The sequence below is a fragment of the Zingiber officinale genome, chromosome 5B (assembly GCF_018446385.1).
Source record: "Zingiber officinale cultivar Zhangliang chromosome 5B, Zo_v1.1, whole genome shotgun sequence".
Lineage (NCBI taxonomy): Eukaryota > Viridiplantae > Streptophyta > Magnoliopsida > Zingiberales > Zingiberaceae > Zingiber > Zingiber officinale.
Genome location: NC_055995.1, coordinates 81542625 through 81614177, shown reverse-complemented (window position 1 = coordinate 81614177; position 71553 = coordinate 81542625). Strand labels below are relative to the sequence as shown.

Here is a 71553-nt window from a genome sequence, read left to right as displayed (position 1 = left end):
ACCATGTGGACCATTTCGATACTTTATGGTTTTGATTGATGCATCAACGAGATGGTCACATGTATGTTTGTTATCAACACGTAACCAAGCATTTGCTAGATTGCTTGCTCAAATAATTAGGTTACGAGCCCATTTTCCATATTATCTAATTAAGTCAATTTGCCTTGACAATGCTGGAGAATTCACTTCCCAAGCTTTTAATGATTATTGTATGTCTATTGGCATAATTGTTGAACATCCTGTATCACATGTTCACACACAAAACGGTATTGCAGAATCGTTTATTAAGCGCCTTCAATTGATTGCAAGACCATTACTCATGAGAACAAAACTCCCAACTTCTGCTTGGGGCCACGCTATTTTGCATGCAGCAGCACTGATTCGTATTAGACCCACAAATTATCATGAGTTCTCCCCTTTACAATTGGTTTTTGGTCAAGAACCAAATATTTCCCATTTAAGGATTTTTGGATGTGCGGTATATGTTCCTATTACCCCACCGCAACGCACTAAGATGGGTCCCCAAAGAAGATTGAGAATATATGTTGGGTTTGAATCTCCATCAATAATCAAATATTTAGAGCCATCGACTGGAGTTTTGTTTACGGCTCATTTTGCAGATTGTCATTTTGATGAATCAAATTTTCCAACATTAAAGGGGGGAAATAAGCAACTGGAAAAGGCTATTAATTGGAATCAATTATCCTTGTCTCATCTTGACTCTTGCACAAAGAATGTGAACTGGAAGTTCAAAAGATTATTCATTTGCAAAATTTAGCAAATCAATTGCTAGATGCATTTACAAATCCGAAGAAAGTAACTACATCCCATATACTAGCTTTTAATGCTCCAGTTAAAATTGATGTTCCTGTAGAACCATCTATTGTTGCCAATGAATCTAAAGCACCTATGAAACGTGGTCGACCCATTGATTCCAAAGATAAAAAACCTCGGAAAAGAAAAGGAACCAAGGATCAAATTGAGGAATTCATAACTCCAGAAGAGTCCCCAAATATGATTCCAGAAGAAATTCAGGTACCTGAAACTTGTGACAATCAAGAGATCTCGATAAATTATGTCACAAATGGCCAAAAATGGAATCGGAATAAAATCGACGTCGATGATATATTTACATATAATGTAGTGCTAAAGATTGTTAATGACAATGAGAACCTTGAGCCAAAGTCTATTGAGGAATGCGGACGTAGAAATGATTGGCCAAAATGGAGAGATGCAATTGAAGCGGAATTGAATTCACTTTCAAAACATAAAGTTTTTGGTGCTATTATACATACTCCTGATAGTATCAAACCTGTAGGATACAAATGGGTATTTGTGCGTAAACGAGATAAGATGAATAAAATTGTCAGATATAAAGCACGACTAGTTGCATAAGGATTCTCTCAAAGATATGGTATCGATTATGAAGAGACATATTCCCCTGTAGTGGATGCAACTATTTTTCGATATTTGATTAGTCTGACAATACACGAAAGACTTGATATGTGTCTAATGGATGTAGTTACAGCTTATTTACATGGTTTACTTGATAGTAATATTTATATGAAAATCCCAGAAGGATTCAAATTGCCTGCAATATATAACTCAGGTAATCGAGAACTTTACTCGATAAAATTATGCAAATCTCTATATGGATTAAAGCAATCTGGACGCATATGGTATAACCGTCTTAGTGAATATTTGTTGCAACAAGGGTATAAGAATGATTCGATTTGCCCATGCGTATTTATTAAAAGGTCTGGATCCGAGTTTGTTATAATTGCAGTTTATGTTGATGATTTGAATATTATTGGAACTGCAAATGAGCTTGCAGAGGCAGTAGGCAAGTTAAAGAAGGAGTTTGAGATAAAAGATCTCGGGAAAACAAAAATTTGCCTTGGTTTGCAAATTGAACACTTAAAGAATGGAATTTTTGTCAATCAATCACATTATATATCAAAAGTGGTAAAATGCCCATCCATTGAGTACTCCAATGATTGTAAGATAACTTAATGTGAATAAAGATCTTTTCTACCTCGGATGAATGATGAAGAACTTCTTGGTCCTGAAGTACCATATCTTAGTGCTATTGGAGCATTAATGTATCTTGCAAGTCATACACGACCTGATATATCATTTTCTGTAAATTTGTTAGCAAGATACAATTCTTGTCCAACAAGAAGACACTGGAATGGAGTTAAACATATATTGCGATATCTTCGATGTACGATGGACATGAGCCTATATTATTCCAATGTACCCAACCCAAGGCTGAATTAATTGGCTATATAGATGCAGGATATTTGTCCGACCCTCATAATGCTCGATCACAAACAGGCTAATTATTCACGTGTGGTGGTACAACTATTTCATGACGTTCCACGAAACAATCTATTTACCGCCACATCTTCTAATCATGCAGAGATCTTAGCAATTTATGAAGCAAGCCGAGAATGTTTTTGGTTAAGATCAATAATACATCACATTCGAGGGTTATGTGGTTTGTCTTTTAACAAAGAAGTCTCGACGACCTTATATGAAGATAATGCTGCATGCATTGCACAATTAAAAAATGGGTACATTAAAGGAGATAGAACAAAACATATCTCACCAAAATTCTTTTTCACTCATGATCTACAAAAGAAGGGTGATATTGAGGTTCAACCAATTCGTTCAACTGATAATCTGACAGATTTATTTACTAAGGCACTACCTACTGCAACATTTGAAAAGCTAGTTCATAATATTGGAATGCGCAGACTCCGAGATTTAAAGTGATGTTGAGAAGAGGGGGAGTAAAAAATATTGTACTCTTTTTTCCTTCACCATGGTTTTGTCCCGCTGGGTTTTCCTGGTAAGGTTTTTAATGAGGCAGTATCATGGACATCCAAGGGGGAGTGTTATGAATAATATGAATGCCCATGAACTCTTCCTATTGACTCTTGGCATTCTAAAGTATCTTCGAGTTCATTGATGTATCCATGTATCTTTAATGTATCTATAACATTCATGTATCTAAGGCATTTATGTATTGTAAGTATTCATGATGTATCGATGTATCTTGAGCCCTATAAATAGGGAGCTCCTGTAAGAGTCAAGTAGACACAAGATTGAATAAAATCTCTCCCACATTTCTCTCTATTTCTTCTATCTCTTTTGTTCTCTCTTTTGTGATATCGATCTTCGATTCTATATTCATAAAAAGTTCTAAATAATTTTTGTATGGTCCAATTAATAATATGTAATTACATAACTATATACATATTACATCAATTTTAAGTAAAAAAATAACTTTTAAATTTTAGTATTGCTTGAACTATAAACTTTAAATCTTGTACCCATACTAATTAGATTTATTTTTCCAATTTTTTTATTCCATAAAACTCTTTAAAAATTTTACATTGAAAATGCTATAAGAGCATCCACATCAATTACCCTATCTAAAGATTTGACCTTAAATTTTAGATAGGGTAGCTAAAACATCTTTGCGCTAGCTACCTTATCCATTCTCTAAATTTAGATGCGATGAATAGTGATTATCTAAATTTAGAGAATGAAACAATTATCATAAAAATAAAATAATATTTTTTTTAAATCTTTCTCCTTTCTCTCAATCTTTTCCATCTCTCTCATTCCACTCATTTCATAAATATAATAATAAAAAAATAGAAGAAAGAGAATAAATTAAATAATAAAAAATTAAGGATGATGAAAATTTTAGGATAGTTGATATTTCTAAATTTAATAAAATAAATGATTTATCTTACATTTTATATATAATAATAAAAAAAAGGACGTGGATGCTGAGATGATTCAGCACTCACTGAAATGCCTTGGAAATTTCGCAGTTGCATCTTAACCTCTTCGATCGAGACAATTAATTAGCACCAAGTGTTCAACAAATCCACTTTAAAACTTCGCTAACACGCTGTTTAATGAGCATCAAGAGCAGTAATTACGCGGGGCACGCAAGCTGATCTGTCAGGCGTGCATGCAAAGTGATGGTTTTGCTTTGCATGTGATGACAACTTAAAAAGCCACAGCGATGCATGCAGTTAATCTCCATTAAGGCTTAATTAACGAATACACGTACGTAATAGCATCATTAATTAGCGAACACATTAAATATTTATTTATTTTGAACAATTTCCGCGAAGCTTCGCTTGTTATTATTGTAAATTTTACAAATAAATTTCCTTAAAATTCAAGATAAATAAATCCTCAAAGGGAAAAAGCTGCCGAGAAACTTTTTCCGGCTTTCGTTGGGTTTACATAAAAGAAGGAAGAAAGGAATAACTTCACCCTTCGGTGCCTTTATAAACCGCGCGAACAAGGCAGAGACAGAGAGGCGAAGCGAAGCGAAGCGTTATATAAGGACTCGTCGTCGTCCGAGCGTTTTTGTAGCGGACGGACGCCGTTATCTTCTCCCACGTGACAGGTACGTGCATGCCGTCTCCTCCTGTATGACGCTTTTCTATCTGTGCTGTTTCATCTAGGCTGTAGACGACTTTAGAGCATCTCAAGCTTTGTGTGAGGTTGTAAAATTAAAAAAATTTTAATATTTTTTTTTATGATCGTATAGATGAGGTTTGGAATTTGTAGTTAAAAAAAATAAAAATGATTATAATTAAATTAAAATTTAGAAGGTAATTAAATATCAAATAAAAATTATAAATTTAATTAAAGTAAAATTCATAAATTAATTAATTTGTTAATTATAAATTATAAATAAAATAAATTAAAGATGATAATTATTTAAAATCTTAAATAAAAATTATATTGTGATATTAAATGTGAAAATAATAAATAAAGATATGTGATTTGTCATATAATACTTTTGTATGAAGATTTTTTAATTGAGGGAGAATAATAGATTTTTATATTTATGATTGTGATATATTAGGATTTCTCTTTAACTATTGCAGATGTCGAATCTAAAATTATTAGGTAATGTTATTCGGTAGCTGTGGTGGATTTACTGAATTAAATTATCAGATAACATTTACTATAATAAAAAAATAATTTCCAATAAAATTATAACTTTTAATATATTTTTTAAAATTGAATGCCGACAGAAGGACGTCCTTTTAATTTATAAAAACTAATTATATTTGAAATTCACATAATATTAATAAAATTGTCAGAACGTATTTTTTATAGGTTATTTTCATGATTTCATCATTCCGTCACACACAAAGGGCCAAGCTACATTTGTATCGGACGTTATAATAAAATAATTGTGCCGGGACATGGTGGCACGTTACTGACAAAGCACGTTGGCCAACACGCGTTTCCCCGTGAACAATTACACCATCTCGAGGCGAGTAATGCACCGCCTCCACGTCGCCTCGTATCGTGTCGCATGCCGACGCCGTGGGCGGTGGCGCCGTTACCCCGTCGAACAGTAACGGTCCGTTACTTTTGTTTTCTCATTTAATTACGATACCCGGTCGAAAGTATCAAGTTCTAACCTCCAAAGCCATCTTCGCTGTTAGATTCTCTTTTCTTTTTCCCGCCTCCTTCGTCTCCATCGACTCGCCGTCCGAGGCCGGAGAACCGATTCGACTCCAAAACCAAAACCTTTTCGGCTTGCTTTGGCCGGTTCATCTCCTGTTGTATACTTTGGTTCATTTTGCTATTTTCTGGTACGTGTAGTAGTAGAGTTTAGCTTTCTAAATTTGACTTGCAGGTAGGCGTTGTGTGCGCTAGCTATCCCCGAAGCAGTTAGCTGTCGCATTCTCGGGAGGTGAGCATACCGGATTTCACAGAGAAGATGAGGCGAGGAAGGGCGCACCGTGAACAGTGAGCACTGCGCGAGTTAGTTGTCACCGCGGAGAACCAGCACTTAAACCAGAACTTACTCCAACACCGACTTCCTCCCCTGCGAGCGGGTGCATTTTGAAACTCGCCTCTCTTTTGTTTCTCCGGACGCCTTCGAAACCCTCGTCTGTGGGATGCTCAGCGAGCGGCGGCGGCCTTGAGCCCTCGGATTTTCCGGTGTCATCTCTCCTGCGACAGTATGCCCGCCTCACCGTACCGGCAGCTGGATTTGGAGCGCGGAAGCGCCGACAATGGCGGTGGCTTCCCCTCCGGCAACTGTTTCGACATCCCGCATAAGAACGCGTCTATTGATCGTCTCAAGAAGTGGAGGGTACGCTTTCTCTGTTATGGTTACTCGTTGGATCTTTATCGTTGTCAGTTCTGTTTTCGTCAGATTGCATTTGCTTCTTTTTTTTTTTTCTGGATCTTGGAGTGCTCTCATCCAGAATGGGACAAAGATTTGACGTACTAGTGGTTTAACCATGATGTGTATATGTTGAAATAGAGGCGAATTAAAATTTTGAATCAGGCATGGTTGTTTTATGTTTGGTATGCATTTTTTAAGCCGACGCTGATTAGAAATCTCGTTAGTTGGTAAAAACAACAGCTATTCCTGTTCTTTAGCAACTCGTGATATCAATGTAGGACCACTGCATAAATGGGAGCAGATTCAACATTAGGTATAAGGTAGCCGCTGGGAAAAATTAATGTGTAGAAGTAACAGGAAGATATGTGGTAGTTAATGTTTAAAAGCCTGCTCAAACACAAGGAAGGAATAACTTGAGCAATCTTAAATATGTTTTCTAATATTCCCATAGATAAACCAAGTTCCTTGCTTAGGATGCTTTCTTCTTCTTTCCTTCCAACATAACTGCGTTTTGCCTCCAACTCCACCTTAACTAACCAAACCTTTCCCAAAAGTGCCAAATCCTACTCTCCCACCAACACCCAGGACCAATGCATAGTCAATCCAAAGCCTGACCACGTCTCTTGGCTGAGTTCTATTCACATTTATTGACTCAACTACACTTCGGCCAATTTTCCTGCAACTTAGCCGAACCAACTTAGACCTGAGTCCTAATTCAGTCAAACTCCTCTCACGTCAGTCTTCTCAAGCCATCTTCCATAACAAGTTTTGAGCTAGCTCAGGTTCACTATCTGCTGTGATTTGACCATAGTATATTGCTAGCTCAGACAGCTAGTCGATTTTTTTACTTGGCTTATTTCATAACAATTGATCCTCATATTGTACAACCTGGAGAAATATATATTTTTTTATACATTACTCATCTCTACTTTGCCTATTGTTCCAGATATATTTTAAAACTAGACCTAAAGCACCAAATTATTGCAGAAAAGGCAGTTGACTGCTTGCATTATCTCACAATGCACCAAGTATATATATTAGTACACTATTCACAATAACTATACATCTTAGTTACAGTTAATGTTAAATGTATAAAGCAAAAGCAGTTGATAAGATTCTTTTTTTATTATGCTGGAATTAGCATACTCAAGAAAGTTTTAGTATGATCAACCTAAATATAGTAGATCTACTAATTCATTACATTGAATTTTCTTTCTTAGATTTACACCAACATGCCTAAAAATAGAAATTTCCTTACTGCAAGGCCACATGATGAAATATTAAACACAATAATATGGTAAATGCTAAAGACATGCTACTATATACTTTGACACAAATGATTCGTCACTACATCTACTAATTTAGAGCTATGAGTGCCTACTTACAAATAATATGTTGTCCTGTTAGTTTCTTGACTCTAATTCTTATTTGTACAGCAAGCAGTACTTGTGTTGAATGCTTCTCGTCGGTTTAGATATACCTTGGATTTAAAAAAGGAGCAAGAAAAGGAGCAGATAAGGAGTAGGATTCGTACCCATGCTCAAGTCATTCGGGTATGTGTGCTTGGATTTTGCATAAATCAAATTTTCATGTTTGCTAACTGGAATCCATTGTTTCAGGCTGCGTTGCTTTTCCAAGAAGCAGGGCAAAGGGCAACATCAGGTGCTCTTTTACTAGAAAATTTATGGTACTTTAACTGCATGGTGTAGAAATACCTTGGGGAATGGTCATTGGAGTGTAATTTTTGTGTTTCTTTATATTACTTCTTAATAATGTACCATCAAATATTCTGTGTAGTTAAAGACATTAAATATATGCTCTCAGCTGCATTTTTTTTACTAGTTGAAGTGAATATAAGTTTTTGTTTTTCTCTCGTCCCCATGTTTTTCTATCACAATCATTCAAGTTAACTTAGATTTCCAAGTTTATGATCACCAAATGCTTGTGGTTTTACTTTTAAATATTATTTGGTATAATAAACTACATCTTGAAAGATTTGCAATCCCAGTTAGATTTGTTTCCCATCTGTACAGGCACCTCTGTTCCTAGGGCAGCACTTCCTTCAGGTGTGTTTGGAATTGGAGAGGAGCAACTAACTAAATTGACGAGAGATCATGATTTTTCTTCTCTACAAGAGTATGGCGGGGTAGGTGAATTAGTTGGAATAGTCTGTGTTAACTATATTTCCATAATCGAACTAACCTTTTGCCCGTTTGCAGGTAAAAGGTCTTGCAAATTTGCTAAAAACTAATTTGGAGAGAGGAATTAGAGATGATGATGAAGAAATAGTGCATCGGAGGAATACGTTTGGGGCTAACACTTACCCTCAAAAGAAAGGAAGGAGTTTTTGGGTATATGCTCAGATTGCAATTTTTTTTTATTCCATGTTTTTCAATTGCAACAAAAAATCTATAAATCTTTGTCTTACAATTCTAGGTCTTCCTTTGGGAAGCTTGCCAAGATTTAACTCTCATCATTCTGATGGTTGCTGCAGTCTTGTCATTGGTGCTGGGTATAAAGACAGAGGTAAAATGTATATTCCATTCCCATCCTAGGCTTCCTTGCTTAAAGTTAATGCTGGTTTAATTCATAATATTTATGACCTATCATTATCATTGGTATTGCAACCTATCATTATCATTGACATTGCGACAGTATCTTTAATATGCTCTTCGTACTGATTTTGAAAGGCTTTTTTCTTGTTGGTTCTACTATTTGGTTAAGACTAGATAGGTTTTGAAACTCAACATGTAAACATTTGTTTATTTCTTTTTTACCTTTGTTTCGATCACCTTTCTTCAGGGTATTAAAGAAGGATGGTATGATGGTGGAAGCATTGCCTTTGCAGTTATTCTTGTTGTTGTAGTAACAGGTATAAAAGTCTTTCCTCTCGATGTTATTTGTTGGATTTCATTTTTATTCATGATGAAATCTCTGGTCACTTGCTGTTATGACTATCATGCCGCATTTGATATTCTTCATTTCACTAGCTTCCTTTTTACTGGTTTAAATGTGCTTATGTCTGGGTCTTTGTTACTACTTACTGCTCCACACAACAAACTGTCTTTAACTTCTTTTCCCCTTTGCATTTGTGCGATCTGTTTTAGATGTTAGGAAACAAATTTTCTAGTACATTAATGCAAGAAATAATACCTTGCAAGAGTACAAAAGTGTGAAAAAGTGATTGTTAATTTTAAATTTTTTTGGTTACTGTGGATGCTGGTGCTCCCTGTAGTTTTAACAAACGTAGTAAAAATCTGTTGTGATTCTAAAACAATAAAACATTGTTGAATTTATTGAAAAAGTAACCATGTGCCCTAATTTTGAGGTCAAGTGCTTGGACCCTAGTTTGCTATTGAAATCCATGTAAAGTCATATCAGATATAATAAAATCGTTTGGACTCTCTTTCTTGTTATGCTAACTAGAATTTTTTCCCTGGATCACTTTTTATTTCTCACAGAACTCTTTTCATTTTAGTTGCCATTTGAACATATTGTAATATCTTAACCTCTTATCTCTAATCGTATCCTCAGATTTAGATTAAATCTCATACATGCTTCTCACCATCATTTCTTTTATATGTATTTATTTTAACTCTCAAACACTTCAAACCCATGAAAATGGCTTGTTCTACTGCACTTTTAATTTTTTTGTCTTTTAATCTAGGGGCAAATCTGATGCATGAGGTTCCTAAAGCCCTTTTATTTTTACTATTTAACCTTTTTCATACACGTATTTTCTTAAATCTCTACTCGTTGTCAGATAATATATTGACTATATCAATGACTCTTGCTTGTAAAGATTTCCTTGTCATGTTGCATAAAGTTACATTTATGTTATCCATTTCAATTCTACTTGTCTCATCATTAGTTTCTAAGTTTGTCTTCTCAATCTAAGTTTTTAATTTGTTTTGAGTAAACTCACATTAATTAGCACAATCTCATTTGAAAATAATATAGTCTTACAATTTTACTAGTAAATTTTATCAAAAATGTAAGGGCACTAGAGTTGTCTCTTATTGTAGTTTAAATTTTATATAAATTATGTAAAAGTAGTTTCCAATGTTAATTATGGAAGCTATAATTTTCTCTTGCAATTGCAACAAATATTAGCATCTCCTTATTTTGTTCGCTTTTCTATTCTTTGGCCATTTTTTATAGCTTTCAGCGATTATAGACAGTCATTACAGTTTCAAAATCTGAATGAGGAGAAACGTAACATACAATTGGAGGTTAGTTCTTTTATGCTTTTGTAAACACTTGATTTTGTTTTTTTGTTTTTTCTTGTTCAGTTCTTTTAATTTTTCTTGCATGATTACAGGTAATTAGAGGTGGTCGAAGAATCAAAGTCTCTATTTTTGATCTCGTAGTTGGTGATGTTGTTCCTCTCAAAATTGGCGATCAGGTAGAAGCCCAAGAATTATAATTTAATAGTACTCCTTTTGTTGTATTTTCACAGTATCTTTATAGTTTAAGGGCATTGTGAATGTCACAGGTCCCTGCTGATGGGATACTAATAAGTGGCCTTTCTCTTGCTATTGATGAATCAAGTATGACTGGGGAGAGTAAGATAGTAAGATTCTCTATATTTTTTCTGTTGCTATTTTGGATTTTATTCAATTAAATTCTCCTATAATAGTTGTGGAAAGCACTGACTTGTGCTTTTATGGTCAAAACTCAAAAAGGATATATTGATATCGCTGCACAAGATTAGAATTAGAATATATCATAGTGAAGACTGAAGACTATCAGATATTTTTATATGAATGCACTGAAGTTCTAGTTTTCATGTCTCTTTTGCAGGTCCAGAAAGATAAAAAATCTCCCTTTCTAATGTCTGGATGCAAGGTTGCTGATGGATATGGTAATATGCTGGTATGTGATTGCCTGGACCATTTTTTTCTTAATAATTTTTTATATATTTTTTATGAGCAGAAATCTTTTCTAGAGACATCTATCAACTTAAATTTAACTTCTTGTAAGAAAATAATTTGAACTTCAATTTGAGTATGCTAATCTTTTATCTGCTATACAAGAAACTCTGTTCAGTCTGTTTTCAGTATTTTAACAAGTTTTGTTTTCATTCAGGTAACTGCAGTTGGGATAAATACTGAATGGGGTTTGTTGATGGCTAGTATTTCAGAGGATACTGGTGAAGAAACTCCACTGCAGGTTTATTCTGAATTGTGAATTATATTTTATTGCCCGTGCAAATTTTGCTGTCCAAACTGAAGTCTACTTTTCCCCCCCTTGCTTTCTGTTATAGGTACGCTTGAATGGTGTTGCTACTTTCATTGGCATAGTAGGGCTGACTGTAGCTGCTGCTGTTCTAGTAGTCCTGCTGGTTAGGTAACATTCTTCTCCACTGTGTAACAACATTTTGTAATTCTCATTAGTCCTCCCTGTCTGTTTCAGATACTTTACTGGACATACAAAGAACCCAGATGGATCTGTTCAATTCATAAAGGGACAGACAGGTACAAAGACTGCTGTAAACGGAGCCATCAAAATCTTGACAGTTGCAGTATGTGGTTTTTCACTACATGATCTAGAGCGCACATTTATTCTTCTTTCCTCATCTCTTCATGTGTAAAGCTATATAATATATTTTTATGAATCTTGATAGGTAACAATAGTGGTTGTTGCGGTGCCTGAAGGGCTTCCATTGGCTGTTACCTTAACGTGCGTATATAGTCTTTTTTACAAACTAAACTAAATCATTTGTATTTTTTTATGTCTAAATTTGTTATTTTCTATACATTAGCTTGGCTTATTCTATGCGGAAGATGATGACAGACAAAGCCTTGGTAAATATACATCTTACATTTGATTGAGAAGTGATTCATGAACATGTGCTTTAAGTAGTTCTTAGGTGTTATTTAACAGGTAAGAAGGCTTTCAGCGTGTGAAACTATGGGTTCAGCAACAACTATTTGCAGCGACAAGACTGGAACTTTGACCTTGAATCAGGTTTGCTTATTTTCTCAAGATTAGCCTTTCCTGTCATTTCAACGATGACTGCGTACATTGATTGACATAATCCATGTTGTTCAATATTCCATGAACCTAAGTTTTTCTTTCATTGGATTATTGACACATTAAGCTTTGTTTTTCTTAGATGACTGTTGTGGAGACATATGTTGGTGGAAGAAAAATAGTTCCTCCAGACAGTGCTGAATCAATATCTTCTACTGTGTGCTCTTTTTTGATCGAGGGAATTGCTCAAAACACAACCGGCAGTGTCTTTGAACCAGAGGTAGATATATTTGTTTCATTGCTATTAAGTTTGTTTTCCATTTTTATTATGTTTTTTGCTATCTTCTTAATTTGAAATTTTGTTCTCACTTATGGTTAGTGTTGATAGTCGAATAGCACTATAAGGGTATAGGCAACTAGCTGAATGAACATTATCTGGGGCTTATCGAACCACATTAAGTTGTGATGGAATTGTTTATTAGGACCTAGGGAATAGAGGGGTGTGCATTTCATCTTAATAATTCCTGTCTTTGGTCAAGTACTTAAGTTTAGAATGGATGGGAAGAAAACAAGTTGGGCAATATTGGCCTTAAATATTTGGCATGTTCATAATAAAGACATTTTATTTCTCCAATGTATTTTCTATTTATTCTTCATTGTATTTTAGATTTTGTGTCTGAATCTTAATTTAGTGTACATATACGTTTTTAAAGTTTTTTCAATACTTAAGACATTTCAATCATGACTTCTATTAGTATTAGGGAGTGATATTACTTTTTCATGTTACTCATCGATTCATTTTTATTGTTCTAATGTTTTAACACAATTTATCTGTAGCTAAATTTATAAATTCAGATAAGTTTAACAAATAGGTTTATACTTTAGAGGGATGTCAAAGAAACACTAATATAATCCAAAGAGATTGAGATATGGCTCTAAATATATATATGGTGTTTGTTGTTGTTTTGTTTACTGGGCTTTTCTCTTGGCTTCTTCATTAAAAATTTGAAAAAACACGTTCTTCATGATAATTATTTTCCTTTTAATCTTGGATCCCCTGACAGAATGGTGGTCATACTGAGATCACTGGATCACCTACTGAAAAAGCCATCCTCTCGTGGGGTGTCAAGGTATAGTACCAGTATATTTTCCCTTTCACCTAAACTTTGTTCCTCTTCATCTGTTGACCTATGGTTACTTGCCCTCCAAAGCTTGGAATGAGGTTTGATGATGCAAGATCTAAATCGTCAATCATTCATGCTTTTCCTTTCAACTCAGAGAAAAAACGTGGTGGCGTAGCAATCCAGGTATGAATTTTTATCACAACTAGAACAGCAATTTATCACTTTTGTTCTTAAATGCATTTGTATTTAATCAATAATTTTATAAATCAATTGGAAAAATTATTTTTGTAGCCAAATTTACTAAGGCTTCGTTAGTTTACCCATCGTGATTCTTAGGGTATTGAATTCTGTATTTTTGTAAAACTGTTATACCTTTCTATGTGAATATTTTCTCACATTATGCATAGTTTTGATCACTATCTTTGTTTTAACTTGTCACAGTCAGACGATGATGTCCGTGTACATTGGAAAGGTGCAGCTGAAATTGTTCTGGCTGCATGTACCAGTTGGCTTGATGAAACTGGCTCCAAGAAGTCATTGGATCCAGCGAAGGTAAAACAACTTGTTTTCTCTCTTTTCCTATTTATTACTGAACCGACTTGTGTCCATCCTTTTATTTCAGGTTAATGAATTCAAGAGGCAAATTGAAGACATGGCTGCAGCTAGCCTCCGATGTGTTGCTTTTGCATACAGGTCTTATGAAAAGGAGAGGGTTCCAAATGAGGACCAGATAGCAAGCTGGCAATTACCCGAGGATGATTTGATTCTGCTTGCCATTGTGGGGATGAAGGTACAAATCATAGATACATATGAAAGTAACTTGAACACAACATGCTATTGGCTATTTTGGTCATAGACCTTATATTATATTGCTGATGATTCAAATCTTGTGGTTTGTGTGAAAGAGTGGTAACTGAAGTAGTGAGTGATTGCAACAGTATAGAAGTTGCAAAATAAATTAAGACCTTGATATTCATTCATACCTATGTTATTTATGCTTGAAAGCTTGTTTCTTTTTTTTTTTGGTAAAGTAGAATCGTATTGTATGTTTGCAAATAAAATATTTCTTTGATAAAACCTTTTTTTATCAACCTCAATCCTTGAATTAAAGACTTTCACAAATTGGTTAGTCTGGAGTTAATTGACTTAATTCTCTAATGGAACATTTTTCCATGTAATATCTATTTGTTATTCATTTTCTTTGTACATTGCTCTCATGGATAAAGGCTTTCCTCTCATGTTTCTGGAACACTGATTTGAATATGTCCTTTGATGAATTCAGGATCCTTGCCGACCTGGTGTAAAAGAGGCTGTGGACTTGTGCACTCATGCAGGTGTCAAGGTGCTTGCTTCTATTTGTTTGATTACATAATGCATTTTGGTATCTTGTTTCGTTGACGAGATACCATGTTCCATATTAGTTTGCCAATGCCCCGACTTTTAGGATTTGGATCACCAGTTGTAGATTCTATTGCTAGGTACAAATATTGAAGTGCACCATAGTTGGTCTTCTCACATTGATTGAGCCAAGTTAGTTGGATTATCGTTTGTATTATGAATTTATGATTTTGCTAGTAACAATTAGTAACAATCATTTCCTGGAGTAAAACATAAGTTGCTTTTCCTGTGTCTCGTTGAAATGAAGACACTTTTCTAGTTATCTTTTTTGAGTTACTTTGCATATGAATTTGGACTTGAGCTATTTTGATGCAAAGTCCATCTTGGTTACGTGATTTCAAGTTAGTTTGATGAAACACCAAGCTTTGTTGGTAGGTACGCATGGTGACTGGAGATAATCTTCAGACTGCCAAAGCCATAGCTTTAGAATGTGGAATACTTAAAGATCCAAACGCACGTGAGCCAATTCTAATTGAAGGAAAAATATTTCGTGACAAGACTGATTCACAAAGAGATGCAATTGCTGAGGAAATAACAGTACGATCCTTTTTTCTTATTATTCCTCATTAGTTTGTTTCATTTTTTCAGATGTGATAGGGCAAGCATTCTGTAGTGTTGTTACTAGAACATGCACAACAGCATGAGACAACCAAGGCTTCGGCTTCCTTGATAGTTAATGGTTCTCATTTCTTTGTTAACTTTTGCTCACATTTAAACATAATAATTGGCAGGTGATGGGGAGGTCTTCCCCAAGTGACAAGCTGTTACTTGTCCAGGCATTGAAGAGAAAGGGCAACGTGGTCGCTGTTACAGGAGATGGTACTAATGATGCTCCTGCATTGCATGAGGTTTGCATTCCACTTATATAATGTATTTGTCTTGTGTGACTACATATTCTCCTAATATTTCTGGTGTTCAGGCAGACATTGGTCTATCTATGGGCATTCAGGGAACAGAAGTAGCTAAAGAGAGTTCTGATATCATTATCCTCGATGACAACTTTGCATCTGTTGTAAAGGTGAAGAAATTAACAAATTGTTCCCATTTATGCTGTTATATATTGAAAGGAATGGTTTTTTTTTTTCCTCTTAGTTTTTTTCCCTCATCATGTCCAGGTTGTCCGTTGGGGTCGTTCTGTGTATGCTAATATCCAGAAATTTATCCAGTTCCAGCTCACTGTAAATGTTGCAGCACTGATCATTAATGTCGTTGCTGCGGTCTCCTCGGGCAATGTTCCTCTAAATGCTGTTCAGGTTGGAAATTGCCGCAGTCTACACATTAACCTTATCTTAGTAGAACATATTGCAAAAGCTTACAGACTTTAGATTTGTGTTATCTCGTTGTTTCCCTTCTTTGTGAAAGAACCAACCCATATGATAATAGTCATACTTTTATTTTTATTTTATTGATGTATTTCAAAAGGGCTTACCTCCTTCCCCTAAAATAGCTTCTGTGGGTCAACCTCATCATGGACACTCTAGGAGCGTTGGCTTTGGCTACTGAACGACCAACAAACCATCTTATGGATAGAGCCCCTGTGGGATGGAGGTAAGAAATGTCTGTTTTTACTGTACTGTTCTTGTGATCTACTTTGAGTTTTCTCTATTTATGATTTCATACATTTGTTAGAGAAAATTAGTTCATAATATACTGTTTTGCCCCGAGTTCTACTGTGTGTATCTATTCTGAAAGTATGTTATCGCTTTACTATGGTTTGCCTTGAGTTCATTGGGTGCTATTGCACCAAGCTATATGTTGATAAAGTCTTGTTTTCTTCTTGCGCATTTAGTATTAATTTGTATGATCTCCTGTCTTCAAAAAAATCTACGGTCATTCTCCATTGGAATTTATCTTGAATTTTTCACTTCTCAGTTCTCCTCTTAGTTGTTTATTCTAGGGAATGCTAATCAGCTTGTTACATATTTGTGCTTTTTAAATAGTAAACAGATAAAACAGCCCACTTACATTTGCCTGAGAGACTTATTTGCTATTGCTGCATATATTTATGTCAAGAACTTTGTATTTCGATTCTTGAAACTCTTTTAGATGAATTTGTTCAGAATGCCATCAAGTGCACTGATCTGCTGACTCAAAATTTTTGTAATTTTTCTAGCATTCTGGTTGTTTCTTTGTGTCCAGTATGCAGTTACCAAGTACTTGTTTTATCTCTCTTGTATTGCGGTCGAGTATTTCTTCTCATTTCTTGATCGTTGTACGTTGTGTTCTTAGGGAACCTCTCGTCACCAATGTCATGTGGAGAAATCTGATAATTCAGGTACCCTTTGGTCTGTTATTGTACAGTTGTACTTTTTGTAGCTTCAAATTCGAAGTGTTGTGGATTTTTTCTGATTCCGTCAGATTAATTGCAGGCTGTGTATCAAGTCACTGTTCTTCTGATTCTCAACTTTGGTGGTAGAAGTGTTCTGCAATTGAAAAATGAGAACCGAGCACATGCTGACAAAGTGAAGAACACCTTTATCTTTAATACCTTTGTCCTATGCCAGGTGGGTTTTGTCAGTGATTCAGTTCATGGAACAGAACCATGAGAAGCATTATTCCTAATTAGCTATGATTTGGAAGGTTGTTTAAAAGTGATTAATATATTTTCAGGTATTCAACGAGTTCAATTCCAGAAAACCGGATGAATTGAATATATTCAGCGGAATCACAAAAAACCATCTCTTCATTGGGATAATAGGCATCACTGTTTTGCTTCAGGTAATTAGAGCAGTAACCATCGTCTACATGTCACTGTGTTATGCTGACTTCCATATAAGAATGTCGTTCCCTTTTTCAGGCGTTGATAATTGAGTTTCTCGGTAAGTTTGCCTCGACTGTCAGGCTTAATTGGAAGCTATGGCTAGTTTCAATAGCAATTGCCTTCGTAAGGTAAATTCAGCATTTCTTAGAAGCTATAATTTGACCTCGTGTCATTATCATCAAAGTTTTCCTTCAATTACAAATGTAAAATTAATTAGCTTATTTTATTTCCAGTTGGCCTCTAGCATTCATTGGAAAACTTATCCCTGTACCCAGTATACCTTTCGGAGAGTATTTCGGAACGTGTTATACCTGCAACAAGGGGAAAGGTACCAAATTCACCTCTCAATCTGATCATGCATTTGTAGAGTTTGACTAGAAAACTCACCTGTCTGACACCATCTTGTAGATGACCACTCTTCGGATGCTCGGCAACAAGGGAATGGATCCTAAGCCTTCGGCTATATCTGTCATGACCACTTTTTGTGATAATCAAAGTGACTGACCATAGTAGCTACATAGTGTGTATACCGAGTTGTCTCCTTCACTCCATTGTACCATTTGGCTTCTCTTACAGGTGCAACTGTATTATTGGATAGAGATATCTGATTTTCTATACTCTTCAGTTTGCCTTTGTCTTGACATCTGTGTTTTGGGTTATTATGTGAAAAATGACAACGACAACAACAAGAAAGCAGAACATTGAATCAAATGATGATCGGGGACAAATCAGTGAAATTAAGCAACTCATAAGGTTGCAGGTGTTGTGCGGACAGTGGCAGCAGTGGCTTTGGCCAGTGCAAGCATCGGCCAGTGGGCGGTGTTGATGTCTTACAGGCCTTGTGTTCCTCCATGATGACATTTTCCATTGAAAGAACAGATTTAGACATCCGCTCATGTTTTTTCCCTCTAAAAGGTAGTCAAGTTTTCGTCAATAAGGGTATAAAAGGGTTTATCGTACGTATTTATCCTATTTTATAAGATATTATTTTTGAATAATTTCACTATTTCCTCTTCTATCTATTCAGTTTTTTCATAATTATCCAAAACTTCTCGCTTTCATACATTATAATATAACGTCGAAACACTCGCTAGTCAAAAATAAACCACACAAATTTGATATTGGCACAATTGTCCTAGTCGACATTTTCAACCACTCTTTTCACAAACGAAATTCAACAACAACAAAACTCTGCTGTCCTTCGATTTCAGTTTGCTTGAATCTTACATGCTTTAACCGAAAAGATAAAGGTGAAAAAAAAAGTGGACATTAACACCCTTTGGAAAGATGTGCCAAAGGAACGATCATGTATTGATACTTTGAAATTTTTTACAAGGTATTAAAGGCCTACGGAGCATGGAGGAGGGTCATTCAAGATAATTTAGCATGTCATCTGATAATGACTTGGTCAACTTCTCTCGATTGATGATCTTATTGGTTACTGTGAAAGGGAGATAGCCGTCGTCCTTTAGGGTCCTATCAATGCCAAAGTTGAAGAGGCGAAGAGCGTGATTTGTGAACTGATCGTTGAAGGCCTCCGAGTGGCGATAAGCCGATAATCTTGCTTAAGGACTCCCAAGCGACCGGGCTCTGCATCTTAATAAATTTGTAGAGCCGATCAGAAGGACTCCAGCTCGACCTTAAGCGAGGCCACAACATCCTTAGCGGCGAGCTAGACCTTTGCCGCAGCTTGCTCTGCCGATCGACTCTTTCGCTCAACATTAAGCGTGGCCTCAGCCTCCTTTAGATTTTGAGTCAGGACTCGAGCCTCTTTTTTTTTAATATCCAAGTCCTCAATGGCTCTGAGGTTCCTGGAGTTGGCCGAATTGATAGTCGACTCGAAGGAGCTGACCTATTTGTTAAGCCTCGCCAGTTGGGAAGCCTGTTCGGCGTTCTTGCTCCTTTCCTTCTACAGCAGCTCGGAGCTTTTCTGTAGATCAGCCTTTTGTTGAGCGACCTCAGCGGTCAACTGTTCAAGTTGAGCACGAGAGGCTTCAGAGATGCCGCTCGAGGCACGAAACTGCTAGACTTCATGCTCCAAAAACGCTAGCCTTTGGCACATGGCCAGACTCTCGACCTAGTACTGCAGTAGTAATAAGATGATAAATGCTAAGCGGGGTAAAAGCAAGTAAATACAAAGGCGATATACATACCCTGGTGGCCATTCGGGTGTGGCTGTCGGCAAGTTCCCCAAGGGAGATGACCGCCGCACAGGCCCTAGCATCGACGCACACCTATGCTAACAGCCCTTGGATCTGAATTTGGTGCTTAGGGGAAAAGGCCTCGATGTCATCTTGTTGACGCCATTCGGCGGTGGGTAGGAGAATAATGACCTTTATGTGCCTCTGGATGCTTAGACCAAAGAGCTCAGAAGTCACTTTGCTCGTGGACTTGGACACTGGGGACGGTCGGATGATGGACACTTGTGCTGCTGGCGAAGAGTGCGGTGGCATGAACTCGATGGGAGGCACACAGATAGTCCTCGACGGCAGCCCAGTCAGAGAAGGCATCCGGTCGGATGACACACCCGCAGGCTTGGGAAAGGTGGGCGATGAAGTTTCACCCCACTCGGAGGAGGGACTTGAACCGGTACGTACGAGGGCCTGCAAGGTGGAAGTGGCCGATCAGGAGGAAGCTTCCCCTCGATGCCTCTTACGTCGTATTAAAGGCTCGCCTGATATGGCCGAGTCTGAGGCCGCTGTCTAACTTGCTCCACCCTGGCTGGTCGGCACGTGGGTCCTGCCAACTTTGTCGCTCAAATCATCAGAATGGGTGACCAGCTATAGGCCGTGACTCTTCAACTCGGCCACTCCCGCAACATTGATTTCTACGTTCGCAAGCCTGCTCTTGCCGGTCAGACGTGCCCTCAACATGATTTGGGCTATAAAAAAGAAAAAAAAAATCAGTTAGATTCAAAGATGAGAAGAAGAATGAAAATACCTACACTAGACGGTAGCCACGTTTGGATCGGGCTCAGTCTGAATACGTATAGAACGCTCTCCAATAGCAGCCATGGAGGTGATACTTCTGACCGGCCAGACTGATGGTTGCCTGGAAATAGTCCGATCGGCTTCGGTATCCGCTCAGCGATAGAGGGTTCATTACTTCTATCTGTCAGCTGGTCGGGAAGTCTAGCTAAGCGGGAAGGCGAATGAAAAAATAATGCTCTCTCCAGTGCTTATTAGAGGAAGACATCTTATCAAAAAAGATTGAACCCACTCAGGCTTGGAATAAAAGTGCCGAGCTCGGATAACTTAGGATAATAGAAGTAATGGAAGACCTTAGGTACTAAAGGGATGCCATGCAAATGAAATAACATGACAGTTCCGCACAACAACCTAAACGAGTTTGACACTAGTTGATGCAGAGAGATGTTGAAATATTTACAGACAATGTAAAAGAAAGGATGTACGGAAAATCGAAGATTGACGAAAAATTTGTCCTTAAAAAAGGGAAGGAAGTTGGGGGGAGGTTTGTGTGGCCGGTCATAGACGGAGGGAATGGCTATTTGATAGTCATCGGGGAAATGGTAGGTAGATTTCATCTGGTCTATCTCGCCCCCATTAAATTTGGATGCGGTGGAAGTGTACCACAGCCCGGGGACGAGCACAGGAGGTTGCGGAGAATCGTCCATCGAAAATAAGGAAAGCGAAAAGAAAGAAAGCACGGACTAAATGAAAGGAAGGAAGAAGAACCTTACTGAGAAAGATTGCCGACGAAGATGAGGAGGAGAAGCGTCGCAGAGAGTGCTCGAAGACGAAAGAGCAAGGCAATGACGACGGTAAGCAAATGAAGGCTTATAAACCTCGCGGCCGATCACCTAGAGCTGTCCAATCAAGGGTTGCACAAAATTAGGATGAAGTCTAACCGTGGAATTTGAAAAGACGTTTGTCATATCACCAGTGAATATCCGCCTATCACGTCAAACGTGCGGTGACAGAAGGTAGGACACATGGCAGTCGGCCACAGGAGAGCATTAATGAGACTTAATTAAAAGGCATGGTCACGTGCTCGTCTATAATGATCTAAGATTTGCACAGTTTTCTAGAAATTTAGATGATGTCAGCCACTATGAACGGGCGCTCCTCCAAGACAGCGTAGAGAAATGGAAAAATTCACTAAGTGCTGGCGTCAATGATCTTGATCGGCATAGATATCTTACTATGGTATAACCGAGTGGCCGATCCACCACCAGACTTATGAGGAGCTCGGGATAGAAAGAGGAATGGCCGATCGACGAATTAGATCTCTGAGTCGATGATAGAACTTCGACGCTTAGTATATCCGAACGACGCTTGGGCTTAAGTTAATAAAATAAAGTTGAACAACGATTAGAAGATATGAGTCGACCGACATCCAAAGTACAGAGAGCATCCGATCGGAGGAGGTCACCCAATGCAGTGCTCGTCAGGTCAGTCGGACTTGCAGCCTCCTTCGGCTAGACTTGAGGGGAAGACTTGTGATGTTGTGATAAAGAGGGGCCCAATAAGTGTGGGTCAAAGGATGGAGATAGCAGCCGACGTGGAGGTCAAAGTCAAGAAAGTTGACGCTACAAGACCAACGAGCTCACCAAAAGGGGGCCGAGCGGAGCTCTACTGCAGTGGCTGATCGGGTGTAAAGCTTCCGACCAACAAAGGGCTGGTCCAAGCAGAATGCCCGTACATTGAGGATCATGAGGCACTCATCACGGAGCAGAGGACCATTGGGACGACCGGAGGGTTGGTCTGGTCGGGCGCTAACAAGCTACTATACCTAGCCACCACAAGGAAGAACTGCAGAGGCCGATCGATCGGTGGAGTCCCAGCCGATTGGTCACCCCACTCGATCGAACGGTGAGATCATTGTCGTATCTCTCAATATCCTTTTGGGAAATAGTGTCGCTGAAATACTGCGTGGTCAACAGGCGAATCGTACGACGAAAACTTTTACTGTCTTGTTAGAGATATGCATGCCCTGCTAAGGTATAATGTCAAAGACACTTTCTTGACAAGTCCTTTCATAGGATAAATTAGAGACGTGCTCACGACCAATTGGAGAACGTGCCCACACCTCGAGGAGCATGCACGTAGCGCACTAGTGCACTATATAAAGGGGGTCCATATACCGGTAGAGGTACGCGTTATTCATTATTCACGCCTGTGTCTATTGTTGCTCCATCTTTTTCTCTTTTCGATGACTGACTTGAGCGTCGGAGGGCTAACGCCGAAGACCCTTTCCCTAGCTCGACACTGACGTTTCTTGTGTTGCAGAGCGGACCGGAATCTACATCCAGTCAATACAGCATCCACATCCCCAGCTTACCATCTCTACGATTTTCGGACAGGATCATCTATATTTCAGTATCATCTTATTTTTCAGTATATCTACATTTCATAATCATCTTATTTGGTTGCTATTTACTGTTGAGTTAAACCCTTATATAGATGCTAAATATATCATCATATCATATCATATGTTTTATTATCTTTAAAATTTTGTATCAGGTCCTCGGTACTCAGTCTAGATACATTAGAGGACTTGGAAGTGGGCCTAAGTTAGTTAGGTCTACTTCTTCATATGCCACCTCTTCATCCAAATCAACTAACGTTGCGTTGCATAAAAGACTTGAATCCACCCAAGATGAGTTAGCAAACACCAGAGTTCAGTTAGCAAACACCTAAGATGAGTTAGTATTAATGAAATCAAGACAAGATATGTTTGAACAAATTCTTAACCGATTGACATCTGAAGTATTAGATTCCTTGATCCATGATTCATCTTCAGCGCTACCTCCTCCTCCTCGGTCTTAGATTTTGATGTTGTGGACTTTTGGATATGAACATGATGTCGTTCTTGACTTATTTTGAACTGGTTTGGATTTTTGGTTGTGAACTTGTTTTGAACTTGTTTGGATTGTTGGTTGTGAACATGTTTGAACTTGGTTTGTGAATGTTGTGATTATATTTGTATTGAAGTATGAGTTATTGTTAGTGTATTTGTGAATTTATTGTTATAATTATGATGAGTAGTATGTTTGTAATTTATATATAAGAGATGAACGAAAATAGAAACAACCATTTTTTTTAAAAAAACAGAGGTTAGTGACAAATTTGAGTGATTTTGTCACTAACCATGACTATTAGCGATGAAATAACACAATTTCACAGTTAATCACTCTGATATATCGCAACTTATCATAACTTTTTGCGATGAACTATGATTATTTAGCGGCAAAAATAAATCGTAGCAAAAAGGTTAGCGACGAAATATCAATATGTCGTCGCTAATATGGAGGTTTAACGACGAAAGTTACTTATGTTGTCGTTAGCGACGAATTTATGATATTTTATCGCTAACCTCTCTAATACACAGACACGTAACTATTTGTGACTAATTTGTACCAATTGTAGCAAACATGTTAGCGACGAATATAGTTTATATCGTTGCTAAACTCCAAATGTTAGCAACCATATTATTTGATCCGTCGCAAATGTATTTGTGACGAAATATTTTTATTTAGCGACGAATAGTTTCACGTCGCTAAAACATTAGTGACGAAAATATAAAATCGTCGCTAATATGAGTTTACGACAAACTTATAATGGCGATCCTAGTGACAAAATTTTATCGTCACAAATATTTATTAGCGACGAAAATATATGTATTAGCGACGAAAAATGTCGTCGCTAAGTATCTATGTTCCTGTAGTGGGCTTTAGCCAGTGCAAGCATTGGCCAAGTGTGTGGTATTGATGTCTTACAGGTAAGGGCGGAGTCAGCCCGACTGATTTATCTGAGCCGATTGCATGAGTAAAGCCAGCTCGACTGATCTAGAATTGATCTTAGCCCTCGGGATGCCTTCCTCTTTTTGTCGTATTTTTTTTTCTCCCATCGCTATAGCCTTTGTTTTTTCCAACATTGTCAACCTCGGACGAAAGCCTGGATAGACTATAACGTGCTCTGTCCGTGCTTACATGTCTTTGTGTTTCTCCATGATGTTATTTTCCATTGAACAAACAGATCGATCGAGACATCCGTTCATTTTTTTCATAATCATCTAAAAACATCTCCTCCCTTTTACAATATAACGTTGAAACCCTAGCTAGGTAGATTTGAATTTCATCCCGTACTTATTACATTTAAGGAGTTCAAATTATTTGTGATGTTGCACCGTTTGTTAGGGTTCATTTGCATTTCATGATTTACCTTTGTCACTAGTGAAAAACTTCAGTGAGAATATTGTATTCATCATCTCTAAAATTAATTGGATTAAAAAGCCGGAAACTAGATTATTAAAAAAATATATATATAACTCAAAACATTTGTTAGTCAAAATAAAACCACACGGATTTTCACACCGGCACAATTGTCATTGCTGACATAAGGGCGGAAAAAAACCGTGAAAATTAACACCATTTGGAGGAGGAGGAGAAATACGTTTCTTGATCATCATGAGTAACAAAAACTCAATTTGATTATTAGTTCGTTTTAGTTTCAACTTGACATATTTGTATAGAGTTGGACTTTTGGAGTTGATCCAATCATCCAAGAATGTATCTTTTTTTCAATTGATATTAGACATTCAATTTTACCTCTTTTAATTATTCATTAGTGAGCCTACCATTGAATCATTATATTAGGAAAAAAAAGATAATAATAATAATAATATCTCAATCAATTGCCTCAAACTCTCATTCTTAGAAGAGCATTAATCTTTCTGGGTCGTGGCTTTTGAACCTCACTGCAATCCCAAACTGACTTTGCAAATCCAAGTGCTCAATCTGTACTCGTACCAAAAGTCAACAGTCATTCGCTGTACGGGAACACACTTTTGCGGCGGCGACGGGCCAGGCTACTGCGTAGCTGACGGACCACACTCCGTTCATGACGTGTCATGATAATTATCTAAATAACAAATAGGTTTAGCGTTATTTATAAATTTTTAGTAAAATTTTTAAATAATTGTCAAAGGCCACCCTATCTTTAAACTATATCGTCTCATATATTCATTATGTCATTTAATTATATTTAAATTTTATTATTGTTATTATTTTTACGAACTCATTGTTTATTAGAAGTGCCCCCAACACGGTTAATGACCTCTTCTCGGCCAGGGCTAATTTCGCAACGATGCACTATGGCCAGGACTCATGCGATAGCAACATGGTAGTATTAGAGTTGTTTTTTTTGAGATGATCTAGTGGCCTTAGTATATGAGTTGTTATCATTATGATGTCTGAGATTCGAATTTCGATAAAGTCGAGGTAAATATCTCCTTTATGTGTTAGTCATTATTCCAAAGATTAGTAGCCGTCCATAATTTACTTACTCTGTATTGATCTTGGGACGGATTGATAGGGGCACTGGGATGAATATATTTATCTTTTGTCACCATGATAGAGCATTAGAGTTGGATATTTGAATTATATGGAAAAAAATTAGATAGATGATGACTTTAATTGGATGATTAAATCACATAAGTTACCTCTCCTTTCATTATTAACTAATTATGCAACTAATCAAGTTGACATAGTGCATTATAGTTCATTTAATAATAATGATATATTTTTTTAATGATACTATTTTAAGATAAAAATATTAATAAAATTGCATTAATTTTGATTTTTAGAGCTTATATTTAACAAGTGGAATTTAAAATAAAATTTAGTCAAAATTCTAAACCATGTGCTTTATTATTATTATTTTAATAGAATAACATAAATAATTCGATCTTAATTAACAGCGTATATATATTATTAATTATTTCAAAAGTATAAAAATAATTCTACTCCAATTATTGATTGATGATAAGGAATAAAATTAGTATATTCTCACAAGATTTTTTTTAATTGATCATAATTCTATAGCATTAAAGAATTCATATATCAATTGGATTTTATTTCATCATAGTTGACAGTCAACGTGTTATTTGGGAAAAAAAAGTTCAATTATTTAAATAAATACTGACTAAACAAACGATGTATATATTTAAAATTAATTTGCCGATTGAAAACTTTGTCACCAAAGATTAATATAACTTATTTTTCTCCAATTGTCACAAATTAATTATTATTTGATCGGCCTAAGTGGAGTTTAGTACACAAACCGCAGTTTAAATGGTAAATATAACGTAAATAAACTCAATTTAAATAATAAGAAATTATGGATATGGACCAAGAAGGGAGGGAGAAAAATCGCAAAGATAAGAACGGTCTCGATTATTTTATACAAAAATAAACCGGGTTTTTATTTAAAGCCGTTGACTTTCTGATCTCTGGGTAACGTGGTGCAGCTAGTCCCTACTACGACGTCAGTACACGTGTCAAGAAAACACGGTACGTCCGTACGTACTTTCCTTGTCCCTTCTTCTGTTCTTTCTTCTTTCTTTTCTCTTTCTCCCTCCCCTGTTCTACTTATTTATAGCTCTTCTTCTCCTCTGTTCTTCCTCACACTGAAGCTTCTTCTTCTTCTTCTTGAAGATGGAAAGAGAGACGGGGGAGAGATCGGCGGACGGAAAGGAGGAGGAAGAGGTGGACTTGAGTGGCATGTCCTTGGATTCCCTTCCCAATCCTTCTTCCTTCAATCTCGGCCTCATCACTAAGCTCGACCTCTCAAACAACAACCTCGAGGTACAAATTCTAAGTGCCTTAATCGTCATTCTGTTTACTTGGGCAGTTCAGTGATTCAACGATCGATCGATAACTGAATATCGTTTTGGGACTGTTTACTCCGGCAGATCATACCGGAGTCGGTGACGGCGAGGCTGCTGAACTTGGTGGTGCTCGATGTGCACTCAAATCAGCTGAGGACGCTGCCTAATTCCGTAGGCTGCCTCTCGAAGCTCAAGGCCCTCAACGCCTCCGGCAACCTCCTTGAGTCCCTGCCTAAAACCATCGAAGACTGCCGGTAAACCACCAATTCAACCATAATTTGTTCAGATTGCGAGTTGGTAGTGATAATGGATGGACAGGGCACTGGAAGAGCTGGCGGCCAACTTCAACAAGTTGACGGCGCTGCCGGAGACGATGGGGTTCGAGCTACACCACCTTCAGAAGCTCGCCGTGAATTCCAACAAGCTCGCTTTCCTCCCTTCCTCCACCTCCCACATGACCTCCCTCCGCGTCCTCGACGCACGCCTCAACTGCCTCCGCTGCCTCCCTGACGGCCTCGAGAACCTCCTCCGCCTCGAGGTCCTCTCCGTCGCCCACAACTTCCACCACCTCACCGCCCTCCCAGACTCCCTCGGCTTCCTCCGCTCCCTCCGCGATCTCGACGTCAGCTACAACGCTCTCACGCACCTCCCCACCTCCCTCTCCTGCCTCACCGACCTCCGCTCCCTCCACGCCGAGGGAAACCCCCTCGTCGCCCCGCCGCTTAGCGTCCTCGACCAGGGCATCGACGCAGTTCGGGACTACCTCGCCGCCAAGATGCTCGCCGCCGAAGACGACGAGATGAAGAAGAAGAAAAAGAAGCAACAGAGGACGTCGCCGGCGTGGATGAAGAAGCTGGTGAAGTGGGGCACGTTCCCATCGGCCCGACACGTGGACGTCGGCGACGGAATGGACATGGCGGAGTACCGATCGATCGACGGGATAAGAGACGCGTCGCCGAGCTACGTCGGAATCTTCTCCCCCCGCCGTCTCTTCTCCCCGCGCAGGGCGACGACGCCACGGAACTAGAGTCGTTATGTTCCGTTACCACTTTCCATTTTAGGTATTTTAAATAAAGATTTTTCTTTTTCCCCTTAAAAAATAATTATGAAATTAAAAGTAATTAATGATCTTTAATTAGTTAATTAATAGAATTAGCTTGATGCCAATTATATAAATATACACTGTCAGATGTATATAGAGTAAAAAAATAATATGTAAATTTATATATATATATACTGTCAGATGTAAGATGTATATAGAGTTAAAAAAATAATATGTACAATTTGATAAAAATTTGAATTTTTTTTTAAAGTTTTTTTTTATTATTTGATTATCAAATTGGAAATTTATCCTTCATTAAATATAGACCGCTCATTTCTTGGCCAATAAGAGTGAACGTTCTCTCTTAATAATAGATTTGTTTTTCTATTAAAAGTCAACAAGTTTGACTAGTAAGAAACGTTTGGAACACCCGAAGATTTTGTTGTTTTTTCAGCGGTGGAGAATATCTTTAAAGTCTGGCAAATCTAAAAAGTTGACTCTGCATACTTTTCTGGTATCTAGATTGCTTACCATTATTGTTTAAAACATAATCTTAATTAATTCGTTTAATATTTTATTAATATTTAAAAGGGTACGTAAATCATGTGGCGCAATTAATATTTTATTAATTAAATACTCATTAATTCCCCTAATCGGTTCTCGACTGAGTCACGCAAACCCTTTTGACCCAGTTATACAGAAGATGACGTCAACGACGACTGATGAGCCAGATGGGGCCCACCGGGTCCCGCACCATTGACCCAGCTCGAGTCAGTGACATGACAACCATGGCCACCGCAGCCGCCACTGGCAACCGAGTGCCTACTCGTCCACGACGACCGATGGTGGAAGGAAGGGACCCACCGGGTCCCGCAACCATTGACTCAACTCGAGTTTGTGACATGACATGCCAACGACCAACGCCGCAGCTGCCGCCGGCGGCGGTGGCCACCTTTGGCCTACTCCAACTCCGACCAAATCGCCACCGCTTGGAACGAATCAAACACGATCGCGTTCTAGTATTATAATTTTTTTCTTTGGTTTGATAAACAAGTCGTTTTCTTTTCTTTTACAGAACAAGAAACACTGAAAGAATTTAGTTGAACGGTCCGGCGTTTTGAAGCCGGTCAAAAGGGTTCTCAGATAGAGACGAGCCGCTGAGATGGACGCTCGCGTCGACGGAGGCGGAAGCAGCGTGGCGGTGCTCCCCCTCGTACGTCACGATCAGCATCGAGGGGTCCTCCGGCGCTCGCTCCACGTGCTTCCTCGCCGGGCAACTGCGCACGCTGCTGCACTTGTAGTACCCCCTGCGACGGCTAAGGGATCAGACCACGCATTCCACAAGAAGAACGACCAGGAGGGCGGAGAGGAGACTATGGAAAAGGCGGCGGGGAGGAGCATAGTTTACCTGGGGTAAGGGGAGCCCTTAATCGGCTTCTGGCCGTACTTGCGCCAGGAGTACTCGTCGGCCGGGATGTCGGCGTTACGCGAGCTGATCGCCGGCACGCGTATCGTCTTCTTAACGCGCGATTTCCTGCGGGGGTACATCGGGGGACGCAAGTTAGATGAAACGCTCGATGAGTGCCAACGTGCGCCGGAGGAAGGAAAAAAGAAAGAAAGGGGGAGGGGGAGATTTGGGGCTTTTACTTTTTCTTAGAACAGTGGCAGCGGCCGCCGGCGTGTTTCCCCGGCGCGGATTCAGTGTGCGCGTGGCCGTGACCTTCGCCAAGGCAGATCTTCTTTTGGGAAGCGGCGAGAGGCGGCCTCCAGGCGGAGAGGGCCGCGGCGGCGGGGGCGGCTTGTGCGGGAGCCACCGCGAGGATAGTCGGGCCGATCTTCCCGTTCGAAACGCTGCCGTCGCCGGTGAGGGACGACAAGAAGGAGGAGTTGGCGGAGGAGGAGGTGGCGGAATTGCTGAAGCTGAGGGTGAGCGCGGTGTCGGCGCGATCGGCGGTGAATTTCGCGAAGTCCAAGGTCAGAGCTTTGGGCGCGACAGTCGGGGGCGGCAGCGGCGGAGGCGCCCTCTGAATCCCTTGCTTCGTCGGCTCTAGATTCCCGCTGATGCCCTCCGCGACGCTGGCGGAAGGCGAAGGTGCGGCGACAGGGCCGCGGCGGAATCGCGCGTGGCCGGTTCGATCGAGGACGGACATCACCTTCTTGAGCTTGGATACAGTAAGATCGGTGATCTCCCGGCAGTCGGCGGCGGACCGCTGCTGGGAGAGCTGGATCGCGAGGCGCTCAAAAGAACGCACCCCGGCGGCGGCCGCCTCTTTCACCGCCATCAGGTCGTCCATCTCCCCTCGGCCCATCAGATTGACGGCCATCATGCTTCCAAACGCTCAATCGCACGGTCGAGATTAGACCCGATCAACCTTACCCACAGCAAAGACGACCACCGAAACTTAAGAGTGGGAAAACGAAGGAGTGGTTTATAGCATGTCGCGAGAGCGTAGACCCGATCCGGGTTTATTATAAAAAAACCCCTCAAGAGTTTTAATTTATATTCCAATTTTTTTTTAAAAAAATTAAGAACAAAGTAAACAAATCGCGTTGTCTTTCAAAGTCAACTTTGGAAAAAATGAGACAAAAGTTATTTAAAAAACACGTTGATTGACGCACTTGATTTCTAGATGGTTGAAAAAGCAAAAAAACATATCCATCGACCGGGATCCGGTGCAACGCGAAAACAAAGCGGATGCGCACCGTTTGATATCCGATCGCACGAATCGTAAGGCAGAAATCGACCATCCGGTGACAGTCCTGCGGCACGAGTTGAGAGCGGAAGCCAATAGGAACTGGAAACGTATGCGGAGTGTTGCCGGGCGGAGATCGATGGATCGGATTCCAACCCGCGGGAATAATCGAATCCGCAAAGAAAAGTAACTCCAATGTCAACGACAGAATAGTGGCGGGAATTCGCGTGTTGACGTCGGTAACAAGTCGTAGCCTCGAATGCAACGCGAATCTCACGCCAAGATTCGTGCGGTAAAAAATCTGACCCGTTCGATCGTCGCCGCCTCCCGTACGTTTGGATTTTTCCTGTTTTAGAGAATAAATGGAATATTAATATTTTGTTTAGATTGGCGATAGAGGATCCAACGTGTCAACTCAGGTTGCTTTTGTCAACGGATCAAATTCGATGCACGATTATTTGAACGGGACTTAGTCAAGTGGATGGAAAAGTTGAAAACTTAGTTATCGTATGCTTCAAGTTACAATGATAATCTCCAAAAACATATTTTTTATTTTAAAAAATATGAATCAGATGCATGGAAAAAGAGAGAAATAATAGAGTTTAAATTCACATAAAATAAATAAACATCTATTCAAAAAAATAATTATTAAAATTATACACACAGTTTGTTGACTTTTTGAATTCAAAAAGTCAAATCTTAAGCTTGACGCCAACTAACATGGACTTATCAGCGAATATGGAATTATATCTATAAAAACTTATTCACACGGTAAAATTCACTCGCCAATGCAATTTATAACCAATAGATTTTTATATAATTTGATGAGAATAATAAAAAATATCTGAGATGAATATAATCATTATTTTTTTCCTTATAACAGAACCAATACACTTTAAACTAGCAACCTAAAAATATTAAATAATAATAATAATAATTAATTAATATTACTAAAATTTGATATGAATTATATAATTGCCACTTGTTATGTTAAAATATTTGTCACTTGCCTCATTAATTATGAAATAATTATAATTCATAATTTTAAAATGCCATTGTGCTAGTTGGAACGAGGAGAATATAAAAGTTGAGTAAGTGGAATGAATTAGATGAGTTAATATGGGTTGATAGGAACTACTGTTTATATTAGGTGCGACTATAATATTTAACTTGTAGATCGAAATTATAAGAAAACATGCTATAAAAATTCAAATGAATTTTTGAACGTTAAAAATTAATTATTATAATTTATATGAAGGGGGAGATAATTATTTTTGAACATATGCTCCCCCTTTCATTCATTATGTTTAAGTTCTTAATTCTTAACTTTGAAACTTTGACTTTTCTCTCCCCTTTTGACATAAATAAAAAAGAACACTAAGAAGATAGAAAAAATATTGATTCTATTTAACTTTAAACTCCCCTTGAAGAGTAGCACTTAGATGAATGAAGTTTTAAAAATACTTAGTCGATTTAGAAATACTTAGCGCTTTCAATAAAAACTTAGCATATGAAAAATAATTGGTTTAAGAAACACTTAGCTAAAATTTAAAAAATGCTTTGAAAATACTTAGCTCAATATTTAGCTAAATTTGAAATACTTTTGAAAAGTACTTAGCTAAATTTGAAAGACTTTTGAAAAAATATTTAGCTAAATTTGAAATACTTTTGAAAAGTACTTAGCTAAATTTGAAAGGCTTTTGAAAAAATATTTAGCTAAATTTGAAAGGCTTTTGAAAAAATATTTTTGAAAATACTTAGCTTAATTTCAACAAAAATTTAGCTAAACTTAAGCTTTTGAAAATAATTGCTGTTTGAAAAAATGAACTCTTAAGATGATTAAAAGTATTGATAAAAACTTGACTTTTAAAAAATTTTCTTGATTTTAGTTTAAGTACTTAACTTAAAAAGGATTTACATAAAAGCTTAGCTTAAGTACTTAGCTTTGAAAACATTTAACTTCTAGAAAAGTTTTAATTTTAAAGCTAGGTCACAAATTTTAAAGCCAAGTCAAAAATAATCTGTATTTTTGAAGACAAGTCAAAAATAGTTTTTAATTTTGAAGTTAAGTTAAAAACAATTTTTATTTTAAAGAAAAAACTAACTTGGGAAAAAAATTCACTCCTCCTTAATTAATGCCTATAGTCCAAGCATGTATTTAAAGGTAACTATTTTCTTAATTTACCATCTCACCCATTCTAGGTTATCAAGCAGATTCAGCTTATGACTGAGTATGAGATGAAGTTGTTTTTGTTTAAATTGTAATTGATATTTAAAATAAGTTTGAGTTTGAATTTCAAATGAGTAAAAATTATGAATATTTTGAAAATTGAGTTTGAAATTATAATTTGAACATATGATTTAAATTAATTAAGATTTAAAAATTAATTATCATTAAGACTCTGAATATAATTTAAAAATTAATTATTATTAAGTTTTTGAATCAAATATGATTTAAAAATTAATTAAAATTTAAAAATTAATTATCATTAAGACTATGAATATAATTTTAAAATTAATTATAATATGATGTGAGATTTTGAAATTAATTATGATTTTAAAAATTAATTATAATATCAAATTAATTATGTTTTTTGAAATAATTATTTTAATATTAATTATAAAATTTAAATAGGTTTTTGAAAATAATTATTTTAATACTAATTATAGAATTTAAATAGGATTTTGAAAATAATTATTTTTTAGACTTTGAAGATTGAATATGATTTGAAAATTAATTATTATTTGAAACTTAAGATTAAGATTTGAAAAAAATTAATAATTAATAATTTGAAATTTAATTATGATTTGAAACTTCAGATTAAGATTTTTTTAAAAAATAATAATTAATAATTTGAAATTTTAATTATGCTTTTAAAAATTAATTATAAAATTAATTTTGATTTTTGAAATGATTATTTAAAATATTTTTAAAGGATTTTTTTAAAAATATTTTTAAGATAATTTTTAAAAGAATTTTAAAGGATTTTTAAAGGAATTAAAAAATTTTAAAATAATTTTTAAAATAATTTTTAAAAGATTTTTAAAAGAATGTTAAAGGATTTTTAAAGGAATTTTAAATAATTTTTAAAAGGTTTTTAAAATAAATTTTTAAATAATTTTTAAAAGGTGTTTAAAATAATTTTTAAATAATTTTTAAAAGGAATTTAAATGGCTTTTAAAATATTTTTTTAAATAGTTTTAAAAAGGATTTTTAAAATAATTTTTAAAATGATTTTAAAAATAATTTTTAAAAGGGTTTTAAAAGGATTTAAAAAGGATTTTTAAAAGGTTTTTAAAAATCCGTTTTTAAAATAATTTTAAAAAGGATTTTTAATATATTTTTTTAAAATAATTTTTAAAGGGGTTTTAAATAATTTTTGAAAGTATTTTTAAAAGGTTTTTAAAATAAATTTTCAAAGGTTTTTTAAAATAATTTTTAAAAGTATTTTTAAAAGGTTTTAAAAATAAATTTTAAATGTTTTTTATTAAGTTATCCTAGATCCATTTCGCCCAATTCTAAGTTATCAATTAGGGAACCTTATATAGTTTTGTGAGATGATTATCTTTAATTTAGATTATTTCTAGGGATTAATTTACATTTGAGTTAGACTTAGGTTTTCCAATTAGTCAATTAAATACACATTTCAAAGATTGGCTCCCAGGCTGTGGTGATACACTAGGCCTTTTTGGGTATGAGTTCACCCACCACTTCTAGACAGAGCCTTTCAAAGAAATTATATATTTAATTTCCTTTTTGAAACCCTAGGTTTAACTAAACAAGTGTAAATTACGTCTAGGTCCTTAATCTAGCCTAATCTGAGCATGTATAGACGTAAAGCAGAAAATAACAATCATCAAGCAATTTTATTTATTTATTAAAATAGTTTTTCTACTGGCTCCCCTGGATCATAGCCTTGATATGGTCTATCAAAGTAATAGACTTGATCCTTTGGAACCCAATATTTATCAAGTCCAACTTGATTGACCAAGTTGGACATAAGTACCCATGCTTGGACTACCTTTCTATTTGGTCTGTTAACAAGTGATAGATAAGACTGGTATTTTTTTTTAGTTCTAAATCTTAGTCCGGATCGATTGTATACGACTTTCTATTTTCCAAGAATCAAGTCAAGATTCTTAGATTCCAGTGTAAACCGTTCCAATGCAATCTTCAAATTCTTGACTTGAGTTTTCAGGTTGGAATTCTCTTCCTCAAGCTTTTGGACTTGAGTTGAGGTTCCGGTCTGAATCGGGTCAGTCAGGATTCGGAGTTAGTCACTTCTTTAAGGGCTGTTACCTCCTTTAGAAGTGATTTGATCCGAATGTTAGATTTGGCCAATTTCTTTAACAAGTATAGAATTAGGGTTTCTAAATTAATACCAGAAATTAAAGAGTTTACAATAGGGTTCGATCCTTCGGAAATGAACACGGATCCGTGGCTTCTCTCGGACTCAGCTTCCGATTCGTCCTCGCTTCCGGACTCGAACTCAGACTTGGTTTCGACAATATTTGCTTATACCAGTAGAGCGAAGAAGCTTGCTTGTTCTTCTTCGTCGGATTCGGATTCGTCTGATGACTCAGACCATGTTGCCTTCAACACCTTCCTCTTTCTAGCCTCCTTTGTCTTGTTTGTACCTGCAGGCAATGTAATACCTTCCTCTGCCGGAGTAGTATTAGTCTGCTCAAATAGTTCGTCTATTAAATCATGCGTACTTACTTTTGTATCAGAAGTACCTTTGTGTAGCTCAATTAGCTTCTCCCATAACTCTTTTGCGCTTGAAAATGAGTCGACTCGGTTCAGCTCCTCCTTCGTTAGGCCGCATTGAAGAGTATACGTCGCTTTGGCATTTACTTCTACCTTCTTTATCAGAGATTCATCCCAGTTCTTACACGATATCAGCTTGCCGTTGTCGTTAGTTGGCAGTTCAAGGCCAGTTTTGATGATCATCCAGACCTCAAAATGAATATGAAGGTACGACTCCATTCGACCCTTCCAGTAGCCGAAGTCTTCTCCGGTGAAGAGCTGTGGGCGAGCAGTGCTATAACCTTCTTGGAGTGCCATAAAAATGAATCTCGCACACAAAAAGGAAAAAAGAAACAAATATCTCAAGACTTGGTCTTGGATTAGTAGTGTGGGAGAAAGATAAAAATAACAATTCACTAATTTTGGAGAAAAATAATAAAATATTAATAAAATAATAAAAAATATTTAAAAATATATTATTTCAAACTTTTGAAAATTTGATCTTTTGTTAATGCCGACCAATGGTGAAAAAATGAAAATGAATTTTTTGAAAATGATTTTGGAGGGAAAAAGTGAAAGGCGTAAGGATCCCTTGCTTGATTGGTGGTTTCACCAAATCAGAGCGATCTTACTCTGATACCAATTGTTAGATCGAGAAGCGCTAGGGGGGGTGAATAGCGCCCGTGGCTTTACTTTGGGCAACAACTATAATAGCGCAAAGTTACAAGTATGAAGTATAAGTACAACAATAACTAAATTATACCGACAACAAAAATACTAGATTTGAAGCTCCTGGTCGTCAAGGTGTTACTACAACACTTCTGGATCGTTTCTTGAGCAACACACGGAAGAAGAATCGCTTGGTATTGAATTCTTTGAGTTGCTGGTCAAAACCTTCATATAAAGGCTGTTGGAGGTGCCTTAAAGTCCCTTGAGGGCGCCTCCATTCGCTGAGTCAGCCGCGCGTGGATAAGCTGAGAAGAAGTCTTCGCCTATCCTCTTGAAGACGCCTCTATACACCTTGAAGGCGCCTCCAATGCTGTCCGAGGCGCCTCAAGCCACCATGAGGGCGCCTCCATCCTGCCGTCCGAGGCGCCTCAAGCCTCCATGAGGGCGCCTCCAATGTGGCCTCCTGCGCAGCTTTTGCCTTGCACCCGAGGCGCCTCCAAGTTCCATGGAGGGCACCTCGGGTACTATTCACCCGAGGCATAATGTGCTCTTTTGTCCCTGCAAGATAGGTTAGTCCACAAAACAATAATATATTCTACAAAACAAAGTTAGCACATAAATAACATGAACAAGAACATCTGACAGTCACTGGACTGTCCAGTTCTGACTTCGAATTTCCGATCGGAAACCCTAGGTCGAATCGACGCCTACTGTTCCCTCTGCGGGGAACGCGCCCTCACCTACTCCACTCAGGAGAGCATACCTTATGTCAGTCCGGTCCTCCAGACCGACTGGACTTTCTGCCTAGGATTACAACCCCCCAGGACCTAGGGTTACCACCCCCTAGGGTTTTTCGCCACCTAGGGTTACCTCCCCCTAGGACCTAAAGTTACCCCCTTAGGATTTTCTTCCACCTAGGGTTACCACCCCCTAAGACCTAAGGTTGCCACCCCTTAGGGTTTTCCTCCACCTAGGGTTACCACCCCCTACGACCTAAGGTTACTGCCCCTTAGGGTTTTCCACCACCTAGGGTTACCACCCCCTAGGACCTAGGGTTACCACCTCTAGGATTTTTCACCTGCCTAACCGCAGCTAGGACTTTTACCTAAGAACACTTAGGACTTTCCTGCAAAGCTCATTCAAGCACATTAAATAACAAAACAACTTAACTTGAACCCTTTGACATAATCAAAACATATGTTCAATCGTCGGATGCTTCCTGCACTAACATGGGCATCTTAAGGATTTTCGCTAACTCTTCTTTTTTTCTCCTCTCTTCTCCATCGAGAAGGAATTCGATTGCTACCCAATCCTTGTAGAAGACTTTCTCTGTATTGTAGGAATCTCTTCGGTGATAAGTAAGAAGCAATGACTTTAGTGATGGATTTCAGTCCACCCATTCATTTATCATTGCATTTGATTTCAGTATTGCCTTACACACTATGTAAAAATCTGTAATAGACATTGAATATTATCTGAAGTAAAGCCCGATCGAGCTTAAAGGCACTCAGCCTTATAAATCTTCTAGCATATGATTAGCCGAGTGAAGACCGGATGAGCATAAGGGTGTTTGTGTGCGCTCGATCGAACAAAGACCAATCGAGCTTAAAGGCACTCAGCCTTATAAAGCTTCTAGCATACGATCGGCCGAGCGAAGGTCGAACGAGCATAAGAGTATTTATGTGTGATCGATTGGAAAAGCCCGATCGAGTTTAAAGGTACTCAGCCTTACAAGACTTTTAGCATACGATCGGTTTAACGACCGGCCAGGATATATTCAACAGAAGGTATGTTCAATATATGACCGACTTAACGACCGACCGGGTATATGCAACAGAAGGTATGCTCAAATATGACCGGCCTAACGACTAACCCGGATATATTCAACAGAAGATATGCTTAATATATGACCGACTTAATGATCGATCCGGATATATTCAACAGAAGGTATGGTCAATATATGACTAGCTTAACGACTGACCAAGATATATTCAATAGAAGGTATGCTGAATATATGATTGATTTAACGACCGACCAAGATATATTCAACAAAAGATATTCTTAATGTACAACTGACTTAATGACCGCTCAGGTATATTCTTAATAGAAGGTGCTTCTAGTATACGATCGGCTCAATGACCGACCAGGATATGTTCAACAGAGGGTATTCTTAATATACAATTGACTTAATGACTGATCGAAATATATTTAGCAGACAAATAGTCGACAACCTTATGAAAGCCTGGTGAACTTGTCGGGAAATATGCTCTCGAACCTTCTTTATTTAGTAGTTACAATGACACACCCCTGTGGGTACTTCATGAAAAACTTAACTCACAAGCGACAAAGGAGGTAAATCTTGTTGGCGCAGTGGGGCCTTGGGACTTAGACTAGAAAAGCAATTAAAAACAGAATTAACAACTTAAAAGAAATAAGTAAAATATCACTATTTACTTGGTTACAACCTAGTTGGTTGTTAATCCAAAGCGGTTGAAAAGCTCACTAAGAATCTCATTCTATGAAGGCGGAGAAGCCTTTTACACACACTGAAAGCTTAAAAATAACTAGGAAAGTAATTACAGAAGTTGTTCTATTATTTCCTAGCTCCAGGGGTATTTTTATAGCTCCTGGAAATTCTATCTGTAGCTTGAGGGCGCCTCCAAAGGGCTTAGAAGACGCCTCTAATGAGGCACCAAGGGATAGAGTTTTATCCCTTGGCAACGGTCAGTTTTCCTGGTCGAAGGCGCCCTCCATGAGCATGGAAGGCACCTTCCATGCTCATGGGAGGCGCCTTCCTCTTGAAGGCGGCAGAGGCGCGCGGGCGCCTTGGAGGCGCCTTCAACTCCTGTTGAGGGCTCCTCCAGCAGTCTTCATCAACTTCTTTCGCTCTTCTACTGCTCTGATCGCTTGGGTGGTTGAGGCCAACCAAAATAGGGCTCACCCAAATCCAATGATCCTGTCCGAATCGCCGAACCAAAGGACGCTGGGCACGTGTCGCTCTCCTAGTCGATGGCGTAGGCCTCCAAAGCTCCGGCGAACCTGCACAGAAGTCGGGCCGGGAAGGGGTTCCCGGCGGCGACCCTCCGACGCTCAAGTCAGGCGAAGCTCAATAGAGAGAAAGGGGCTCCTAAACTAGTCGTGTGCGTACCTCCGGCGAAGTAAGAGGGCCTTTATATAGGGCAGCGAAGAAGTGGGTGTACACCTACCGAGGCGTACACGTGTCCATGGCCCATACCCCCGTAAGGGCTTGTCAGTGAGCTTCCCTGACCCATACTACTACAGTCCAAGCATGTCCTCGATGGGACAGTGAAATCTCCTGTCATAAGATTTGGAGCATGGCTTGCGCGTGAAACATACCTGCTGTCAGAAAAAGACGTCCCTTGACCTTTTCCCCTTTGCTCCAGATCTGTCGTCCGGTCGGCTAGCTCCTTCAACATCCGGCCGGACGTATGCGGTGATTTACTTGGGGAGATTCTCCATCACGTGCTTTGTGGAGACCATTAGCAGTATGTTACCTTGTGGCCTTGGCCGAGCGTGCAGTCCGCTCGTCCCTGCGATCTTTCCCCCTGAGCGCCAGAATCCTGACTTCCTACAGGGCGCCTTTAACCATCAGCCCGACACCGGCCGGACGACCGTCCGGTCGGGCCCAGCCTTCTACGGACATTGACTCCACCGAACGGCCGGTCGGCCGTTCGGACCTCCCATCTCCGGACGGGCATCCTTCCACTTTGACTCCCACATGGCGTTGACCTCATCGAACGGGGTCCCCTGTTCTTACCACCGGATCACTTGCCTCCCCTTCAAGTCTAGTCGAAGGAGGCGAATTGTCCGACTGACTGGACTGCGAATCTAGCCGGGCAGCTCCTCCGTGCTAGTATCCTTCGATCGGCCTACCGCAGAGATGGCCTTGAACAAATCAACAATGGCATTCACCGGATCTCCTCGGGTTTTGAGCCAATCTTCGACATTAAGGTTGAGCATGCTTTCATTAAATGCTCCGAATGGTAGAATGCCACGTGGCGCAATGCCATCAGCCTACGGCGGCGGCGGCATGGTGCTTGGATGCGATCGAAGCGATTTGAAATGGACGGCAAGATGCACGCTTTGATTCTCGTGACTTGGATCCAACGGTGGAGGCCGGCCGACCTCTGCCCTATAAAGCCTTCGTTTCCTTCTCTCCCTCATTTGCTTCCGCGATCTCGACCACTGCCTCCAGAGCTTGGGAGCTCCGGCGATCCTGTTTCTGCTCTCCGACGCTCTCCGGCGCCTTTTTCACGATCCCTTTCCTCGCAGTAAGATTTTATATTTTTCCTTCCTCCTTTCCGGTGTTTCCTCCGCATTTTTTCCTCAGTTTCGATCCTTGAAACCTCCTCCCGCTTGCTGTCGTTTTTCTCCTGCCTTTTCGCCTTTTGATTCCTTCCGATCGGCCCATGGCTAGCTCTTCAAATCCCGAAGACCAGTCGCTCGACCCATGCTACACCACCATGCAGTCCCGCTTCGAACAGCGGGACTTTGATATTTTGACAGACAATTTCGAAATCCTAAAGGATTTCGAAATTCGTTTAGCCGGTCCTTCCGCTCGGCCTCATAGGCCGCCGCGCGGAGCTTTCTGTGTCTTCCGAGACCAGTTTACCGCCGGTCTTCGCTTCCCAGTACATCCTTTCATCATAGATGTTTGCAATTTTTTCGGTGTGCCGCTCGGCAGTTTAGTACCCAATACCTTCCGTCTCCTTTGCGGTATTGTCGTTTTGTTTAAGATTCACAACATCCCCCTCCGACCGGAGGTCTTCTTTTATTTCTATTACCCTAAGCAAGCCGAGCCGGGCACCTTTATGTTCCAAGCTCGACCCGGCTTGGTCTTTTTCAACAAACTCCCTTCTTCCAATAAGCATTGGAAGGATTATTTTTCTACATCCGTATGCCCGATCAGGCCACCTTCCCGACAAGGTGGCAAGTCAGCTTGCCCCCTACTCCCGAGCTGAAGAAGTTCAAGACTCGACCGGACTACCTCCACGCTGCAAACATACTAGACGGTCTGCGACTCGACATCAATAAGCTCCTTCATGAAGGAGTGATGTATATCTTCGGTCTGAGTCCTATACGGACTCCTCTTCCGGCCAGCTTCGGTAAGAACTTTACTTGGACATTTGCTTTGATCGCTAACTGATTTCCTTTCTTTCTTTTGCAGCGGACATCGTCATGGATCTAGTGATGGCCGGCGTTTTGAAGAGAAAGGCGGCCGCTCTGGAAGCCGCGGCGGCCAGAGAAATGGAAGCTTTGGGTATCCATCCGGTCGGATCCCACGAAGGGGAGAGCGGGACTCAGGCTGAGTCGGCCGCTCAGGCCTCTCAACAAAATGTGGCCAGCGGAGCCACCCCTCCCCAAGAACGAACTGCACCCGAGGAAGGTTCCGCTCGGGAGGAGGAGCAGCCTCTACAAAAGAGGCGCCGAGTGGAGACTCCTCTGCACTCGGCCACATCAACGGTCCAACCGTCCGAGCGAGCAACCGCCGCCGCTCGAGGCAAGGCGCCAGAGGTAGAAGCCATTTCGTCCGACCGGACTCCTTCTGAATGGGACGAACCGGAAGCCCCCATTGAGGCTATTCCGGTCAGCACCCGCCCACCCGCTCGGCACTCGGTCAAGCTCTCATCTATCCATTCGCAGTTTTCTGCGCCGGCTTCTGATCCCGGTCGGACAATCCCTGGTCACGGCCGCACAGTACGGTTCACCCTTCATCTCCCGACTGAAGAATTGTTGCCAGAAGCCGACCGGCCAACCGCGCCCGAGCATACCATCACATTGAAAGGGCCCCTGGCCGAGATGTGGGCCGACGCTCGGGCGCGCATTGCAATGATCCCCCTCCGGAACTTGGCCAATAGCCATATGCAGGAGTCCACGGGGGTAAGTTTTCTTTTATTAAGCTTCACTTGCATTTTTCCGCTCGGCCTTTGACAATTTCGCCTTTTTGCATCAGCGATGGGTGGAAGAGATAGCCGTCTCCAACCGCCTGGCTATGGTGGACGAGGAGCTGAGGCAACTGAAGGCGGCAGGTGGTCCGTCCGGCTCTCAGGGTCCGTCTTACTCAGAGCTGCAAAAGGAGCTGAAGAAAGCTCAAGATCTGTTAGCGGCCGAGCAGAAGAAAATGGCCGATCAGGCCCACGCCCTGGCCGAGTCCGAGCGACAAGTCAAGTCGCTCGACACAAAATTAACCCTGGCCACCACTCGAAAAAAATACGGCCATCTCCGATTTGGAGAAAAAGAACGTGGAGGCTCGGGGCCTGGAGCTTAAGGTAAAAGAGCTGATGGAGCAGCTGGTGGGCCGATGCGAACAAGCTTCAGAGTCTGAATGAGGTCCTCACTGGCTCCCAGGCGGCCTTCAAAGAATATCAAGATGCCGAGCCGAGTCGAGTTGCTGCCTTAAGACAGGGCTACATCCGCTCGCCTGAATTCTCGGAGAAAATCTGCGAGCGGATGTACACAGCCTTCGACTTGGCTATGACCGCGACCACCAACTATCTGAAGTCCAAGGGTCTTCTTCCAGAGTCCACTACCATTCCGGCCGGCGATCAAGTGGCGCTCCTGGAAAGCATTCCCAAGACCCTTTACGATTACATAGAGTAACTTTTGTAATTCGGCCACTCGGCTAGATATGATTCCTTTTGTACTTAGGCTGCCCGGCCTAAAGTTTTAATTTGAATGCAGTGTTTTCCTTTTGCACGCTGTCCTTTTAAGTTAGCATGTGTGTCGTCCACTCGCCTATTATCACTCTTCTGGCATTCGAAAGGGAGTGTAGCGAAGTACTTGGAGTTACCTTTCCGCTCGGCTATTTATTTCGAGTGCGTAACCTTTCGCTTAGGTAGCAGAGATCGCTCACTAGAAGCCGACAAGTACCTTTGTGCTCTGAGCCGAGCAGGAGTGGAGTCGGTTTTATCGATATTGAAGGCGAGTTTCCGGAGGAATTGCATCCTTCTTATTGGCCTCACCCACACGACGATCTTCCACTCGGGCGTTTATAGACGTCGGCTCGATATTTAACGTCGGAGCTCGACGGCCTTTCGCTCGGAGGGTTTATAGATGCCGGCTCGTCTCTCGATATTTAACGTCGGAGCTCGACGGTCTTCCGCGCGGAGGGTTTATAGACGCCGGCTCGTCTCTCGATATTTAACGTCGGAGCTCGACGGTCTTCCGCGTAGAGGGTTTATAGACGCCGGCTCATCTCTCGATATTTAACGTCGGAGCTCGACGGTCTTCCGCTCGGAGGGTTTATAGACGCCGGCTCGTCTCTCGATATTTAACGTCGGAGCTCGACGGTCTTCCGCGCGGAGGGTTTATAGACGCCGGCTCGTCTCTCGATATTTAACGTCGGAGCTCGACGGTCTTCCGCGCGGAGGGTTTATAGACGCCGGCTCGTCTCTCGATATTTAACGTCGGAGCTCGACGGTCTTCCGCGCGGAGGGTTTATAGACGCCGGCTCGTCTCTCGATATTTAACGTCGGAGCTCGACGGCCTTTACGGCTAACTTTGATTATATACGCCCTGCCGAGGGGCGAGGGGTCTTCGTTATCGAGCGTGCGGCTCGTACATTTATTTGCCCCGGCCGAACGACATGGGTTCTTCACGCAGTAAGCCGTTCGGCGGAGAATGCTCAATGTGTTTTCATCTTTTTGCTTCATGCATTACAAGTACATAGGCGACTAGCACATACACAAAAATGAATTACATTCGTGCACCTTTCATCCAGCTCGATAAGGCTGGAGATGATTTGCACTCCACGGTCGATCCAGCTGCCGCCCGGCTTCATCCTCCAAATAATATGCGCCTGAGCGGAGCTTTTCAATAATCTTGAAGGGGCCCGCCCACGGTGCCTCCAATTTGCCGACGTCGCCGACCGACTTGACTTTCTTCCAAACAAGATCACCGACCTGGAATGATCTGGGGATTACGCGGCGATTGTAATTTTACTTCATCCGTTGCCGGTACGCCATCAGCCGGACGGATGCCTTGGCTCTTTCCTCTTCGACCAGATCCAGCTCTGTGTTCCTCCGCTCGGCGTTGCCCTCATCATAGCTTTGGATCCTAGCGGATTCGACTCCGACTTCAACAGGAATGACCGCTTCGCCGCCATACACCAAGTGGAAAGGCGTGACGCCCGTCCCTTCCTTTGGAGCCGTTCGGATGGCCCATAAGACGCCCGACACTTCATCTGGCCAACTTCCTCCCAACTGGTCGAGCCGAGCGCGCAAAATACGAAGAATTTCCTGATTGGCCACTTCGGCTTGACCGTTGCTTTGGGGATAAGCCACGGACGTGAAGTGTTGCTCGATGCCGTAGCTTTTGCACCAATCCTCTAGCATCTTCCCTGTGAATTGCCGCCCATTGTCTGAGACCAAGCGGCGAGGGATGTCGAACCGACAGATGATGTGTTGCCAGATAAATTTTTTGACCATCTGTTCGGTGATCTTGGCTAGCGGCTCGACCTCCACCCACTTGGAGAAATAATCAACCGCTACTAGCAAAAATTTCCGCTGCCCGGTCGCTATCGGGAATGGACCAACAATATCCATTCCCCATTGATCGAACGGACAGGAAACTGTTGATGCCTTCATTTCTTCTGCCGGTCGGTGGTTGAAGTTATGGTACTTTTGGCATGAAAGGCACGTCGACACTGTCCGAGCGGCATCTGCTTGTAAAGTCGGCCAGAAGTATCTAGCTAGCAGGATCTTCTTAGCTAGTGCTCGTCCGCCCGGATGTCCTCCGCACGATCCTTGATGTACTTCTTGGAGGATGTAAGCCGAGTCCTCCGAGCTCACGCATTTCAACAACGGACGTGAGAAAGCCTTTTTATAAAGCTGATCGCCGATGAGTGTGAACCGACCGACTCTCCTCCTTAGCAGCTGGGCTTCATATTCATTGGATGGTGTGGCGCCCGAGCGGAGGAATTCTATGATGGGCGTCCGCTAGTCGCTTGGAAATGTGAGGCCTTCCATCCGGTCGACGTGCGCCACCAACAGTACTTTTTCAATTGGCTGCTGAATGGCGACCGGCGTTATTGAGCTCGCGAGCTTGGCTAACTCATCGGCCGCTTGATTTTCTGCTCTGGGTATCTTCTGAACAATAACTTCTCGAAAATCAGCTTTGAGCTTCTCGAAGGCTTCAGCGTAGAGCTTGAGCCGAGCGCTATTGATTTCGAAGGTACCAGAGAGCTGCTGAGCGGCCAACTGCGAGTCCGAGTGGAGTGTTACCCGACCGGCTCCCATATGTCGTGCTGCCTGCAAACCAACTATGAGGGCCTCATACTCTGCCTCATTGTTTGTAGCTTTATAATCCAGCCGGACGTATAAATGTATCTTTTCTTCTTGCGGAGATAGCAATAATACACCAATACCGCTCCCGAGCCGAGTGGACGATCCGTCCACAAATATCTTCCACATGACTTCTGACTCTGGCCTTTGCACTTCGATGATAAAATCTGCCAAAGATTGTGCCTTGATTGCCGAGCGGGGTTGGTATTGAATATCGAATTCGCTCAATTCTGTAGTCCATTTGATGAGCCGTCCGGACGCTTCTGGATTCAACAGTACTCTTCCTAGTGGACTGTTCGTCCGGACAATGATGGTGTGAGCCAAGAAATATGGTCGAAGGCGCCGAGCGGCTAGAACCAGAGCAAAGGCCAACTTCTCGAGCCCGGTGTAACGAGATTCAGCATCTTTTAAAATGTGGCTCAGAAAATACACCGGCTGCTCATCGCCGCTCGACCTCACCAGTGCTGAGCCTACAACATGCTCAGTTGAAGACAGATAAATATAAAGTGATTCACCCCCGATCGGCTTGGCAAGTACAGGCAGAGAATTAAGATATGTCTTCAATTCTTCGAACGCTTGATCGCATTCTTCGTCCCAGTGAAATTTTGTAGCTTTGCGTAAGATCTTGAAAAAAGGAAGACTCCGGTCGGCCGTTTTGGAGATGAATCTGGATAGAGCGGTTATCCGACCGGTCAAACGCTGTACTTCCCTTGTATTTCTTGGGGGCGGCATGTCTTGTAGGGCTTTCACCTTGCTGGGATTTGCTTCGATTCCCCGCTCGGTCACTATGTACCCCAGAAAACGCCCCCCTTTTGCTTCGAACAGACACTTCTGAGGATTTAGCTTGACTCCATATTTGCGCAGCGTTCGGAAGGTTTCCTCCATGTCTTTGAAGAGATCTGCCGCTCGGACGGATTTGATGAGAATGTCGTCCACATAAACTTCTAGGTTCCGCCCGATCTGCTCTCTGAATACTTTATTCATTAAGCGCTGATATGTGGCTCCCGCATTTTTCAATCCGAACGGCATCACATTGTAGCAATAAGTGAAGCTGACCTTTTCTTGATCTTCACGGGCGAGCGGCACTTGGTGATAGCCCTGGTAGGCGTCGAACATACAGATTAATTCGCAGCCGGCCGTAGAGTCCACCAGCTGGTCTATCCGGGGCAGAGGATAAAAATCTTTTGGGCAAGCTTTGTTGAGATCCCGGAAATCTATGCACACTCTCCATTTGTTGCCCGGTTTGGAGACTAATACTACGTTCGCCAACCAGCTCGGGAACTGAACCTCTCGTATATGGCCGGCTTCCAGAAGCTTCTCCACCTCCGCCCGGATGATGACGTTCTGCTCGGCGCTGAAATCTCTTTTTCTTTGCTTTACCGGCTGAGCGTCCGGTAGGACATGTAACTCGTGTTGCGCTATGTTCGGCGAAATTCCGGGCAGCTCAAAGACATCATGATTTCTTCGGAGGCATTGGATCAGCTCTTCTTTCTGCTTCTCCTCCAGATCGGACGCAATAAAGGTTGTGGCCTCCGATCGGGATGGGTGAATCTGCACTTCCTCTTTTTCTTCATAAATTAAAGAGGGTGGTTTTTCGGTGATGACGTTTACCTCGATCCGGGGCGTCTTCCGAGCGGAATTGGCTTCTGCTCGGACCATCTCGATGTGCATCGCCGAGCTGCTAGCTGATCTCCTCGTACTTCTCCCACTTTGTCCTCCACGGGGAACTTGATCTTCTGATGGAAGGTTGAGACGACCGCTCGGAATTCGCTGAGCGCCGGTCGTCCCAGAATGACGTTGTAGGACGAGGGAGAGTCGACCACCACAAAGTTTGTAGTACTTGTCTTCCTGAGCAGCTCTTCTCCCAACGAGGTAGCCAGCCGGATCTGTCCGACCGGCTGAACTGCGTTACCCGTAAACCCGTAGAGCGGAGTTGTCATGGGTAACAGCTCGGCTCGATCAATTTGCAGCTGATCGATGACTGAGCTCCCTGTGTCAACAAATACGCGGTGAATTGTGTAATTGGCTATTACCGCTTTGATGAGCAGAGCATCGTCGTGGGGTACTTCAACTCCTTCCAAGTCCCCTGACCCGAAACTGATTTCCGGTCCGCTCACCCGTTCTTGGCTACAGCCAACGACATGGATTTGGAGCTGCCGGACGCTCGCCTTTCTGGCTCGATTGGAGTCTCCTCCGGTCGGCCCGCCAGTAATAACGTTGATCTCGCCTCGAGAAGTATTGCTTCTATTTTCCTTTTCCCGAGCGGACGGTCGAGACCGTTCCCTGGATGCTCGGCGATTCTCCCGTCCTGGAGAACGATGCCGATCGGGAGTTTGTTGCTGTGGCCTACCAGCTCGAGTTCGATCGGCTTCATGAGTTCTCTGTCGCCTGTCGACTGAGGGAGACCGTCGTCCGACATTCCGGGGCACAGGATGAGTCACGAAGGGAAGACTTCGGCAATCCTTTGTATTGTGCGTGTCCGTCCGGTGGAAGGAGCAGAACATCGGGGTCCATTTCTTCTTTGGCTTGGGCCGAGCGGCGGATACCTCTTGCACGTGGGATCTGGCATGGGGGGATCGAATTGCTTCGGCCCTTGGTCCTCTGGGCGGCTGATGAGTGGCGTGTGGTTTCCGCTCGGCCAGAGGAGACCGCTCGGCTGGAATTTCTTTTTTCCTGGCCGCTTGCGCTTCTTCCACGTTGATGTACTCGTTAGCCCGGTGTAGCATGTGATCATAATCCCGGGGCGGCTTTCGGATGAGCGATCGGAAGAAATCTCCATCCACTAGGCCTTGTGTGAAGGCATTCATCATAGTTTCCGAGGTGGTCGTTGGAATGTCCATCGCCACTTGGTTGAACCGCTGGATGTAACCTCGAAGCGATTCACGGGCTTCTTGCTTGATGGTGAACAGGCTCACGCTTGTTTTCTGGTAGCGTCGGCTGCTCGTAAAATGGTGGAGGAAGGCCGTTCGGAAATCCTTGAAGCTCGTGATGGATCCGTCCGGCAACCTCCGAAACCACCGTTGAGCCAACCCGGAGAGAGTGGTGAGGAAAACCCGACACTTCACCCCATCTGTGTATTGATGTAGGGTTGCCGTGTTGTCAAACTTACCCAAATGATCATCTGGGTCGATTGTCCCATTATACTCGCCGATCGTCGGAGGCACGTAATGCTTGGGCAGGGGGTCTCGCAGAATAGCCTCTGAAAATTGGCGATTGATCCGCTCGGGCGATGCGTCCGATCGGGGGGCTTTCCCCTTTCTGGCATCTCGTCTAGGCATTTCATCCGAAGAAGATCCCCTATCTCTGTGAGCTGGTACGGCTTCAGGGGTGCGGAACAGGGCTCGATGAAATGCAACGGTGGCTGGTGGCGCTTCCGCTCGACCACCAGACGCTGATGTTGCTTGCTGCTCCGGCCGCTCGGCTATAGCTTTCTGTTTTTGCTCCACGAGCTTGGCGGCCCTTATCTCGATCAGAGCGTCGAGTTCCTCGTTCGAAAGCGTCACCGTGTGTTGTCGTCCAGCCTCGTCCATTATTTCTGATCGGATGCAGGAGCGTTACCAAATTGATCCTGTCCGAATCGCCGAACCAAAGGACGCTGGGCACGTGTCGCTCTCCTAGTCGATGGCGTAGGCCTCCAAAGCTCCGGTGAACCTGCACAGAAGTCGGGCCGGGACGCTCAAGTCAGGCGAAGCTCAATAGAGGGAAAGGGGCTCCTAAACTAGTCGTGTGCGTACCTCCGGCGAAGTAAAAGGGCCTTTATATAGGGCAGCGAAGAAGTGGGTGTACACCTATCGAGGCGTACACGTGTCCATGGCCCATACCCCCGTAAGGGCTTGTCAGTGAGCTTCCCTGACCCATACTGCTACAGTCCAAGCATGTCCTCGATGGGACAGCGAAATCTCCTGTCATAAGATTTGGAGCATGGCTTGCGCGTTAAACATACCTGCTGTCAGAAAAAGACGTCCCTTGACCTTTTCCCCTTTGCTCCAGATCTGTCGTCCGGTCGGCCAGCTCCTTCAACATCCGGCCGGACGTATGCGGTGATTTACTTGGGGAGATTCTTCATCACGTGCTTTGTGGAGACCATTAGCAGTATGTTACCTTGTGGCCTTGGCCGAGCGTGCAGTCCGCTCGTCCCTGCGATCTTTCCCCCTGAGCGCCAGAACCCTGACTTCCTACAGGGTGCCTTTAACCATCAGCCCGACACCGGCCGGACGACCGTCCGGTCGGGCCCAGCCCTCTACGGACATTGACTCCACCGAACGGCCGATCGGCCGTTCGGACCTCCCATCTCCGGACGGGAATCCTTCCACTTTGACTCCCACGTGGCGTTGACCTCACCGAACGGGGTCCCCTGTTCTTACCACCGGATCATCCAATTTTCGGCCTTCTCCTCGAGTAGACTTCCGCTCCGGCTTCTCATCCCTCGAACGTCGCATACGTTCTTCTCATCCACCGGTGTACTCTTCCGCAGCACCTCATCCCTCAGATGCACCAAGCCCGTCAGCTCTCTTCCTGTGCCATCCTTCTCGCTAGCTGCGTTTTCCGCTCAACTTCCTGTGCTCCTAAGCTCTTGCACACTTAGACATAGGGATTAAACTAAAACAGGACCTAACTTAACTTAGTTGATCACACCAAAATAACCATGGGGTCTAACAATCTCCCCCTTTTTGACGTGCATCAACTTAAGTTCAAGTTAGGATAATAACGAATAAGATGCAATAAAAGAATTTGCAAAAAAAACATTTTAAGCATAAAGAGTTAGTAGAATTAAAAAAAAAATTCTAACTCCCCATAAACTTGTACCTATTCCTCCCCCTTTGATCACATTAAAAAAAACATGGGGTCCAACAATAAAAACAGAATAGAGTTAGCAAAATTCAAAAAAATTCTAACTCCTCCTAAACTTAATAACTTGAATTTTAAAATTTAAAACAATTTCTAAGTTATGATTTTCAAATAATTGACAAAGATTGAAAACATTTCATTAATTTCATAAGCTTATCAGTTTGTCAATTAAATATTCAATTCAGTAATTAGCTTCCAGGCTGTGGCGAGGCACTAGACCTTCTTGGTTATTGGATCATCAATCACTTCTAGACAAAACCTCTTAAAGAATTTAAACATTTAACTTTTCTGAAAGCCTTAGATTCAAAGAAAAAAATGTTAATCTAAGTATGATTTTGGAATCCAATATAGGTTCCTTCATACTGGGTTAACTAAGAATCTAGGGGGTACATATCCTTTGAGAATTCTTCTAAGTTGTCCCTGATGTTTTCTAATGTATCAATTTAATCTTACACAAATTCTAAGTTTTGATTTTTGAAAGTTATTTGGTTTTAAGCATGCACCTTTTTTTAAACTTTTGATTTGTATTTTCAATTTATCATTTTCTAATTTTAAATTGTTAAATAATTCTAAGGGACATATTTTTGTTAAGTTCAATTTTAACTCAACATTTTCCTTTTTTAATTTTACTAAATCTTTAGAAATAATTTTAATAAAATTAAAGGCCTGCTTAGGAGATAGAGCACATACCTTACTTACCTTATTTTCTGATGCTCCCCCTTCATCACTGCTTTCTTCTGATGACCCTCCTCCTTTATCGATGCTCATCTCTGAGCTGGTTTCGTCTTCTACTTGATGGTTGGCTATTAGGGCTAGTCCTGAGAAGGCCTCAACCTCAGACTTAGAGGATGATGATTCATCTCATGTGACCTTCAGGTTCTTGTGTGTGGAGGATGTTGGTCTTTTGTACTTTTCCTTTTCCTTCTTCTTTAGTTTAGGGCATTCATCCTTAATGTGCCCTTCTTCATTGCAGTTGTAACAACAGACCTTCCTTTTGCTTCGATAATCCTTATTCGTCTACAATTTAAATTATTAGATTAAATAAACTTACTGAACTTTCTTACTATTAGGGAAGCTTCATCTTCATCAATTAATTTTTCGGAGTCGGAATCATTCGTTCTTGCCTTTAGGGTAATGTTCTGGATCGGTCTCTTTTGTCTTGCACATCGAGATTCGTGTAATTCAAAAATGGAAAAGAGATTGTCTAATGTACTTACCTCAAGATCCTTTGAGATATAGTAGGAGTCTACTATAGATGTCTATTCCGGTGTTCTTGGGAACGTATTTAATGCATACCTTTGTGCATCCTGATTTGTTATCGTTTCTCCGAGGTTTGATAATCCGGTGATTAGCTCCTTGAGTCTTCCATGTAGTTGTGCTATTGACTCTCCTTCTTCCATCCGGAGGTTCGTCAGTTGATTATGGAGCACGTCCCATCTCACAATCTTTGTTTCGAAAGTTCCTTCGTGCAGTTCTAGGAACTTCTCCCAAAGTTCCTTTGCCGAGCCATAATCTCCAATTCGATTTACTTCCTGGAGTGGAAGTACGTTGAGTAGGTGGAACTCGGCTCGTCTGTTTGCTACGAAGTCTGCTTGTTCCTTCTTGGTCCATTGATATTCTTTTTTTTCTTATCCTTGGGGGATTTTTGGAGCTATAAAATCGTATTTAATTATTAGCAATATTTCAAAATCGATTTTGAAGAATACCTCTATTTGTTTCTTCCATGACGCAAATTTTCCCTCGAATTTTGGTGGGTAGATAGTTGGTCCGGCCATTGTCTTGATCTTGATGCTTCAGTCGGCGGTTAGTTTTTCTGAGGCGGTTGGACTCTGATAGCACTTGTTGGCGCAGGGGGGTCGGTAAGAGGGGGGTGAATTGCCTGAAATAGAAAAATAAAACCCCTTCCCGATCCTTGGGACTTAGACTAGAAATGTAATTAAAAATAGAATTAACAACTTAAAGAAATAAGTAAAATGCCACTATTTACTTGGTTACAATTTTGTTGGTTGTTAATCCAAGGCGGTTGAAAAGCTCACTAAGAATCTCATTCTCTGAAGACGGAGAAACCTTTTACACACACTGAAGCTCAGAAATAAATAGGAAAGTGATTACAGAAGTTGTTCTTCTATTTCCTACCTCCAGGAGCCTTTTTATAACTCCTGAAAATTCTATCCGTAGCTTGAGGGTTCCTCAAAAGGGCTTGGAAGGCGCCTTAGCGAGGCACCAAGGGATAGAGTTTTATCCCTTGGCAACGATCAGTTTTCCTGGTCGAAGGCGCCTTCTATGCTCATGGAGGGCGCCTTCCATGCTTACGGAGGGCGCCTTCCACCTGAAGGTGGAAGAGGCGCGTGGGCGCCTTGGAGGCACCTTCAACTTCTGTTGAGGGCGCCTCCAGCAGTCTTCATCAGCTTCTTTCGCTCTTCTGTTGCTCCAATTGCTTGGGTGATTGCGGCCAACTGAAATAGAGCTCACCCGATCCTAATTTCCGGCCTTCTCCTCGAGCAAGCTTTCACTTTGGCTTCTCATCCCTCGAATGTCGCATATGTTCTTCTCATCCACCGGTGTACTCTTCCGCAGCACCTCGTCTCTCGGATGCACTGAGCCCGTCAGCTCCCTTCCCGTGCCATCCTTTTCGCTAGCTGCGTCTTCCGCTCGACTTCCTGTGCTCCTAAGTTCCTGTACACTTAGACACTTAGACATAAGGATCAAACCAAAATAGGACCTAACTTAACTTGGATGATCACACCAAAATAACCACGGGGTCCAACAATCCACGGGGTCCAACACATCTAGGGTAGAAAAAAGATTCCTCGGAGGATTATTGCACGATGCCTAGTATGCACTTCTCTCTTCTTCTAACAAACTCTAACAAATTGGGGACCACCTTACAATCATGAAGGTTATGTGAGGTTGTATAAAAAGGGAAATCCTCTCCGCTGGCTAGGTACGCAAACATACACACTTGCATCTAAAACCCTACTTGCTTGTATTTTTCATTACTATTCTTCTTCGAGTTCCCAAGAGAGGAGGCTGACTTGATCATCGGAGAGCCTAGCCAAGGATTCCAACCCCGGACTTAGGTCACTAATGTTTTGTTGGCTCGTCTGACTATGTGTAGGATCGTTGAGGAGTTTTCTTCAGATTTTGAGAAGTTTTTGTTCATCGAACTATCACCTAGCAGAGCTAGTGTGTCGTTTCATCACCTTCAGACAAGATCAAATTTGGCACCGTCTGTGGGAACTCCTTGCCTGGATATGAAGCTTTGCGATGGAAGAAGCTGGAAAACTCAATACCATAACCTAAATGTAAGAAGATCTGGAGTTGCTCATCAACACCAAGGCGTAGAAACTAATCCAACAACAACAACAAGCCAACATTGGTAGTATGTTGCCACCACCAATTTCGGAAGCATCAATGACTGCTTATCAAAGGGAAAGAGGGGTTTAGGAGGAGGACCTTGCTCGCTTGCCTCCTGTGCCTCTCTCACCAACTCGATGCCCTCGAGTTCTATTTTGCACACCATTCGAACAATTATACCAAGGAATAATACCTCAGGTGTCTTTTGGAGAGGTACCTGTGCGAGAGGGGTATAGAGAAAAAATGGTGGCCAGTGATAGTTCCCCTGAGCGAGTGGCTACTCTATTTCTCAGAGGGTGTTGGATGATCCGTTGTCCAAACGTTATCAGAACCTGAATATAAGAGAATATTCAGGAACTATCGACCCAGAGGATCATCTCCTTAAATTTGAGCACGCTGCCCTTCTTCAACAATTAATGAACGGTGTAAAATACTAGATGTTCCTTACCACATTCGGCGGAGCAGCTTAGCAATGGTTCAAGCGATTGCTAGATAATTCTATCCGCCACTTCAAGGATTTTTGGAAGGTATTTCTCCATCATTCTTCCAGTAACTGAAAGTATCAGAAAACTCCTTGGAGTCCCTTCTCACTTAAATAGGGGCCCAAGGAGTCCATTCGAGTCTACATCAAGAGGTTCAATCAGGTGGCAATGGATGTTCCCACAGCCACCATGGAGATTTCGGTAAATACTTTTTCTCAGGGACTTAATGATAATGATCCCTTCAAGGATTTGGTTAGAAAGCTTCCAGCCAACTTTGATCTATTGATTGAACAAGCAACTGAATTCATCAATATGGAAGAAGCTCAGGCTGCCCAGAAGAAGGAGGTTATCACACCCACTCCTACCCCCGAGCACCCCGTAGCACTTGCTTCTCCACCAAAAGAACCTCGTGCGGGCCCTCAATATCATCATCCCGAGTCGCGACCCCAAGCTGTGCAACATGTGGGGGTTCCTCGAGAAGCCCCATAAAAGTGGTGCACGTATCATCAAACAGCTACTCACAGTACGAAGGAGTATTACACTTTGCGAAATCAACTAGAAGGTCATTCCAGATATCATCAGTGTTCCCCAACCCTAAATCATTGATTGTATTGACGATAAAATAGCCCACTCAAGATTGAATATCGGGAGACTGAACCACAGCCGGGAACTTTATAACTTCCGGCAGAGTAAGTTCAAGGGTCTGCCAAGGTGCAACAAGAATAATCATCCATCTGACAAGAAGAAAATCACAATAACGCCGCTCGGGATAATCTTCACATGATAGTTGAAGGGTCGACTGATGGTGATTCCAATCGAGCAAGAAAGTTACACGCTCGGAGCTTAGAAATTCACGAGGTCGGATGTAGCGTCGAACAAGCGACCATGCCAGAGATAAGCTCCAGGCCTAAATATCTAGAGGGGGTAGAAGTACTCCATGATGATGCATTGATACTTAAGGCTGTTATAGTCAATTATAATATTTCTCGTACTTTTATTGACACAGGTAGCTCCGTTAACATCATTTTCAAGTAAGCTTTTGATCAGTTGTAGATTGACCCGAGCGAGCTCCAACCCATGTCAATTCCTTTGTATGGATTTACGGGCAACGAAGTTCAACCGCTTGGCTAGATTAAATTGGTCATATCCATGGGGGAGGAACCCCTAATGTGGGCACGCTGATCAATCTTTATGGTGGTGAACCCACCTTCAGCCTATAATGCCATCTTGGGTCAACCAACCCTTAATGAATTTTGAGTGGTTGTCTCAACCTTCTGCCAGAAGATAAAGTTTCCAGTTGATGAGCAAGTAGGGGAGGTGAAAGACGACCAACTGGTAGCACGCAAGTGTTACGTGGAAATAGTAAAGATAGAGGCTAATGTTGTCTGTAAAATCCAAAGAATGGATGTCAATGCCATCTACGAAAATCCGTCCATCCTGGTATATGAAGAAAATGAAGAAGTGTAGATTCAACCCGGTCGATCAGAAGCCACCACTCACATAGCTGTCAACCTAACTCCTGGCCTCAAGGCTGAGCTGGTGAACTACTTGACAAGCAACAATGATGTGTTTGCTTGGACGCCCGAACAAGTAACGGGCATGTCTCCTTCAGTCATGGAGCATGTATTACATGCCTACCCTGATGCCCGCCCGATCAAGCAAAGGAAGAGGGATTTTGGAGCTGATCAGAATAAAATCATTAAAGAAGAGGAGAACAAGCTATTGAAGGTGAGATATATTTGGGAAGTGTAATTTCTAAGATGGCTAGCTAATGTTGTCCTGGTCTCTAAACCTGGAGATAAATGAAGAGTGTGTATTGCCTTCAGAGATCTTAACAAAGCTTGCCCAAAAAATTATTATCCATTACCTCGTATTGATCAAGTGGTAGATTCTACTGCTAGTTGTGAATTCATATGTATGTTGGATGTCTATCAAGGATATCATCAAGTTCCGCTCACCAAGAATGATCAAGAAAAGGTTAGCTTTATAACTGCTAAAGACACTTACTATTATAATGTTATACCTTTTGAACTAAAGAATGCAGGAGCTACTTATCAAAGGCTTATGAACAAAGTCTTTAAAAAGTAAATTAAGTGAATCATGGAAATTTATGTGGATGATATCCTCATTAAGTCCCTTCAAGCTACATATCTATGTGTTGATATAGAAGTAATTTATAGAACTTTAAGGTAGTATGGGATGAAGCTCAACCCCAGCACATGTTTATTTGGAGCTAAGAGCGGAACATTTTTGGGCCACATGGTAACTGAACGAGGGATAGAAGCCAACTCGAGCAAAGTGAATGCATTGTAAGATATGGCTCCTCCATGCAATCTGAAGGAGACACAAAGATTAACTAGCCGAATTACTACTCTATCCCGTTTCATCTCCCGGTCAACTGATCGAAGCTTACCCTTCCTCAAGATACTTTGTCGAGCGACCAAGTTCCAATGGGATGATGATTGCAGCAAGACATTTTAATAGCTGAATAATTATATGTCTACCCTTCCTATACTAGCTAAACCAACAGTAAGCGAAACTTTGTGGGTTTATTGGTTAGCCAATGAATATGTTGTTGGTTCAGTGTTAGGGGAAAAAGCTGTAGGATCGAAAAGAATTTAGATATCTCCACAATGGTATGATATTGCCTACTTTGGGCCTAAGCCCTCATGATTTTGCTCTTGGGCTCTCCCCAAAAGGCTTCATGCCAATGGAGATATCTTTTTCTTATAAACCCATGATCTTTTATATGTATTTTCAATGTGGGACTATGTTTGCAACCTTGCAATACTAACAATCTCCACCTCAAACAAAGGACCACAAGGTCTCCCTCAAGTATTGGGTCACTCTTGACCTACTCAGGGTCTTCCCTACTTTGTTCAAGGTTTCACCCACATGGTTCGATCTTGGATCATGGCTCTAGCTCATGCTTCTTCCGACGATTAGTTTGGTGAAGAGCAACCTAGCTCTGATACCAATTGTAGGATCGAAAAAAATTTAGACATCTCCACAATGGTATGATATTGTCCACTTTGAGCCTAAGCCCTCATGGTTTTGCTCTTGGGCTCTCTCCAAAATGCCTCATGCCAATGGAAATATATTTTTCTTATAAACCTATGATATTTCTAATGTATTTTTAATGTAGGACTATGTTTGCAACCTTGCAACACTAACAAAAGTAACAACCTGTGTATTTTTTTGAGCTATTTATTAAAAGGAGCAGGCTGCCGCTACACCACACTCAAAAAATTAGTGTATGAATTGGTCTTGGTTGCTTAAAGGTTATGCCCTTACTTTTTATCACATTCAATAATTGTGTTAACTAATAGTACTTTAGGTTGAGTGCTAGTAAACCCTTAGACGTCTAGAAGATTAATCAAATAGACGATTGAACTCAGCGAATATGATATACAATATCAGTCTCGAACGACTATCAAGGCCCAAGCCCTAGCCGATTTCATAATAGAAATACAAGGCCCTAAATCTGAAGAAACTTGAAAAATTTATGTAGATGAATCCTCCACTAGACAGGGTAGCGGAGTCGGTATTCTGCTGATATCTCCCAGAGAAGATCGAATGCAGTTATCTGTTTGGTTAAATTATCGGGCTATTAACAATGAAGCATAATATGAGGCACTAATAGTGAGGTTGCAAGCCGCGCGACAAGTAGGAGCCGCTCGGGTTTTAATATACTCTGATTCTCAGCTGGCAGCTCAACATTTGTCCAGTAATTTTGAGATTAACAATGAAAGACTCAAGCTATATGCAAAGACATTTAGTAAGTTGAAGGCTGAATTTCAAGAAGTAGTCATACAAAAAATTTCTTGTTCAGATAATCAAATAGCAGATGAATTAGCAAAATTGGCCTCCGCTATAGTTCCCTGGAGTCTAGATAGACCAGTTAAACAAACGATATTAATGGCTTGTATTGAGAGGCAGACCAACTTGGAATTACAGGGTGATTGGATGACACCCATTATTTTGTTCTTGCAATAGGGTATTTTACCAATTGATTGAAAGCAGGCGCAAATTCTCAAGAAAAGGGTTGGGCGGTTTACTATGATTGGGGATCAGCTTTATAAAAGAGTCTTTTCTTCTCTGTTACTCAAATGCATTGGACTGGAAGACATACAATATATTTTACAAGAGGTACACCAAGACTCCTGTGGTAATCACATGTGATAGTTATAGCTTTTCTAAAAGTGTGGTTTTCTGAGTTAGATCTGAAAGAGCCTTATCTTTTAGATCCCTCTCAACTTGAAGCTTAGACTCACTCCTTTGTAATTGAAGCTCCAAGTTTTTATTTTTTGCCTCCTGGGGCTGTAACAATTAGCGATAGTCTTCTAGAGTTTTCTCCATGCCAGTGATAAGCTCGGTCTGCAAATCTATTTTTCCTTGTAATTGAATAATTGCATCACTGGGAATAGTGGGGGCAACTTGTAACTCTTCCACTCTATCTTTTAAAACTTTGTTGGCTCTCTTCAGGTCCATAGCTAGTTGGTCCAAATATAGGTTTGAAGTATAGAACTAGATAGAGTAACAATATAATTACACTTCATAACAATGAGCTAATGGAATTCAATCAAAAACTTGCTGCAGTAGCATGGCGGTTGTGTTCATCAGCGCGTTCAGAGATTGTATTCCTTTACATTTGTCTTTAGGCTTGTATCCATGATTTAGCCAATGGACATTTCAGCTTGAGTATCCCATAAGATGGAAGGGAGGTAGACTCTAGTCCTTGTTGGGATGGTAGCCCGTAGGATTGCTTAAAAAGACATGAAGAGTTGTAGGCCCTAGAGGAGAAGTAAGGGAAAGCTCAGGCGATTGTGATGGAGCAAAAGATAGTTGGGTGGATGATGTTGGCCCAGCTAACTCAAGACTCTGATCAGTTGTTGGTTCTTTAGGCATAGGGCCAGTGGATCTCCTACAAGGGGTCTGCCTAGCGTGGGGTTTAGTTAGAGGAGGAACTAAGGTTTGTAAAAAAGATGGCGAAGCATTCGTGGTATCTTATGTTGTCTCGGTGAGAGGAATAACTGGGGGAATTGCACAAGCCATAGGAATAAGGAGGCCTGGCCTCATCATATTAAGTGCAAAACAAGAACGACTATGTTTTGGGGAATCAGGTTCTTTACCTCGAGCATAAGAAATCTCGGACAAGGTGATGGGAACTTGCTCAACGATGGGCATTGTAGATAAATTTGGACCCAAAGCCTCTGTTTGGAGCTTTTTGTGCCTGATGATGAAGGGATTATCTGGTTTTGAGGAGCTGGAGGATGGTTCTCGTGTTGGCCTGGCTGAAGGAAGTAGACCAAGGGAGGAAGAGCTCTGATTGAGACTATGTTCTTCCAGTAAGTCCTCTCCTAACTTAGTCAGAAATGCTCTTGTTAATTGAGTATTTTTATACAAGAAGGCTAGGAGAATAGCCTCAGCTAGGAAAAAAAGTAAGGGTTAAAAAATTTATATAACAAACAATTGAGAAATAACAAACAATCATTTATAAGGAGAATAAACTTACTAAAGGAAGCACTCAATTCCGTGTCGATTGGACTAAGCCCAAAAATAGACAATAAACCTTTTATGGTCAACGCGGGCAAGTTAAACTTGGCATATTTTAGTTTCCCCATAGAAGCACGAAGGGTGGGATCTGCGGAGATATCACCCAAGTTGAGAATAGGAGGAAGGTCCTGCTGCCAGGTTACATGATAAGGTGGAGGAAAGGGAAGGCGTATGAAGAAGTATTTATCTCTTCATTCCCCTTGTGGTGGGACTCTATTGAATAGAATTGCCTTAGGATGCGCTTGGAATTTGAACATACCATTCTCTATTTGACGGAGACAGAAAAAATGGTGGAATAGATGAGGTGATAAAGGGACTCGAGTAAGCAAAAAATAATAACAATACCACTTAGGATATTGAAAGATTGGGGAATAAGTTGATGTAAAGGAAGATTGAAATAGTGACTAACATTAGCAAAGAAAGGATGTATAGGAAATCGGAGACCAGATATGACTGGTTCCCTGAAGACCACAATGCTCACTGGTGGAGAATGGTGAGGACGGTCTTCCGGGGTAGGAAGGACTATGTAGGAAGGAATACCATAGTTTACCTGGAATTCGTAAGCCTCGTAGAGGGTGAAACTGAAAGAACATTGAGTATGCCACTCAGTATACTTCGATATCTTTGAGAAAAAGGATCATTAAGGTCAGAAAGGAGAAAAACAGAGAGTCGAAGGAAAAATGATGAAGTCTTAAGGATTTTACCAAATATTTATAAGGATTCTTCAAAAAGGCTAGTTAGGGAGATCGTCGGATCCTAGCAATATAAAAGGCGGGATTAACTGCGAGCCGTTGGATGATTAAGTGAAGCGGTGGGTACAATAAAAGAGGTACATATACGATGTCAGGTACACACATGTCACCAATAGGAAGCCAATGTCGATAACTGATGCAACGGGACATCTTCCCAAAGTATCGATGCGATTACCGAAAATAGGTTTAAGGTTAAAAAACTCGATGAACATTAAATAATTATAAGATTCATTAACCTTTAATGTTCTCAGATGGATGAATAACACAGGTCTTGGTCTTTTTATTCTATACGTATAGGAATAAGCCTGCAGCCATTAAAAGATGAGTGGGTGTTAAGTCTAGACAAAAATATACACGGGTAGGAATAAACTCGACCATTCGTTAAGGGTAGAACAAACCATAAGCCTGAACAAAAACAAACTTGAGAAGAAATGAACTCGTTTGGATGTTAAAAGCTGAGTGAAAATTAATTCCGAACGAGGATAGATACGAGTATAAATAAGTATATTTAGCCAGTAAAAAATGAACACATAGTGGATCAAACAAACTTTAGAAAAAATTAATTTACCTTTGCTTGATTATCTAAATTTTTATTTGTCAATGCTTGAGAGTTAGCAGTGAATATTATTGGTACTTGGAATGTCATTAGAGATTATGAAAATGCTAGTGCTTGAATTGCTGAAAGATTCCTTAATACAATAATACACGAGGGATTACATCAATTTTGGGAATAAGTCAGGAGATCTGTTCTTAAGTAACCTCCTGCGATCTAGAAAATTAATAGGAGGCTTAGACGCTAAATATCTCTTCTCCCTCAATTGTTCTATAGCCCCTTCAGCTCCATGAGTGAAAGCCTTGATAATGGATGCGGTGATAGGATGGTTGAAAAATGTTGATTCAAGATGTATCTTTTTTTTTTTTTTTTTCAAATTGCTCGTCTCCACTCACTTGATAAGTTGCTAATGCATCCTGGGGAGCTTTTAGCTCAATCTCTCTAGTTGATGTAGCTGCTTGGACCTTGACCAAGGATAACTGTAGAGAGTTTATCTCAACACCTTTAGAGTTTAATTCAGAGACCTTGGTTGCTAATTCAGAGGTGTGAGTAGCCTTCAATGTCTGTAGCTGGGTGGATAGTTGAGTAGTCTCTGTAGTTTGTTCATCCAACTTTGCTTTCATTTCATTGCGAAGGCTAATCTCTGATTGAAGTTGAGACTCAAGGCTATCTGCAGTGGTCTTCCACTAGCTCAATTTCTTGGATTCAGCTTGAAATAATCTTTGAGCCTCTTGAAGGTGCATAGATAATTCTTTCATTTTCTCAGAGGCCCGAGTGGAGGATACTTCAAAGGTCTGCTGTTTTAACAGCTCATTCTCTCGGGCTAGATCATACAACTATTGAGCCATGATCATAGTGGTAATCCAGTGTTGTTAAGCACAAGTTGTTAACAATACACCAAAATAAGAATAGGATAATTGCTTGAGGGTTACTTTACCTTAGTTTCCTCAAAGGAAAATTTATTCGCCAGTTCAGTGGGAGTAAGCTCTTTAAGATGTGTTGGATTTCCTCCCAGGTGGTTATTAAAGAACCTCCCAATAATATGAGGAGAGTAGAGGAGGGTGTTGATGATGAGGACAAGGAATTTTATACAGAAGGCAAGGAGAAAATGAAGGAGGATGTTGGGTCTCTTGCGGAGGCAAAGGGATTTGTTCCTAAAAGATCATAACAAAACTGGGGTCCGAGCTGCTACTTGGAGCTGGGATGTCCTCCTGAGATTGAATAGGTTGTGAAGGTGTGAGAATAGGATACAGAGAGGACAAAGTTGGTTCAGGGGATGGAGCTCGGATATCTCCCGGAATGGCATCTTCAGGGGATGGAGCTAGATATCCCTCGAAGTGACATCTTCTGGGACGGAGAATGTTTGTCTTTTAGGAGAAGGCGCCAAAGTTAATTTGTGCCCCTTGCGTTTCCCCTTGGAGCACCCTTTGGTTCCGAAGGAGTATCTTCCGACAATAGAGGTGAATCTGTAGGCACTTCCTCAGGGGTAACAGTTGATCCATGTACGATCGCCTGACTGATGAAAGCTTCACTTGAGGAGATAGTAGGTGGAAAAACTCGCTCGGCCTGAAATTCTTGTGCTTTGGCTAGAAATGTTTCCTCCTCTAGACCAATTCTTTTGTCAACCAAAATTTCAAACACAACGTCCATTGCATGAAACAGAAGATGTTTTAGTTAGTAAAAGGGTAATAGTGAAGGCGTCATAACTCACTGAAAGAGCAGCGCAACTTCTTTTGAACAGGTCTTAAACCAAATAAGTACAAAAGATCACTACATATCCATTTGTGAATGAAGAAAAAAATGACCAATCAGTCTATTGGAATAATCATGGAAGGTTGGATGTTGATGGAGTTTCTTTATATCAGGAAGAGGGGGAAAAGAGAATTGCCATGTGGTAGACCACGGAACAGGTTCGGGAAATCTTATGAAAAAGAAATGTGATTTCTAACCTTTGTTGGACGAAGACATCTCTCCAAAGAAAACCATTTTTGGACGGGGTTGGAAAAGAAACACTTTCGGTTCTGATTTTTTGGGATAGGAGAACATGAAAAGGTTATAGGGTGTAAGAGGAATATCAAAAAGATGAAATAACATATACATCCCACACAGACAACGAAAGATATTTGGGGTGAATTACTGTAGAGGGATGTTGAAGTATTGGATTACTTTTGATAGGAAGGGAGGTATAGGAAAGCGTAGATCGGCTACTAGTTGATCCTTAAAGAAAGTGATATAATTATCAGGAGGAAGATGGGGACGAGTATCGGCCAAGAATTTGATACAATCATCCTTAGGGATTTTGTATTGGAGGCGAACGACTACTCTATCGACATTGTCAAAGGATGAACGGGTATGAACATACCAGGGGGTGACTCTTCAGCCATGAAAGAGCACGGAAATAACTAAGGGATGAGTGACTTACTAAGATCTTAAGGAAGCGGCGTAACAAAGGGAGGTCGGGAAAAACAAAGGAGGGCAGGTGTTTGAGAAAGTAAAGAAGAAGAATTGTCGAGAGCGAGTTTAAGAAGACGAAGTGTTGAGACTAAGGAGTGTTTAGGGTTTTTAGGATCATGCAACTAATAATAATCACCGTTAGATTGAAATGACTTATGCGTGGAGGATTGTTGATTTATTAAAGAAAAATAGCTAGTAAGTCGCTTGTAGAGGAGTATGTAAGTGGTCATTTCAAGAAACGGGAGATAATGTCATGCGCCACTCATCCATGAACGGACATTTATGATAGACACGACAGACCAAAATCATTCCTACGTCAATATGCCATATCTTCATGCGTCCTTAGCATTTTCTTTTTGTTAAAGGACCAATTACCAATGAGAGGATTTTGAAAAAGTTGTTCAGTTCTCCAAGTATAATTGAGGAAGAAAAGAAAGTGTAGAATAATAAATTAGATAAGTATTGGGTATTCATTTATAAACTTGAATTTTTTTTCATAAATATAACAAGTAAGCGAACAAAACTAAAACTTGGGTCTAGTCAGTCGGCTATACCTCTTTTGACTAGATTTGAGGGGGAGGCTAGTGATACGAGTTATGGTGAGCGAGCCCTTCAGGTGACGTGGAAGCCAAAGTCAAGAGGATGGGGTGGCGCCCAAACCTGGTCGAGCATAAGGCTCTTTGCATACGCCTGGACTAGAAAGATCGGTCGGGCCCAGAGATGGTTAGCCTTATCTAGTCTATAACGTATGGTCAGCAGGGCAATAGCCGAATGAATATAAGGCTCTCTGCATAGGCTTGGACGGGAAAGACTGGTTAGGCCTAGAGATGCTTAGCCTTATCTAGTCTATAACGTATGATCATCTAGGCGATAACCGACCTAATACAAGGCTCTCTACATAGGCCTGGATGGGAAAGACTGGTCGGGCCAAAAGATGCTTAGCCTTATCAAGTTTGCATCATACAAAGGTCAACGTAAAGGCCAACCGACAGAGGGGTTCTGTGCATGCGCTCGGACGAACATAAATCTGGTTGGCACAAAAAGTATCCAACCTTGTAAATTCTTTAATATACGAATGGCCGAAGGGATACCGGTTGAAACGTAGGGTTCTCTATATACGTCCGGCCGAGAAAGGTCGACCGAGCCTAAAGATGCTTAACTTGGTCAGGTTCTTAAGACACGAGCGGCTAGATAAGGGCTGATAAAACATAAGGTTCTCTGTGTGCACTCGACCAGACAAAACCCAATTGAGTTTAAAGGCATTCAGCTTTACAAAGCCTTTAATATACGGTCGGTTGAGTGAAGGCCAAACGAGCATAAGAGTGTTTGTGTGTGCTCGACCAAGTAAAGCCTGATCAAGCTTAAAGGCACTCAGTCTTATAAAGCTTATAGCATACAATTGGCTGAGCAATGGTTGGATGAGCATAAGGGTGTCTGTGTGTGATCGACAGGGTAAAACCCGATCGAGCTTAAAGGTACTCAGTCTTACAAGGCTTTTAGCATACGATCGACTTAACGACCAACCATTATATATTCAACAGAAGGTATGCTCAATATATGACCGGCTCAACGACTGGCCGGGATATATACAACAGAAGGTATGCTCAATATATGACCGACCTAACGACCGATCCGGATATATTCAACAGAAGGTATGCTCAATATATGACCGGCTTAATGATGGGCTCAGATAAATTCAACAGAAGGTATGCTCAATATATGACCGACTTAACTACCGGTCAGGATATATTCAATAGAAGGTATGCTAAATATATGACCGGTTTAATGACCGACCAAGATATATTCAACAAAAGGTATTCTTAATGTACGACTAACTTAACGATCGTCCAACATATATTCTCAATAGAAGGTGCTCCTAGTATATGATCGACTCAATGACCAATCAGGATATGTTCAACAGAGGATATTCTCAATATACGATCAACTTAATGACTGGTTATAATATATTTAGTAGACAAATAGTCGAGAACCTTATGACAGCCTGGCAAACTTATCGAGAAATATTCTCTCAAAGCTTCTTTATTAAGTAGTTACAACGACACACCCCCATGGGTACTTCATGAAAAACTTAACTCATAAGCGACAAAGGTACATCTGGGGTAGAAAAAAGATTCCTCAGAAAATTATTGCATGATGCCTAGGCTGTACTTCTCTCATCTTCTAACAAACTCTAACAAACCGGGGATCACCTCATGATCGCGGAGGTTATGTGAGGTGGTATAAACAGAGGAATTCTCTCCGCTGGCAAGGTATGCAAACACACACACTTGCATCTGAAACCCTACTTGCTTGTATTTTTCATTACTGTTCTTCTTCCACTTCCCAAGAGAGGAGACTGACTTGAGCGTCGAAGGGCCTAGCCAGGGATTCCCACCTCAGACTTAGGTCATTAATACTTTGTTGGCTCGTCTAACTGTGCGCAGGATCATTGAGGAGTTTCCTTCAGATCTCGAGAAGTTTTTGTTCATCGAACCATCACCTAGCAGGGCCAGTGTGCCATCTCATCACCTTCTGATAGGATCACACACCATTTCACAATATTCACATTCAACATCACTATTTGTTTTAGATTACCCGAAATAAATTGAAATGTAAAGCAATTAGTCAAAATTTAAATAATAAGAATTATCAATTGATGCATAAATATAGTCACGATACATACCGTCAATTGTTTAAAACCTGGTCTTTTTGAAATATCCATTAAGACATTGTACATCTTGAGCCTACTATATTGTAAAAAATATTAAGTTATTTTTTCAACCTCTAATGAACTAAATGCATTCACAATCAGTATAATCTATTATATACTTAGTCACAATAGTTTACCAAACATGGTTTCGATTCCTATTATTCAAAGAGTCCAATAAATATATCCTATCTTATCTTTACTAATTATAGTCAAGATCCAATGGTACCTGCACAAATGATAATATAACATTAACTAGTATATAGTAGAAATTGATAAATAATTAAAATCTTACTCAATATTGTATTGGATGAAGCAAACACTATCTTTGTTCAATGCTTCCAATTGAGCAGCAATATATTTTGACAATTTACAACCATCATCATGCACACCGCATGTAGGTATGTGACTAAAATCCATAAATGAGACATCAACTCTATTTTATTTCTTCAAGTATTTTTAAAAGTAACTATAAGGTAATTACAAGGTAATGACAAAAAATGCTACACCGATACAAAATTTGAACCAAAAGAAAAAAAAATGTAAGAGTAAAGTATATTGCCAATGATCTGATTGAGGTTTCAGATCATCTTGGCCAAAGTTTTCTATCTATAGCACAAGATGGTGTGTCTATCTGCTAAAGTTGTTCCTTCTATAACAAATGCAACTGTTCAGTGCAATTCACTCTTTCCAAGAAGCCTTATAAAACTATAACCATGACAAGCTGTTTGTTAAATTTAGATGATTATAACAACAACACAAAATTGTCACTGGTGTCAATCAACAGGTCAACAAATAGGCTAGACTATTTCAAATGAAGATATTATGATTCAATTATAGAAATTAGATCCAAGTCTATCAAATTAGATGCTCAATCATGTTGATGTCTCAATTGGCATGTGTAGAATGAATTACTCAAGAAACACTCCTAGACTTGTATGCTATTTGTTATTGCATATACTTCAAGTCAAAAAAACACCACTTCAACTCATAATAAGGTTTTATGAAGTACTGAGAAAAAAATAATTTAATCAAACACAAGTTCTTATAGAAAGTAAGAGGCAAATAAGTGTTAAAATTAGCACTCCGGAATTTAAGAACAAATGCCAGGAGAAAGACTAGGTCACAGATATCTTGAATTTTCAGCATAAAGAGTCCAGTACTAGAAATAAATGTAAAAGCATTATCATTACCCTCATCAAGATACAGAGTATAGGAACCAAGAGGCATTCTCTTGTCAAAGTTGCAAACCATATTTTCTTCATCCTCTAACCAAAAAGCCCATTTTGTTCTTAAACCAAATGCATACTTGATGGCTTCCTTGATCACGTCTACTGTTATAAACTGCAAGTGCACAGTTATATCATCAGTAATATAAAAAATTATTGAATACACAGGGACTGTTGATTAAGCACTAGTTAACTTCACACGGTGAATTATCTAGACAATCAAAAGTTGGTTCAGGAACAAAAGAGAGAGAGAGATATTGAGAGAAGAGAGTAAATAAGAGAGAGGAAAAGAGAGAATAGAGAGAGAGAGAAGGAGCGTAGGTAAAGGAAGGATGATAGATTCTAGGATTTCAGTTTTTGTTATGATGCTAGTTAATGTCCCTATGCATTGTTCATCTACTTGACTTTATGCTTATACTCGTGTAGGGCTTCTAACTAGAGTTCTGTACAACCCCGTGAAAGTTGTACCCGAGTCCCAACGCCATTAAATAAAGAAGCAACTCTAAAAAGTTCAGTTAAAGGGTTACCCTTTGTCATAAGTGTTAGAACCCTTAGCGGCTGGCTAGAGGAGGGGGGTGAATAGCCCCTGCAAAAAAATAAAACAAAAGATCTTTCTCGAACTTATAACTTAATTAAAACACTTGCATAAAAAATAATAAAGAAACTAAAAGACAGAGGCACCGAGAATTTACTTGGTTATAACCGGGAAGGTTGTTAATCTAAGGAAGTAAAGCGCACTAATTTCTTCTTCAGGCGGAGAAACCTCTTTACAGTAATGACAACACAGAAATAGAAAGCTAAAACAGAAAGTGTCTACAAGTATTGTTTCACTATTTTTCGTCGTACTTAGCTTCTGGGAGCAAGGTTGTTTATATAGCCCTGCTCGGGGCGCCTGGAAGGGTTTCAAGCGCCTGGAAGGGTTCCAGGCGCCTGGAATGAGATAAAATTCTATCCCTGATGCAACGTTTAAACGCCACACCGAAATGGCTAAGAATCACGTTCTGAGTGCCTCGGACTAGTCCGGGCGTCCCGAAGGTTGAAAGTCAACATTTTGTTGACTTTCTCTCCGGGCCTCCAGCTTCAGTTCCGCTTGCTTCGGTCCGGGTCTTCCGCTCAAGCTCCACTCACTTGGGTGATTTCGACCATTCGGAATAGGGCTCACCCGAACCCAACTTCCGGCCTTCTCAAGCAAATTTTTGCTCTGACTTCTCGTCCATCAGAATCGCTGCTTGCTTCCTTCACATCCGCCAACGTACTCTTCCACAACTTTTCGTCCCTCAGATAGTTGCGTCTTTTGCTCCCCGAGCAATCTTCTGCTCTCGCTTCTCGTCCCTCGAAAACACCGCACGCTCCCTATTCGTCCACCGGTGTACTCTTCCGCAACACCTTGTCCCTCAGACGCATCGAGCCCGTCGGCTCTCTCCCGTGCCATCCTTCTCGCTAGCTGCATCTTTTGCTCGACGTCTTATGCTCCTAAGTTTCTGTACACTTAGACACAGGGTTAAATATAACATGACCTAATCTAACTTGTTTAATCACATCAAAACTACCTTGGGGACCAACAATCTCCTCCTTTTTGATGTGAGCAACCCAAGTTAAGTTAGGGTAAACCAACATAAAGTAAAAGCAATAAATTTTACAATAAAGTACAAAAATTAAAAAAATTAAGCTACCTCGCCCTAGACTTAATCTTCTCTTCTTCCCCTTTGATCACATAAAAAATAGGGTACTAAACAAAAAATCTAAAGATAACTTTTCAAAAATAAGAAGGTTTTTAGTTTTAAAAAAACTCTATTTTTCCAACAATTTTAAAATACTTATCAAGTTTTTGAAAACTTTGAAAAAATTTGAAAATAATTTTGATATCACTTACAAAATTTGCACTGTAAATAATTTTAGAAACTTTAAGTTTTGCAAAAAAAAAATTCTAAGTAAAAAAATATTTGAGTAACTATTTAAAGAATTAATTATTAAATACTTTATCAGTTAGTTAATTAAATATTTTATTTCATTAATTGGGTTCTAGGCTGTGGCGAGGTACTAGACCTTCTTGGTTATTGGAGCAACAACCACTTTCTAGACAAAGCCTCTTAAGGAAATCAAACATTTAATCTACTCTCTGAAAGCCCTAACTTTAAAGTTTTAATCCAAGAATGATTTTGGAACCCAATATAGGTTCCTTCCAACTGGGTTGATTAAAAATCTTTTAGGAATATATTTCTGAGAAATTTTCCCAATTTGTCCCTTATGGTAATTAAGATACCAATTTAGACCATTAAAATTTCTAATATTTGTATTATATGAGCATGTATGATTTTTTCAAGTTTTTTATTTCTTTTTACAAATTATCATTTTCCAATTTTATTTTGTCAAATTCTTTTAATGGACAAGATTTGGCTAGAATTAATTTTAACTCTTGGTTTTCTTTTCTAGCTTACAATAATCCTTTGACAATAATTTAATAAACTTGAATAATTTATCGGGAGGTAGAGATCGTACCTGACTTACATTGTCGATCCCATCATCCGTAGTTCCCCCTGAACTGTTACTTTCTTCTGATGTAGCTCCCCCTTTATCGATGCTCATTTTGGATGAGTTTGCTTCGTGTTCATTTTCTTGATGGCTTGCCATTAACGCAAGTCCAAAGAAAGCCTCAATCTCTGATTCAAACGATGTTTCATCCCACGTAGCCTTTAGCGTTTTGTACTTGTTAGATTGGATAGGCTTCTTGTTCTTGCTCTTGTCCTTGTTCTTTAACTTAGGGCAGTTGTCTTTAACATGTCCTTCTTTATTGCAGTGATAGCATTTGATTTTTCTTTTCTTTCTACCCTGTAGATGGTTAGTTTTTCTAGATTTAAATAATTTTTTAAATCACCTTACCATCATTATTGTTTCGTCATCGTCGAGAGATGATTCTGAATCTTGTTCATTCATTTTTGCCTTGAAGGTAATGTTGTGCTTTGGCTCCTTCTTTGAATCTGCACATCTTGTTTCATGAATTTCAAAAGTTGAAAATAACTCTTCTAAGGTAACAGATTTTAAATCCTTAGAGATATAGTAGGCATCTACTAATAATGCCCATTTTGTATTTTTAGGGAATGCATTAAGAGCGTATCTTAGTGAATCCCAGTTGCTTACCTTTTCTCCGAGATTTGAAAGTCCGGTGATGAGCTCCTTGATCCTCGAATGAAGATGTGCTATAGTTTCGTCTTCTTCTAATCGAAGGTTGCTGATCTGGTTGTGAAGTAAGTCCCGTCTTGCAAGTTTCGCCTCCGAGGTTCCTTCGTGAAGTTCCAAGAATTTTTCCCAGAGCTCCTTGGTGGACTCTTAAGCTCCGATCCGGTTGACTTCTTGTGGCGGAAGGACACTCAACAGATGAAACTCTGCCTTGCGGTTTGCCACGAAGTCGGCTTGTTCCTTTTTCGTCCATTGATACTTTTCCTTGCCCTTGGGTGCTTCAAAACCAAATTACATTATTAACAATAAATCGAAATTCATTTTGAAAAATACCTCCATTCTCTTTTTCCAGCTCGCGAACTCCCCCTCAAACTTTGGTGGGTAGATGCATGGTCCGACCATCTTGTGTGCTTCATTCGACGATTAGTCCTCCTAAAGCATCCTTGCTTTGATACCACTTGTTAGGAATATCCCCTACACAAAAAATAAAACAAAAGACCTTTCTCGAACTTATAACTTAATTAAAACACTTGCATAAAAAATAATAAAGAAACTAAAAGACAGAGGCACCGAAAATTTACTTGGTTACAACCGGGGAGATTGTTAATCCAAGGAAGTAAAGCACACTAATTTCTCCTTCGACGAAGAAGCCTCTTTACAGCAATGATAGTACAGGAATAGAAAGCTAAAACAGAAAGTGTCTACAAGTGTTGTTTCACTATTTTTCGTTGTGCTTAGCTTCTAGGAGCAGGGTTGTTTATATAGCCCTACTCGGGGCACCTGGAAGGGTTCCAGGCGCCTGGAATGGGATAAAATTCTATCCCCGATGCAATGTTCAAATGCCACGCCGAAATGGATAAGAATCACGTTCCGGGTGCCCAGAGTTCGGGCGCCCTGGACTGGTCTGGG

The 71553-nt window shown here is 40.6% G+C and overlaps 3 protein-coding genes across 7 annotated transcripts; 2 read left to right on the top strand and 1 right to left on the bottom strand.

The window, feature by feature from the left end:
- The first annotated feature begins 4271 nt into the window (after window positions 1-4271).
- Window positions 4272-18333, top strand: LOC121984695 (calcium-transporting ATPase 5, plasma membrane-type-like). Of its 5 annotated transcripts, XM_042537778.1 has the most exons (37): window positions 4272-4438; window positions 5161-5410; window positions 5496-5601; window positions 5690-6151; window positions 7624-7740; window positions 7807-7849; window positions 8221-8333; window positions 8407-8538; window positions 8624-8713; window positions 8990-9059; window positions 10349-10419; window positions 10509-10592; window positions 10683-10760; window positions 10991-11062; window positions 11276-11359; window positions 11454-11536; window positions 11603-11711; window positions 11814-11869; window positions 11952-11994; window positions 12074-12157; window positions 12306-12443; window positions 13228-13293; window positions 13375-13470; window positions 13729-13839; window positions 13910-14077; window positions 14570-14629; window positions 15061-15222; window positions 15417-15533; window positions 15605-15703; window positions 15801-15938; window positions 16133-16233; window positions 16915-16960; window positions 17055-17189; window positions 17296-17403; window positions 17483-17574; window positions 17680-17774; window positions 17855-18087. In XM_042537778.1, the coding sequence occupies exons 4-37, from the start codon at window positions 6020-6022 to the stop codon at window positions 17896-17898; spliced, it is 3237 nt and encodes a 1078-aa protein (XP_042393712.1). In that variant the 5' UTR covers window positions 4272-4438; window positions 5161-5410; window positions 5496-5601; window positions 5690-6019; the 3' UTR covers window positions 17899-18087. The 5 variants fall into 5 exon arrangements, 4 of the variants coding, with proteins under 4 accessions (XP_042393712.1, XP_042393714.1, XP_042393710.1 ...); XR_006112964.1 differs by lacking the exons at window positions 5161-5410; window positions 5496-5601 and adding an exon at window positions 18144-18333 and having other exon boundaries at window positions 17855-18022; XM_042537780.1 differs by lacking the exon at window positions 5496-5601.
- Window positions 18334-26858: 8525 nt separating this feature from the next.
- On the top strand, window positions 26859-28176 carry LOC121984692 (plant intracellular Ras-group-related LRR protein 1-like). The gene is made up of 3 exons (XM_042537774.1): window positions 26859-27053; window positions 27161-27330; window positions 27395-28176. The coding sequence occupies exons 1-3, from the start codon at window positions 26904-26906 to the stop codon at window positions 28101-28103; spliced, it is 1029 nt and encodes a 342-aa protein (XP_042393708.1). The 5' UTR covers window positions 26859-26903; the 3' UTR covers window positions 28104-28176.
- Window positions 28177-29159: 983 nt separating this feature from the next.
- Window positions 29160-30540, bottom strand: LOC121984693 (WRKY transcription factor WRKY51-like). Its single transcript, XM_042537775.1, has 3 exons — window positions 29766-30540; window positions 29527-29652; window positions 29160-29425 (listed from the first exon to the last, which is right to left on the bottom strand). Exons 1-3 carry the CDS (start codon window positions 30443-30445, stop codon window positions 29215-29217), a joined length of 1017 nt encoding a protein of 338 aa, XP_042393709.1. The 5' UTR covers window positions 30446-30540; the 3' UTR covers window positions 29160-29214.
- Window positions 30541-71553: the final 41013 nt, after the last annotated feature.

Excerpts from the sequence above, each read along its gene's own strand:
- LOC121984695 (XM_042537776.1), top strand. The coding sequence starts at position 6,020 with ATGCCCGCCTCACCGTACCGGCAGCTGGATTTGGAGCGCGGAAGCGCC. Across the intron at positions 8,714-8,989 it reads TGCTGGGTATAAAGACAGAG|GGTATTAAAGAAGGATGGTA; the intron begins GTAAAATGTATA and ends ACCTTTCTTCAG. Across the intron at positions 15,223-15,416 it reads CAATTGCTGAGGAAATAACA|GTGATGGGGAGGTCTTCCCC; the intron begins GTACGATCCTTT and ends AATAATTGGCAG.
- LOC121984692 (XM_042537774.1), top strand. The coding sequence starts at position 26,904 with ATGGAAAGAGAGACGGGGGAGAGATCGGCGGACGGAAAGGAGGAGGAA. Across the intron at positions 27,054-27,160 it reads TCTCAAACAACAACCTCGAG|ATCATACCGGAGTCGGTGAC; the intron begins GTACAAATTCTA and ends TTACTCCGGCAG. Across the intron at positions 27,331-27,394 it reads AAAACCATCGAAGACTGCCG|GGCACTGGAAGAGCTGGCGG; the intron begins GTAAACCACCAA and ends ATGGATGGACAG.
- LOC121984693 (XM_042537775.1), bottom strand. The coding sequence starts at position 30,445 with ATGATGGCCGTCAATCTGATGGGCCGAGGGGAGATGGACGACCTGATG. Across the intron at positions 29,653-29,765 it reads TGCCACTGTTCTAAGAAAAA|GAAATCGCGCGTTAAGAAGA; the intron begins GTAAAAGCCCCA and ends GTACCCCCGCAG. Across the intron at positions 29,426-29,526 it reads AAGGGCTCCCCTTACCCCAG|GGGGTACTACAAGTGCAGCA; the intron begins GTAAACTATGCT and ends TAGCCGTCGCAG.